This window comes from Castanea sativa, chromosome 6, assembly GCF_040712315.1.
Source record: "Castanea sativa cultivar Marrone di Chiusa Pesio chromosome 6, ASM4071231v1".
NCBI classification, from domain to species: Eukaryota; Viridiplantae; Streptophyta; class Magnoliopsida; order Fagales; family Fagaceae; genus Castanea; species Castanea sativa.
The window spans coordinates 1,595,294-1,667,382 of record NC_134018.1 but is presented as its reverse complement, the minus strand read 5'-3'; the positions used below and the strand labels follow the sequence as shown (position 1 = coordinate 1,667,382).

Sequence of the window (72,089 nt, the reverse complement as noted above, 5' to 3'; positions counted from 1 at the left end):
ATATGACATCTCCGACTTAAAAGAGGCTTGCCATGAGAGTCTTCTGGAGGATATCGATGCAAGAAATGTTCTTGAGAGGCTCCAGAATGCTTCTCTATATCAATTACCAAAACTGAAAAGCAGCTGCATGCGTTATCTTGTGAAGTTTGGCAAGATATTTGACATACGAGATGATTTAAATGCCTTCTTGCAACATGCAGATAGAGACCTAATAGCAGAAATCTTCCATGAAATTCTCAATGTGTGGAGAGGTTTCTAAAACTCTGCCTACAAAAAGATAGGGAAAGAAAAGCTTGTTTAGTCAGCTGTATGTTGTTGTGACCTTGAAAATGGATTGTTAGACAATTATGCAGAATCTTATGTCATGAAGATGATTCTTTTGTCCAAATGGAATTTGTTTGTCTAATTGTATATATAAATATTGGTCTTCAATATGGAGGAACGCATTCTTGTATTCTTATTGATATGCAATTGATTTGATAATATAAATTCAGATTTGAGAAGAATGTTCTGATTGAATACACTAGTTCATTGTTGTGAAGGAATCAATGTCCTCAATATGCATAATGCCTGCATGAGCAGAATGAGAATTGAATGGCCAGAGTAGAAAATTATCATTATAGGAACATGTCTGAAGTGACAATGATTTCCTCTAGCTCATCATTTGGCTAGCAAAGAGTCTTAACTATATCCTAATCTTTTCTTCATCCTTTTATTCTTACAATAAACGAGCAAGGAGTATTGGTTCTTCTCAAATTGGACTGTGCACTGAGCCACAACCCTCTTGACCTGATTCATATCCTAATCATTCAAGAAACAGAAAACTAATTGTTGAAAGGCACTCTCACCACAATGCCTACCTCTTGTAACCGATAATAAACCTTGTAGACAGCATAATCTAATCTATGTTCCAAACATATTCTTCGAGAACCCTTTGGTTTGCAAAATCTTACTGCATGAGAATTCATTTTTCATGGAATCTTGGATTCCTACAATCAGGAATATGTAATTCTAGATTAAATTTCCAATTATCCTATTCAGAACCAAATATGTTCCAAACATAATAAACATCTAGTATACATTTCCAATTATCACATTCAGCAATGCTAGATACATTCCAATTATTCAGAACTCGCATGGGTCTATTTAGTATCCGTTTATTTTGTTAAAATTGAAAACTTTTTGTTAAAAGTACTATAAATAAAGGTAAAAGTGAACTACAGTTAAACTAATGAATAATACCAAAAAGTATATTGAGACTTTTTAATTTGAAACCAAACACACATAATCACAACTAATTGACCCATAAATAATAGGCGGACTTTTTAATTTAGAACCAAACACTCATAATCACAACTAATTGACAAGCTAAAGAAACATGACAAAATATGGACTCCATCAACAAAAAAAATGTTTGTCCATCCAAAGAATGAACATATAATGGCCTAAAGCTTGGTCTAAAGCACCATATTCAAATGGGTGTGTTCCAGAACGAGAAGTTTTCAAAAGTTTCTGTTATGAGAAGAATTACAAACTCACCTCTCACTGGAAAACTAATAACAAACTCCCCTTTAGTAAGAATTCTTTGAAGGGTCTTCTGTTTTTATACATATTCAAGTTGAAAGACAATTCCAAAAGTGAAGTTTCTATTTAAGAGTGCATACTTGAATTCTCTATTCAAAACAGAATTCTTATATGTGGAACTGAGAGAGAAAACGGAAAAAGCAATGGTTAATGAGAATATGGAGGGAATATTATTTAGGATCTTTTTTTCATTTTTCTAATTTCATTTTTTTTTTTTTTCCGGATAGTAAAAGGTTGGCCATCACCTCAAGAAAGAAAAAGTACCCATATGACCGGTGTAAAGCCTGTAAAGTACAGGCTTAGAGTTTAGACTATGAATAGTCTTAGGCCTTTCAAGATTGAAAGATCCAATTTATTCTATCTTGCCAGAAAACTGAAATTTTTAGGATCATATTGAGTGAATCCACGAAATTTTTAAAAGCCCAGATCCACCTTAATGAGTACCAAACAAGATATATCCCACTTGGATAGCTTGTAGCAGCCCAATAATTCTCAAATGCATAAATTCCATTCTCACATTTATAATTAAGATTTCGCAAACGTGTGCCTATAATAATTTATCATTTTTGGAAAAATTTTCTTGAAAATTGAAAAAGTTTTGACAATTTTTCAATTTTCGAGAATTTTTTTCCAAAAATAGATAAGTTAATGTGTGCCCTTAGGGCACACATTAACCGGACTCTTATAATTATTAATTAATCAACCTTATTGACCATCGTTTTACATCTTGAGTTTAAATAACTTACCCTATGTTTGGTTTGAGGGAAGGAAATGGAAGAGAAGAGAGAAAAGAATAACGGGAACAGAAAAATGTGGACTCAAGTGATAGATTTTTCATCAAATTTAGTTCATTATCTGTTCTCTTGTGCTATCCAAATAAAAAAAATAAAAATTAAAAAAAAAAAACTTAATTTTCCTTCCTTTCTCTCATCTTCCCTTCAAACCAAACAATTTTAATTAGCAATTTAGCATTTTAGGACCACTTTCAAATCAGTCCTCTACCCAATGTATTTGTAATGAGAGACAAAACTCACTTGAGAGATTAGCCAAGTACTCTAAGAGCCTTAGACATCTGGGTTAGGAAAAAAAGTTCAATTTTAAGAGCCTTTTCCCAACTCTTCTTGGGCTGTATTGATCATTTTAACCAACTTGCTTGAGGCCATGAGTGGCACTCCATCTCATGCAAAGTGTGTCAATTGTCTTGATTATGCAGTTGGGTGATGCATTGGTCATCCCAAGCGACAATCTCTTATTCCTTGATCCTTTGTATCCTAGGTTTCCATATACTCAGGAATTAGCGAATGAACTTTACGAAAGATGTTGAGACCTAAGAATCGAGCATGTTACGAAAGTGTAACAGGAGTTTTTTTTTTTTTTTTTTTTTTTAAGGCCAAATATTTAATTCATGTAATTTTATGAGATTTATATGATAGTAAATTCTATAGGTAAAACAACATAAGCTTGTCAATAAAGTGTTATGAGCTCGGATTCCTCGCCATAAGCACTTGGGGTTGAGCCTCACCAATAGGTGGGGTGGGTAGGCCTGAATTTGAGATTCAAAACACCCTTGTAACTCTCTCACACGTTTTTTTTTTTTTTTTTTTTTTTTTTTTTACCAAAGAAAAAACTATAGGCAAATCCTCCACCATATTGTCATTGTATTAAAAATTACATTCAGTTTATATAACATTAGTACAACAGATTTATAGAGTTACCAAATGTTTAAGGTAATTCCTAAAGTTTTATTATAATCATCGCTCAATTTGTTTTGACATTAATATTTTCTGAAAAATGAATTATGTTTCAAAATCTAAAAAATTATATCATTTTTTTTTTTTGAGAAACGACTTTAAAATGAGTTGGAAAACTATATATTGACTTCCTTTATTTAACCTCATGCGAATTAGAATTGTTTTCTATATTTAGCTTTGCATAAGATAAAATTGTTTTTACAAAAAAAAAAAATGGTGAAAAATAATTCTATCTCTTTAGGTCTTGCCAAGCTAAATAAGTGAATTTAACCGATAATTTTCATTTTACTTTTTTTTTTTCTAATACTACCAAACACAAGAAAATACAAAAAATTATTTTCACATAAGATTTTTCATTGAAATAAATTGAGTGTAAAACTAAAATTTTCTTTAAAATAGAAATTTTTAATTAAAATAGGTGAGGGAAGAAAAAAAGACAAAGGAAAAATCAGTTTGAAGCATAATTGGCATTGGTAATCAATATTAAATGTTTTTAATGATAAAAAAAATTCATAGTTTTTCGTAATTATTAATAATCGTAGTAATTCCTCGATTCTAACAAAGTAGTTCCTCCGGATTCCAATGAACAACAACAATAATTATTGAGTTACCTAAAAATAATTGTGATAACCTAAAAATAATGTTGCACTATTCACAAATTGACACCTCAATAAGTTATGCAATAAATTGTATTTCCTTAACAGGACTCATATTAAGTGATTTTATTGAGTTATCAAAAATTCATCCTACTAACTAATTGTATTGAAATATGAAACTTGATATTTATGATAATTATTAATAGACAGTTAGTATTTGATTGTGTTTTTATATGAAATACGTAAAATTTAATAATTATAATATTTATGAATAGGAATTTATATACTATGATTGTGTTTTTTATATGAAAGATGAAACTCTTCAATCTATAGTTATAGTAATTATTAATATATATTTATTATGATTATGTTTGTATATTGAACTATATATTCTTATCACTTAGTTGAGGGTTTAAATATAATTTTTTTTTTTTTTTTTAGAAACAAACACACACAACACGAGGGAGAGGTAATAGAGTTTTAACACAAAGGTATGTTATAGACATAATCATATTATAAAATATATATTGCAATAGTGACTTGTACAATGGTAAAGGCAAAAAATTATGTGACAAAATACTATAAGGCAATTATAAACAAAATATCTTTGATTTTTTTAAGGTTATATATATATATTACGGATGTTGGACTTTGATGCTAATAACAATGGAAAATTACACATTTGCAAGCAAAATATTAGTCAAGCAACTACGAAAATAATACTAATTCATAAAAGAGTGGTCCTGTACCTATGCAAGGTTGATGTGAAGGATTAGGTTGCTCTCACATTAATGTATGACATGACAAAGACCATTTATTTTAAATACACACTACGTTTTTTTAAAAACCAATAGAAACAAGTTTTGATAAATAGAAGTATTACTTTTATATTAAGTGATGTAACCTGGTTACTTCAAATGGCATTTTTTATAAGAAAAGTTAGTATGAATGATAACTAAATTTTAATTCTTGATGAATAATTTGATTGAAACGAATGAATTTGCTAGTGTGAATTCAGTGCCCAAAACTATCATCAATATGGTACACTGTTCCCAAAATACAATTCAAGACTTCTTTTGTTTTCTTTTACGCTCTTCAAGTGCCAAGTAGCAGATACCATAAAAAATACTGGAAAATTATAATATACAAACAAAACTCGAACATCAAGTGTTATAAATATACTTTAAGCTTTTGTCCTAAAAAAAGTGTGAATACCAATATAGTAAATTATCCTAAATTACAACTTGAGATTTCTTTTATTAATTGAGTTAACAGAAATTCATACTTTGAAAGAGACCTAATCAATAATGTTGGCAAGTAATATGTATTGAATCATAATATTTTCTATTTTTGGTGGTTCATTGTTAAATGTGGGAGTTCTAATTCCAAAAAGGAAAATAATACCATCTCTTCTTTCATTGATGAACTTGGGATTTTAATTGAAAGAAATAATTAAAATAATTGATTTTAAATTACTTGCTGCCATTAGTAATTCTAAAATTTCTTATATCAATAAGAGTGATACAAAAAAGTCCAATTCTTTTTCTTTTTTTTCCACAATTATTGAGGTGTAATATTGTGATAGATGTACAATAAAAACAACAACTATAAAAAGAACATAAAATGTTGCCAACCATGAACCCATGTGAAATGTGTAAAATGGTTATAGAAACGAAAGTTACAAACAAAGGCAAAGAAGCGAAAGAGAAAATGAAGTAGAACGAAAATTTGGAAAATAATAACGTTCTTTGTCATGATTCATTTATTCTAGATTATATACACACAAACCGATTGAGATAGGTAGTGCACCATGTGCAATTTCTTACTTCTCTCTCACAAAAATTTTACCTCCTTTACTTTGTTTTTTAAGTCTTTCTAACTTGAATTAACAAAAATATAAAACGGAAATTAGTTACAAATGTTTATTAATTGTTTACACCAACAACTAGTTTGACTTTCACATGTGTCTTACGTAGTGTATAGTTTTAATTTTGTTACTGTTTAAACGACGTCGCATCACTTAATTTGCCAGTTCTTTATTTAATGGAACGGTATCGTTGGGTAAATAGAACGACATCGTCTTAGATTTTCTTAAATACGATTTTTTTTTTTGTCTCTAGTACTATTTCATTAGGATTAGTTCAATTTTTTATCATATTATGTTGTAGCTTATATATTCTCTTAAGACTTAAGTGATAGGTGGACCAATAACAAATATAAAATTTTAAATTTTATGGTAGTTTTGTTTTGTCAATATTGTAATAAATAAATAAATAAACCTTCTCAAAAAATAAAGTTCTCCAAAAAAAAAAAACACACACACAGATATTGTGGGGAGTAAAAAGACCTTGATGGGAATATGGGCCGTTGGGTCATGCTAAGGAAGGCCGACCTGCTCTTGGGTTTAGGACTTGTTAGTACTACGGGTCGGCCCATACGCCGAGGGTCCGAGGATCCGGCCAGGAGGGATTTTTCCCTTCGGACTGACACCGGAGAACTCGGGACTTCATGGTAAAGGTTAGGGAAAGACACGGTCAAAACCAATGGTTAAAGGGGGTGAACCCTTGAATGTCCTAGAAGCACCGATGTTGGAGAAATATCAAAGATAAAGGCTGCTACATCCACATTAAAGACCCTGCACCTACCGCCCTGGCCGCATTAATGGGGAAGTGACACGAGCAGTGGAAGGGAAACTTCGGTTACTATTCAAAGGCACTAAGAAAAGAAATATCTAAGGGGGAGGTGGCGACAACGTGTACAAAGTATTCAAAAGAGTCGTATTTAAAGAGCAATCTAAGACGAAAGAGGGACGGACTTTTTGTAAACTAAAAGGAAAAAGAAACAATGAGAGAGAGATAATCTAAGAACAACTCTTTGCTTACGTACGAGGATGCTGATTTACTATATTCCTTGTTGTTTCATAGTATTTGCAATCTTTAGTTTGTCATTTAATCCTCACACACTTCTAACTTTGGGTTTCAAGCCCACACTCTACAAATTCATATTGTTTAAGGCTCGTTGGGCCTGAGCCCATGCTTGTTCTGGGGCGGGTGCAATTGTGCACTTACAATTGGCGCGCGTACGTGGGGATCTAGTCTAGAAGAGGTAGGGATATTATGGCAGGCCTAGGCTCTCACCATGCGAGTCACGGGGATCACAACCGGAAGATCATTTCGAACGTCTTGAACGTCGGAGGGATCGTGAAGGGAGTGTCCATACGAGAATACCCTAGCCATACTCGTAGGCGGGGTAGCACTACCCACGAGGAGGGATCTAAATCCATGCAAAAAGGAAATCAATCGTTTGAAGAGGAAGTTACGCCGTGCTAAACGTAAGTTTTCACCGTCCTCGTCCGGATTCTTCCTCGGAGAAGGATAGGGGAGTTGGCTACGGCTCAAGGTCGCGCTCCCCGCGAGTGCAACGTCCTCGGCGAGGAGGACGACCGACCAACCCGCGGACGTAAGAAGCTTCGTTCTAGGGGCTTGGGCAACGATACTATGAGTAGGGCGTTGCACCAACTCTCTAAATCTTCGTTTTCACGGAGGATTGAGAGGGGAGGCTTCCGGGGAGGTTCACCCAGCCCACCTTTACCATCTATAATGGCCGGACTGATCCGGTGGAGCACGTGAGTCACTTCAACCGAGAGGATGGCGGTGCACTCTCACAATGAGACTCGGATTTGTAAAGTTTTCCCTCCGGCTTGGGACTGTGGCTATGAGATGGTTTAACGGTCTCAAATCGGGGTCTGTAGGCTCGTTTGGGGAGCTAACTAGGGCATTCGCTTCGCGGTTCATTACGTGTAGTAGAGTCCCTCGGCCATTGGACTCGCTGCTATCCATGGCCCTGAAGGAAGGGGAGACACTGAAAGCATACTCCGACGATCTTGGGAGATGTTTAACGAGATAGATGGTGACTTTGATGAGGTGGCGCTTAATACCTTTAAGGTAGGTCTTCCTACTGACCACGACCTAAGAAAGTCTTTGACGAAAAAGCCCGTCCGCAGCGTACGCCGCCTTATGGATCGTATTGATGAGTACAAGAGGGTAGAGGAAGACCAGTAGCAAGGGAAGGGAAAGGAAAAGGTTATCCCGCAGGAGAGAAGGGATTTCAGGTCGGACAGATACCACAACAACAAGCCGAGGAGGGATTACTTCGGGCAATCCAGCTCGGCGGCACACGGGCGTAAATGCGTGTTCCGAGAACCAGTGTATCAGTTACTAGAGAAAGTTCGTAAAGAGCCTTTCTTCAGATGGCCAGGAAAGATGGCAGGGGACCCTGCGAAAAGAAACCAAAATCTCTTTTGTCAGTACCATCAGGATGTTGGCCCCACTACTGAGAATTGCGCTGACCCTGTGGAACCATCTAGAGCAGCTCGTCGGTGAGGGAAAGTTGAAGCGGCACTTGTGTCGGCCCGGCGAGGTCGAGATCCAAGTTGGTTCAAACAACCGGAGGAACAATTCATCTCGGCCCGCATTGGGAACAATTAATGTTATCTTCGCCGCACCTCAGTAGGACCGGCTCGGGTCCCACTAGGGTGATGGCGGTTTCCCATTCTCGGGCCGAGGATGTAGATGCGGGCCGAAGAGATTGAAGGGCACTTTACCCGTCTTGGGTTTCTCTCGAGGAGGATAAAATAGGGACTATCCAGCCCCATGACGATGCTGTGGTTACCCTCAGGATAGGGAACTATGATGTGAGGAGGGTGATGATAGATCAGGGCAGCGGTGCAGATATCATGTACCCTGATCTATTTAAGGGGCTAAGGTTGGAGTTGGAAGATCTAACTCCTTACGACTCCCCACTTATAAGCTTTGAAGGGAGGCGTTGTGCCGAAGGGACGGATCCGTTTACCCGTTCAATCCGGCACGAAACGGTTGAGGTGGATTTCATTGTGGTTGACGCGTACTCTCCATATACGGCCATCCTCGCCGAGCCATGGCTGCACGCTTTGGGGCTGTCTCTCTACCTTGCACGTTAAGGTTAAATTCCCTCGGGGGATCATGTTGAGGAAATCCTCGGCAGCCGGGTAGTGGCCGGAACAATGCATATCGGCTGCGGTGCTTCGTCGGTCGAAATTGAGTCATCAACTTTGCCCATCCAGAGTTATAGCAATTAACGGCTCGGAGGCACCTGGAGCGATGACGGGAGATGAAGCTGTTTCGAGGAGTTAGAGAAGTTTGTAATAGCAGATGATCCGAGAGGTTCTTCCAAGTTGGCATATGTTTGCCACACCAAGAGAAGATGGAGTTGTTGAAATTTTCGAAGGATAATATAGATGTCTTTCCGTGGGACCCCCATGAGGCTCCGGGCGTAGATCAGAGCTTCATTTGTCATCGTTTAAACGTGAATCCTGCCATTGTTCCCGGAGGCAGCCACCTCGGCGATCTTCCGAGAACATTCGAAAGGCTGTGAAGGAAGAGGTTCTTAAACTCAAAAGGGCGGGGCTATCAAAGAAGTTTTTTACCCCGAATGGTTGGCTCGCACCTTGTTGTTGTTAAAAAGAAGAACGGCAAGTGGAGAGTATGTGTGGACTTTGCGAGTTCGAACAAGGCTGTCCTAAAGATTCGTTCCCAATGCCACGGATTGATCAAGCTGGTAGATGCTGCGTCGGACATCCTCGGATGAGTTTCTTGGACGCCTTCTAGGGTTACCACCAAATTCCCTTGGCGTTAGAAGATCAGGAGAAGACTGCTTTCATTACTCCAACCGGGAACTATCATTATAAGGTCATGCCATTTGGATTAAAAAATGCTGGGGCTACTTACCAAAGAGTGATGACCCGAATGTTTGAACGGCAACTGGGAAAACCATAGAAGTATACGTGGATGATATGGTGGTGAAGAGTAAGACAAGACCTTCACACATGACGGATCTCAGCCGACACCTTCCGAGATGCTAAGGAAGTATAAGTTGCGCCTTAACGCCTCCAAGTGTTCTTTTGGCGTGGGGTCTGGAAAGTTCTTGGGATATATGATTACTCTCATAGGGGCATAGAGGTAAACCCGGTGCGGAGTTAAGGCTATTCGGGAATTTGCAGCCGCCTAGGAACCCAAAAGAGATTCGAAATTGACCGGAATGATTGCCTGCGTTGAATAGATTTATCTCTCGGTCAGTCGGCCGGTGCCGTCCTTTCTTTCAGTTGTTGAACAAGTGGAAAGGGTTTCAATGGACCGAGGACTGCGAGTTAGCTTTCCAACAGCTTAAGCAATATCTTTCTCGGCCACCCATTTTGTCTCGCCCTGAGGTGGACGAGGTTTTGTTCGCTTATCTGGCCGTGGCTGTCCACGTGGTGAGCTTAGTCCTTATAAGGAATGAAAGCGGAGTGCAAAGACCGATCTACTACTTTAGTAAGTCCTTGAATGAGGCTGAGGTGCGCTATCTGCCCTTGGAAAAAGCGCTTCTGGCCGTAGTCCACGCCACGCGCAAACTTCCTCATTATTTCCAATCTCATCCGTGGTTGTTCGAGCCCGGTTGCCTGCCGAGGCTGTGTTGCGCAGTGCTGATTATTCTGGCAGGGTGGCAAAATGGGGAACCATTTTTGGAGCCTTTGATGTTAAATACAAGCCTCGCACCTCGGTGAAGGGTCAGGTCCTCGCTGATTTGGTGGCGGAGTTTACCGAACCATTGTTAGAAGAAACTTCAAAAGAAGCACACATGGGTGAAAAATCAGTTGGTGTGATCACGGCCGTATTGCCCTCGGCTTGGAGAGTGTATGTGGATGGGGCTGCTAATCAGAAAGGGTCAGGTGTTGGACTTGTTCTAATGTCCCCTGAAGGAATTGTCTTCGAAAAATCTTTGAGATTGGCCTTCTCGGCTACTAACAATGAGGCCGAGTATGAAGCAGTCTTGGTAGGCATGCAAATGGTACATAAGATGGGTGGCAAGGAAATCCATGTGTTCTCGGACTCTCAGTTAGTGGTCGGCCAAGTCATGGGGACCATGGAGGCTAGAGACCCCAGAATGCAGGAATATTTGGCCCAGGTCAAGCGTCAGCAGACTGAATTCGACTCCTTTGCCTTAGCTCACGTCTCTAGGAGTGGAAACACTCATGCAGATTCTTTGGCTACGTTGGCAACATCCTCGGCTTAAGGTTTACCAAGGGTTATTCTCGTTGAGGATTTGGTAGAACCTTCTCTTGTAACTGCTAACGCGCCTCGCATCCATCTAATAAGGCCTGGTCCTAGCTGGATGGACTCGATCGTATTTTTTCTTAAGAATGACATCCTTCCCGAGGACAGGGCTGAAGCAGAAAAGATACGTCGAAAGGCGCCGCGTTTCTGGTTGTCCGAGGATCAGAAGCTCTACAAACGATCCTTTTCAGGACCGTACTTGTTGTGTGTACACCCTGAATCAACAGAAGCATTACTGGAGGAATTGCATGAGGGAATTTGTGGGAGCCACACTCGGGGAAGGTCCTTAGCCCGAGAGCCACGATCGGGGTTATTGGTGGCCCAATATGCAGAGGAGGCTCAAGATTATGCCAGAAAATGTGATCAATGTCGAGGTTCGCCCCTAATATTCACCAACCTGGAGGGGTTCTCAACCTCTCTCCGGCCCTTGGCCTTTCGCACAACGGGGCTTGGACATTGTAGGGCCATTTTCGAGAAATTGCTTTGAAACAAAAGATGGTGCTCGTAGGGACAGACTACTTCACTAAATGGGTTGAAGCTGAGCCCTTAGCCAATATCCGAGATGTTGATTCCAAGAAATTTATATGGAAAAATATTGTCACTAGATTCGGTATACCACATACACTTGTCTCGGTACAATGGCGTTCAATTTGACGACAACGCCTTTAGGCAATATTGTGGTGACATGGGTATCACAAATGATACTCTACCCCGGCTTATCCTCGGGGAAATGGGCAAGCCGAGGCCGTTAACAAGGTCATAGTCAACGGGCTCAAGAAGAGGTTGGACGATGCGAAAGGCAAATGGGTAGAAGAGCTCCCTCGTAATCACGTGGACGTATCGGACCACACCGCGCAGGTCCACTGGAGAAACGCCATTCTCTATGACTTATGGAGCCGAGGCGGTGATACCACTGGAATCTGGTTTTCCTACTCTAAAGACAAGTTCTTTTAGCCCAGAGAGTAACAAGGGACTTCTAGAGAAAGATCTTGATTTACTTGAGGAACGGCGTGAGGCAGCTATGGTCCAAATGGCTTACTATCAGCAGAAGCTAAAACGAGGATATGATGCCCACGTAAAGCTAAGGCCACTTGCGCCTGGTGATCTTGTATTAAGGAAAGTTGTAGGCACATCTAAGAACCCAGCTTGGGGTAAGCTGGGACCTAACTGGGTAGGCCCCTATCTCATTGTTTCAATAGCAGGCATAGGGTCGTATAGACTAGCTGACCTAGACGAACGAATTGTACCACGTCCATGAAATGTAAATAATCTTAGAAGGTATTATTATTAATGAAATGTGCTTTTGTCAGTTAATATTTCAAAGTTATGAGTAGCTCTGATGCTCGCAGCTGTTATTCTAAAGAATCAAACAGAAACTTAGTTAAGTGCAGTCCTCGGATCACAAACCTTGTGGAAATTGATGTCTTGTCATTGTTAAACAGAACCTTAGTTATGCCGGGTCTTCGGACCTCCTGCTTTGGAAAAATTAACATTTGAAGTTATCATTTTTAAGAATCAAATAGAAACTTGGTTAAGTGCAGTCCTCGGATCACAAACCTTGTGGAAATTGATGTCTTGTCATTTGTTAAACAGAACCTTAGTTATGCCGGGTCTTCGGACCTCCTGCTTTGGGAAAATTAACATTTGAAGTTATCATTTTTAAGAATCAAACAGAAACTTGGTTAAGTGCAGTCTTCGGACCATAAACCTTGTGGAAATTGATGTCTTGTCATTTGTTAAACAGAACCTTGGTTATGCCGGGTCTTCGGACCTCCTGCTTTGGGAAAATTAACATTTGAAGTTATCATTTTTAAGAATCAAACAGAAACTTGGTTAAGTGCAGTCCTCGGACCACAAACCTTGTGGAAATTGATGTCTTGTCATTTGTTAAACAGAACCTTAGTTATGCCGGGTCTTCGGACCTCCTGCTTTGGGAAAATTAACATTTGAAGTTATCTTTTTTAAGAATCAAACAGAAACTTGGTTAAGTGCAGTTCTCGGATCACAAACCTTGTGGAAATTGATGTCTTGTCATTTGTTAAACAGAACCTTAGTTATGCCGGGTCTTTGGACCTCCTGCTTTGGGAAATTTTACATTTAAAGTTATCATTTTTAAGAATCAAACGGAAACTTGGTCAAGTCTTATCTTCGGACCACGATTTTGATCAAAGTTAACTCCATATTATGTCTGGGTGTTAATGCGTTACTGTTTATTAACTCGGATCTTAAGTTTTATATCTTTAAGTGTTAAGCAAATTTGTGTAAGGAATGGTCCTCGGACCTTACATCCTACTAGAAACGGTGCTATGCATTACAAGGGTTTAATCGTTATATGAGGTCTTCTCTTCTTTTTAATCGAGGCATTGTTCAAATGTATCAACTATGCCATCTTTTGTTAAATCTTTAATAATATGCGCATGATTATGTGGAAGTTATGATTGTGCAATCCTTGGAGTTAGATTTGTTTACTCTGAGAAACTTTTGCTATGTATTAATGGGAAACTTCTGTAATAAGTACAAAAAGAATAAAGTAAAAACAGATACAACCCAAGTGAAAAGCAAATGAAATTGTTCTTCATTAATCATTCAAATATACATTACATATAATTCAAATATGGAAAAAGATAAGTCCTAAAGATAGGTCCTAAGCTTTTGGAGGGGGGTCTTCTTTGAGAGGTGCGGGTGCCCTCGGTCTTTCTCAACTCCGGCTAAAAGGAGTTAAGACTTGCTTTCCTTTATCTGGCTGTCTTCGTTGGAAGGACGTTGGGTTCAATCGCTCAAGTCCTTCTCGCATCCCCTCCTCCTTCCTTCTCTTTGTTGGAACCGAAGGTTCGTAGGATCGAATTTCTTTGTGGGACCATCGAGGAGAGCGGAGCGGGAGAGTCGGCTCAGGGGTAGGAGTAGCAGCAGGAGCCTCTTCAATCTCCTGTATCTCCAAGGGAAGCCAAACATTCTCGGACTTCCTCAAATCCGAAGATAGAGGAACTCCAGCTACGTTTAGGGCTTCCCCCCATACTTTCTGACAATACTCCCGGCACAAAGCCGCGAAGGCCTCTGTCAGCTACTCCTCGGTTGTTGCTACCCCTTCCTCGTAGCTCGTCTGCTTGGCAGCCTCTAAAGAGCGTAAGTTCCTTTTTCAGATCCGAGCACTCCCTTTGGGCTTGGGAGAGCTCTTCATCGCTTTCGCGAAGGAGTTTGCGCTGCCCTTCTATCTGGGTCTTCATGGTCTTCAGATTCGCCTCGGCCCCATTCCTCTCTCTCTTTAGATCAGCCACCTCTGAGGTCAACTTCTCATTCTCAGCAAGGGCTGTGCCCAAGGACTTCTCAGTCTCCAGCCTGATTTCAAGCTCAGTTCTGGCCTTCTTCCAAGTGTCTTCTATAAACTTCTCGGCTACAAAGACCTCCTGAATGGCCTGTAACAAAGTATGATGGAATCAGGAATAGTAAAAAAAAAAAAAAAAAAACTTATAAATATTGTTAAAAGTGGAATCTTCCTAAAAAGGGGAAAAACTTACCAACGCTAAGTCTCTTTTTAGTGAGAGGAATAGTTGTGGCTGGCTCATTTTTTCCAAGGTCTCCATGTCCTTGGGCAGCAGGAGAGGGCGTTCCAACACTTCAGCTAAGTGGTGGGCATGGCCTTGTTGAACCGCCTTATCCTCGGAGGCGAGATGGGTGCGCCGTCCAGTTTTAGGTCGGGGGACCAGGTGGTCGGTGCTTGGCGCACTTCTGCCTCGTCCCTGATTTCCCCGCTTTCAACTAAGCGGGCCCTACCCTTGCCTTTGTCCAGCTTCTACTGCTGAACCGGTGGGAGTTGTTGTCGTGGTTTCTTGGGGTCCTTATTGATCGTCCCTTCGGTATCCCCCTTTCTCTTCTTTTTGGGATCCTCGGCGGGAAGTTTTGGCTCAGCTGGAGGAGGAGGAGGAGGTGGCAAAGTTTGAAAAACTTTGGACCCACCCGTCTTTTTCTCGGCGACCTTCGCACCTCTCTTAACTAGGAGATCTTGCATCCTATCCATGTCTTCCTCGGCTTCGTCTTCCGGTTGGGCAACTACAAACCCTACAATTCCGGAGGCCTCGGTAGCTTCTTCCTCCTCGTCTGAAAGCACGACGAACTGATTCCCTCGAGGTCGTTCGGTGTCTTCGAATTGGAATTGATCTATCTCTTCGTCTAGTGTATGAGAAGAAGACACCTGCTCCTCTGGAACAATAGTTGCCTGGGAATGCACGGCGAGGGGAATTGCCGCTATGGCCTGGTTGTATAAAACGGTGTCAGGGGCGTCAGGGAGATCGTGGTCGTCCAAAAAGTTGGGCCGGGCTATGTTTAGTTTTCTTCGCCTCCGGTCACCTGCGATTATGGCGTTTTCTATTTCTTGGAAGTCCGAGGAGATGGGATCGTATCCTAAAATCAGATGGGCGGCTCTCAGTTGTAGGTCCTCGCTGACAAACACCTCGGAGCGAAGCACTCGGTTTAGATCGGCAACGCTGCAGTGGCTCAAGCGTGGACGCACATGCTGCTTATCTGTAAAGAAAGACGTGAAAGTGAACAACATGGTCAGATTCACATAACAAGTGACAAAGTTAAACAAATATAAACACATATTAGTGTGCATGTTTGTGAGTGTCAAGGAAGTTGCGAGGTGGGGAGGTTAATCCTAAGGTGTCGCACCTGGATCTCCCCACTCAACTGGGCAGTGGAGGCCGTCGTGCCAGTTCCCAGACACGATCAAGTAGTCGTCCTTCATGCCTTTGTTGGATTTGGGCAGACAGGAGATTAGCCTAACGGTACTGGACCGAGACTTAATGTAATAACCTACCTTAGAAAGTTTATGGGACTCGTATAGAAAGACGACGTCGTGCCAGGTGAGGTTTAAACCCATCTGCTCGTTTAGAGCATCTACACTACCCAAAACTCTAAAAACGTTTGGGAGGCACTGATCGGGACACAACCGGTGGTTGCGAAGGTACTCCCTAGTTACAGGTCTCATTGGAAGGGTCATCCCACCCTCTATAAAGGCTATCATTGGGATGATAACCTCTCCCTCTTTCCTAGAACCGGCCACGGCTTCTGCCGGGCAATATTTTAACCCTACGTCGCTGGGAATACCGTACTTGGCCCTAAAGCCTTCCATCCTAGCGGCGGTATCAACTAGACACTTGAATCTTCCCATTATAAAGGAACGAGAGATTAAACTCTAAGAGGGAGAATGTTTGTAGTGACAGCCGAGGACAAAGACCGAGGAGAAAAGGTTAAGAATAGAAGGAGCAAGAACTTACAAGGTTGAAGGTGTGCAAGTTTCCACGGTTTTCTGCAAGTAAGGTATGATGGCTGATGTTTTGATGGGATTAGTCCCTGAGGAATTAAAGGAAGGCGCAGGTTCCCGAGGCGTCACGACGTGCGAAAAGGCGGCCTCGAAATTATATTTGTCCCGCCTAAAATTTCGTGGAGTAACAAAGACCGTTGGATGCCCATCTCACCATTGAACATGGGAGACAAAGAGTAACTTACAGTAATAAATGCGCGCGTTTTTGAAAATAACACCGCCAAGTGGCATCTTCTGGGACGCGAAACGATTTCCACACGTGCCATCACTTACAAAGTGTGTGGAGTGGATCCTCGTCAGATCAAAACCCTATTTTTCTCCTCGGATGTCGAAAATTAGAGTTTTGAGGGGCTATTGTGGGGAGTAAAAAGACCTTGATGGGAATATGGGCCATTGGGTCATGCTAAGGAAGGCCGACCTGCTCTTGGGTTTAAGACTTGTTAGTACTACGGGTCGGCCCATACGCCGAGGGTCCGAGGATCCAGCCGAGGATGATTTTTCCCTTCGGACTGACACCGGAGAACCCGGGACTTCATGGTAAAGGTTAGGGAAGGACACGGTCAAAACCAATGGTTAAAGGGGGTGAACCCTTGAATGTCCTAGAAGCACCGATGTTGGAGAAATATCAAAGATAAAGGCTGCTACCTCCACATTAAAGACCCTGCACCTACCGCCCTGGCCGCATTAATGGGGAAGTGACACTTTGAACGAGTGGAAGGGAAACTTAGTTTACTATTCAAAGGCACTAAGAAAAGAAATATCTAGGCTAAGGGGGAGGTGGGGCAACACGTGTACAAAGTATTCAAAAGAGTCGTATTTAAAGAGCAATCTAAGACAGAAAAGAGGGACGGACTTTTTGTAACCTAAAAGGAAAAAGAAACAAAGAGAGAGAGATAATATAAGAACAACTCTCGGCTTACGTCCGAGGAAGCTGATTTACTATATTCCTTGTTGTTTCCAAGTATTTGCAATCTTTAGTTTGTCATTTAATCCTCACACACTTCTAACCTGGGTTTCAAGCCCACACTCTACAAATTCATATTGTTTAAGGCTCATTGGGCCTGAGCCCATAACTGTTCTTGGGGCCAGGTGCAATTGTGCACTTACAGATATATATATTGTAATGCTATTGTCCCAAAATAGTTTCAAAAGCACAAAAATTAGAAGATCATACACTTAAAATTATATTTCAGCATGCTGACAAAATAAGTAGGTAAATTATATTATCATATTCCAGAAAAGAAATGGTAATCACATTTATAAAGTTGATTTTGTATAACCACTAAAATTGAATCATTTATCTATACTTACTATATGTAAGAGGATTTATCTCTTTCAACTGGACTTTTATGTGGTTCAAAAATACTCTCATTAATAAAAGGTCATAAATATCAAATAGAAAATTTCATTTTAAATTCTAAAAGAAAATTCTGTAAATTTAGGATCTTTTCCCTTTATGTTTAAAAAAGAAATTATGGTTATTGTTTATCTCTAAAATTTATTTTTCAAAAAAATATTTCTAAATTATAATAGATGCAAATTATTAATTTTTACCAAAAAAAAAAATAGAAGAGCCTCTAAGTATATGTGTAAGCGCGTGCTCAGAGACTAGTACTATATATAGAAAGATTCTCTTATTTGAACTGGATTTTTATATGGTTTAAAAACACCCTTATTAATGAAGGGCAATTTCTCTTAGAAATAGGGTCATAAATTGCAAATAACAAATTTCATTTTGAATTTTAAAAAAGAACTCCTAAAATTTAGAATTTTTTTTTACGTTTATTTTTTTTCCATAAAATTTAGCATTTTTTCTTTTTTCATCCAAATAAAAGTAAAACACCTCAATTTAAAAAATAAATAAGTAATAAAAAACTAAGAGAACTCCTAAAATATAGTCTTCCTTCTCCTCACATTCATCTTATTTTTCCTACCCAAACTTTTCTCTATATCACACATTTAAAAAACAAATAACAGTTATTGCTTATCTCTAAAGTTTATCATTTTTTTTTTGAAAAATAAATAAATATATATATATATATATATATTCAAATTATAATAGATACAAATTATTAACTTTTACCCAAAAAAATATAAGAGTCTAAAGGCTAGCTTTACAATATATGAATACTTAGGCAAACTATAAAATCATATAAAAGGGGAATAAAAACATATTGAAGTTTAAGCATTTAGTTTACTTGATTTTTTGATGTAGCAAGCCACTCTCATATAAAAATTGCTTAGATGTATATGTCATAGGCTCATAGCTGCATATATATAGTATGTGCCAAATGTATGCGCGCGCGCGTGCACACACACACACACACACACACACACACACACACATATATATATATATATATATATATATATTTAACTTTAAAAAAATGTCTTATAAGATCTTATATCACAAAAACTGAGGCAAGTAGTCATAAGGTACCACTATATATATGGCAGCATGGTTCAATCCTTTAGCATCTTTACACGGTATAGCTCTGAACTTCTTCTGATCAAATCCATACGGTTTGTTAATTGTTAGATACAAAGCCAAATTAACTACGTACAACCCCTATTTTGTGCGTCACTCCAATCCTTTTAGAATGATTACACGGTTTTATTGTTATGTACAACCCCCATTTGTGTCTGCTTATCAAAGGAAAAAATAAAAATAAAAATTTGTGTGATCAAATGGCATAAACAAATTAACAATAAATAGACTAGTGCTAGTATTTACCCATTTACATAGCTTCATGCATGAAATTTCACCTCCACCCTTCCTATTACATCATAATAACTCACTTAACCTAAGTCAAGGCCTCACGAAATCCATAAGGTCCAAAGATCAAAACTCCTATATAGCAAGCATTTTATGCCATGCTCAAGGAATTTCTTCTTGAAATAATCTAGAGTGACTACACATGCGTGGAAGAGTAGATGCTCGAAGAACTCTTGAGACCTATATTAACAAAAGAGAATAGTAATAATAACTTACTTAACAGACTTCATTCTTGTAGATATATTCAAAGGGTGTTTTTTATCTTTTGAGAAATACACACACATAAAGAGAAGGAATGTGGTTTTAACACGAAGACACACCACAAAATTACACTCAAAAGCCATGGTTAACTTTTGAGGGAGGAGATGAGACAAGTTATACTACACACAACACACTCTTAAGCAATGTATAAATACGATTAGTGGCGGAGTTATGATTTGATTTCGAAGGCCAAAATATATACACATAAACATACGTACATTTGAATATATATACACACTACTTATGATCAATATGAAATATAAAAAGTCATTCATGTGTATATCAAGTGATATTTTAATGTAAGGATATCCACAAAATGATAACATATTTATTATATTTGTTTATCTTTAATGATTTTTTTGAATGAATAAGCCTTTTTTTTTTCAAGTTCAAAATTGCACTTATGAATAATTTTTTTTAATAGAAGATAGACACAAAGTACAACTTACACAAATCAGAGTTATTATGTGATTGTCCCAAAGTTTTAATTGCTTATTACACAAATACTTCTGAAAGAGAATCAATTGTTACATCAAGAATTTGAGAGCTTTTTATTTATACATGACTATTGGAAGATAACAATAATATATTTTGTTGAAGATTAAAATTTTAACTTCATTATGTTCCTTCTTCTTTTTTTCCCTTCCCTATCCTCATTATATTTTTATAAGTTTTAAATATTAAAAATACATTGATGAAATATGAAATATTTTATTTCTTTTTATGAATGTATTTGTTATAAGAGTGAGAAAATAATTAATATATGAACAACAACAAAAAAAAAAGGAAAAAAAAATTAATTAACAATAAAGGAGGGGTAAAACTATGGGCTACAAATTATTCTACACACTTTACCACGATTATCTTAGCTGATTATGAGCGATGGGTTCATGCGAAAGTGAAAGTTGGTTAGTCATCGTTTATACACCTAGGATAGTTTTGAAAAATGTGTAATAAATGTTGTAGTCTTAAAATAAAATTTCTTTTTTTTGGATGGACCATTTGCTCCCTTTGGATCTCCTAGGCTTTGCCTATGGATACTATTGGATTTGAATCCGGTAACATCTACTACATGACAAATGGCAATTACTCATCATCATTAGGCTAAGAAGGATTCAAACTTAAAGTTTTTTTTTAATTTTAACTTAAGTTTTTAATTACAATAGATTTTACCTTTTTATTTTGTGGATAGAATACAACAGATTTTATCTGTTAAACTAAACTTGAACCCATGGGCGGCACCATGCATAGTTAAGAAGGATTCAAACTTAAAGTTTTTTTTTAATGTTAACTTAAGTTTTTAATTACGATAGATTTTACCTTTTTATTTTGTGGATAGAATACAACAGATTTTATCTGTTAAACTAAACTTGAACCCATGGGCAGCGCCATGCATAGAATACAACAGATTTTTTGGGTTATTTTACCCTCTTAAAATAAAATTTTGAACGCGTTGACCCTAAATTTTTTTAAAACCCGCTTGAAATAAGTTTAATTATGATTCTTTTAACAATATTTTGATCTTTTTAAACACAAAAAATGCCTAACAACAAACCAATTTTATCTTAAATATGGGAGAAATAGTAAGCCCAATAACAAAAGTAATTTTTTTTTTAATCTTAAATCTTAAAAAAAAAAAACCATTTAGATCTTAACAAATTTGAAATAAACTAATAGAAAATACATAGTTTACCTTGTACTATTAATGTAATATTTACATTGTTTCTTTTTCTTTTTTTTTTGATACAATATTTACATTGTTTCTGAACGTGTACAATATTGTATATTTTTTGCAAATGGGTATAGTATCATTATCTATAATGTAAATGTTACATTGATTCTAAATAAATGTGTACAATATAAATCTTGCATTGATAGTACAATGTGAACATATAGTTGTCCTAAACTAATAAATAAAAGTATTTTAAGCAGTAATAATTAAAATTCACTTAACATAATTAACATGTTTATTATATTAAGAAAAAATATGTCAAATGAACCTGTAATTTATTTTTTATTCTATTTCTAGTATGTACTATAGACAAATTTGTAATAAAGAAATCGTGTAAACCGTAAAATTCATATTTTACCCAAGATATATCTTCTTATTGACCCCCTTAGAACAAAATCTTGGAACCGCCACTGCTTGAACCTATAGTTTCTCAACAAAAAAAAAAAAAAAAAAAACTGTAACCCACATTTTATATCCTATGTTAAACCAACCCGAGGCTCTTCAATGATGAAGTTCACAGTTGAAACCAACTCTTTGAACCTAGTTGTGAATTTGAATGAAATGTGGTGTACCTCATATTTGTTATAATCTAATCTTGGAATGTTGAAAAACCGTTTAAAAAATAGTTCAAAATGGCAGTAGGTTATAGGAGGTCAACTTGTTCCATTTTTACCGCGGGTTAGAGTAATGGTACATTTACATGACAGAGCAAAATCATACGACTTTGTTATTTGAATAATAAAGAATCGCAAAGCCATTCTGTAAATTGAATATATTCTATTGAAAAGTTATCCTCTTGAAATGGACAAACCATAGTACTTTCCGTTATTGAAGGATGGCCAATTATCTGCATCATCCAAAGACAGAGCAAAACAGAGTTATAAAAGCAGAGGAAAGCAGAGTCTCCTTACTATCTCTATTCACAAAATTTTATTCTTTGGTTTTGTGACTAGAGAGAGTTATTTAAAAAAAAAAAAAAAATGACACTTTCGTTCCTCCCCTCGCTTCTTTTATCCCTTGTTGTTTTCTTTCTGCTACATACCACCACCAATGGCGCTAAAAAGGTAACAACATTTTGGTTTCTGATCAATGTTGTCATTCAAAGTTCTATGTTTTTTGTTTTCCTGAAAAGGTTTTGATATTTTATGCATGTGAATAAAATTTCAAGTTCTAAATGTATGTCATTACCAGTATTGATCTGGGTGTTCGATAGATTTCGATAACTGTTTCATCAATGGCCTTAGTTTTTACATCTTGGTGCAGTCTTATGTTGTGTACATGGGAGCACAATCGCATCTATTTGATGCTTCATTGCAAGAACTTGACAGTGTGACGAATTCTCACTTAGACTTGCTTGGATCATTTGTAGGAAGGTATAAAATTTGATAACAGGTGTCCTGTATAACTTATGTTCCTCTTTCTTTTTCCTTTTTGGTCAATGTTGAATAAAAATGACAACTTTGTTATTTATAAATTTCTTGCACAGTACTGTGAAGGCTAAGGATGCAATCATTTACTCTTATACAAGACATATCAATGGTTTTGCTGCAATGCTTGATGAGAAAGAAGCAGCAGACATTGCAAGTGAGGAATACAATCCAATTCAGTTCTCTGGATTTTTACATTGATGGCTCTGTTTTCCTCTGTTTCGGTCCCTGCTGCAAGCTAAATTTATGGCAGTGGGGACTATATCTGACAATGACTGTGTTTTCACTTGCAGAGGATCCAAGAGTAATATCAGTCTTCCCAAACCTACCAAGAAAACTGCACACAACCCGGTCATGGGAATTTCTTGGGCTTACTAAAAATGGACAAATTCCTGTTTCATCAGCATGGAAAGCAGGGAGGTTTGGTGAAGATGTAATCATTGGAACCCTTGACACCGGTGAGTCTTATATTCTCTTTTACTACAAGATTAATTGCTTTTCCTTTCACAAATTGTGAAGAAATATGAAAATGTTGCATGCATGTTTCTAGTCCAACTAACTTCTTTGTACAAGCCCTTAAAGTTGGCTATAATGAAAACAATATGCTTTGTATTACTGCTTTGACATGAACATATTTGACTCATAATTTTTTATTATTAGATCAATTATCAGGTCAATTTTGATATATTTCAAACCAACGCATGATGTTTCTTAGTTGATTTGACCAACCCAATTTTATATTTTTCAGATTGTAATGTGTTGGTCTCATGTTACAAAATAATGTATATTAGAGATTCATGGCATGCTTGTTTTTCAACAACCTATAGTACCATATATATATAATAAACCTTTTGTATTATGTTCACATGTATATATAAAAAATATTTGTGCAAATTTTCCTATGTTGACTGCTATTTTGTTTTAACATTTTATGTACCCTCTTTTTTCAATGGGATTGTGCTAGGTGCTTGGCCGGAATCAAAGAGCTTCCAAGATACGGGGTTTGGTCCCGTCCCAGCCAAATGGCGTGGCATCTGTCAACCTGGCCATGAAGATGGAGTTCGTTGCAACAGGTCTTCTTTTATCCATCCACTCATGCCAATTTTCTCTAACAAATTTTGAATAGAAGATACCTCATCCGATTGTGTATTGCCTTAATGAATTCATATCGAAACAGTCTATGATTACTTTCACGTAGTTTACATTGATAACCGAAAAGAGACAGAATTTTGATTTTGATAACAGAAATGAGTTTATAAATTTTGAAAAGCTTCCTATTATGCTCTCTATTCTCATATTTTCACATTTGAATATGGCCCGGCTTCACCGTTTTTATTTGTCATGTACGCAGGAAGTTGATAGGAGTTCGGTACTTCAACAAAGGTTATGCTGCAGCTTTAGGAGCTCCTCTTAACGAATCCTTTAACTCTGCTCGTGATCTGCAGGGCCATGGCACCCATACCTTATCTACCGCTGGTGGTAACTTTGTACCCCACACTAGTATTCTTAACATTGGCAATGGCACTGCATCGGGTGGATCACCAAGAGCCCGTGTGGCTGCCTACAAGGTCTGCTGGCCAGAAACCGAGGCCGGTGGCGGGTGCTATGATGCAGATATCATGGCTGCCGTTGATGCTGCAATAAGTGATGGTGTTGATGTGCTCTCAATATCTCTTGGTGGCGCTGGTGACACTGAATTTTTCAATGATGGGTTATCAATAAGTTCCTTCCATGCTGTTAAGAATAATATTGCTGTGGTATGCTCAGCAGGCAATAATGGACCAAATCCGGAGACTGTAGCAAACGTGGCTCCATGGATTTTAACAGTTGGGGCTAGTACAACAGACAGGAATTTTGCTAACTTTGTTTCTCTTGGCAACAAGAAGCAATTCAAGGTATTGTATATCTTATTTTTCTCAGTCCATGTATAAAAATATTCAAGGGATTAGTTTCAGTATGCATATAACACGAAAGTGAGTTGTGGCTAGCTAAGTTCTGAGCTGTTCGCTTATTTAGCTATGCCCTTACATTGAATCTGCAACAATTAGATGATTCTTAATACTAAGGTGCTTTGCCTTTGGCATTGCAGTTGGAATAGGTGGGAGTTCAACCCTACCATTTTTTTTTCCCATAAAATGCATATATAAAAGAGCATTATTGATAAACTAGTTCTGGAAACGACCAGGAATTTTTTTTAAAATTTCCTCCAAATGCAACTTTTGACAAGAAATATATAGTTATCCTTATTCATTACATGAAAAGAGTTGTAGTGACATTCCTAATTTTCACTGTTAGGGAATAAGTCTTTCAGCTTCAGGCGTGCCAGGTGGAAAGTTCTATCCACTGATCAGTGCTGCAAATGCCAATATTGCAAACGTATCAACCACATCAGCGTAAGCACAGCCATTCCATGTCCTTAATCTAACGCAAATATAATTTTGTAATGCCAAATTGTATGATTACCTTTCTTCAATTCTCTACCATATAAAACTGAGTTTTTTTTTCCCAATCTTTTCTGGTAGTCCGCTTTGCCTTCCTGGAAGTCTTGATCCCATAAAGGTGAAAGGCAAGATTGTGTTGTGTATACGAGGGGAGACTGCAAGAGTTGAAAAGGGCACTGAGTGTCTTAGGGCAGGTGCTGTAGGTATGATATTGGCTAATAGTGTGGCTGATGGAAATGATCTTTCAGCTGATCCTCATGTGCTACCTGCTGCACATATCAACTACACTGATGGCCAAATCATATTTGCTTACCTTAACAGAACCAAGTACTTATCTTTTTCACTTCTTACAGTCATTTTTGAACTAGTGAGACACAAGATTATTTTCTAACAAGTTATAATTGTTATGAATGGATATTTCTTTGTAATAGGAACCCCATTGCTTCCATTACTGATGTAAAGACACTATTAGAAGTAAAGCCAGCACCATTTATGGCTGCATTCTCGTCTAGGGGACCTAATACCGTTGAGCCAACAATTCTCAAGGTCTGCTAAGCAATTCAATCTTCAACATTTTTTTTTTTTTGGTATTGTTTTCAAGTATACATCATGTGCAGATTCTCTTATGTGCTTAACTTTTGCTTTAATTGCAGCCTGATATCACTGGACCAGGAGTGAGCATACTTGCTGCTTTCACCGAAGCAGTAAGTCCCTCTGGATTAGCTAATGACAAACGCCGGTTTCCTTACTCTCTACTCTCTGGCACTTCCATGTCATGTCCTCATGTTGCTGGCATTGTTGGCCTTCTCAAAACACGGTACCCTCACTGGAGTCCGTCAGCTATCAAATCTGCAATCATGACTACAGGTAAACGTTCTCTTGAAGTTCATATTGCAAATCCCTCATGCTGTGAAGTCAGACAAGTGTCACACATTCTTGTTCACCACCTCTAATCTCTCCATTTCCATTTTCAATTCCAGCAAAAACCCGAGATAACACCAGGAAGTCAATTCTGGACTCATCCATTGCCAAAGCGACACCATTTGCCTATGGTTCAGGACATGTGCACCCAAACAGTGCAATGGACCCTGGACTCGTTTATGACGCTACCACTGAAGATTACTTGAACTTCTTATGTGCTCGTGGCTACAATGATACCATGATCCGATTATTTTCTCAGAATCCTTATTTATGTCCCCGAACTTACAGTCTAGAGAACTTCAACTACCCTTCAATCGCAGTTCCTAACATCCAAGGACGCGAGGTGACTCTTACTAGAACAGTAACTAATGTTGGTTCTCCAGGCACATACAAAGTGCGTGTCAGGCAACCCTTTGCAGTTTTCGTCACTATCAAACCTAGTGTTTTGGAGTTCAAGACAACTGGTGAAAAGAAGACCTTCCAGGTTATTATTACGCCCAATTTTGCCAAAATAGGCACTAAAGCTGGCTATGTATTTGGAGATATGATTTGGTCAGACGGCAAGCACTCAGTCAGGAGTCCTATTGCTGTGAACCTTGCTAAAAAGAAATGAAAAGTAGGTCCATTTTTTAGAGCCTACGGTGTTCTATGTAATTTTAAGGCCAAATCTATAATTCATGTAATTTTATGAGATTTATATGATAGTAAATTCTATAAGCAAAACCACATAAGCTTGTCAGTAGAGTGTTATATATGAGCTCGGATTCCTCGCCATAAGCACTTGGGGTCGAGTCTCACAAATAGGTGGGGTGGGTAGACCTAAATTTGAGATTCAAAGCACCCTGGTAACTTGCTCACACAGTGTCGTAAGGGACGTCACCCTTTCTCCATCAACGGTTTTTTTTTTTTTCTACCAAAAAATAATCTGTAGGCAAATTGTCCACCATATTGCCATTGTATTAAAAATTACATTCAGTTTATATAACATTAGTACAACAGATTTATAGAGGTACCAAATGCTTAAGGTCATTCCTAAATTTTTATTATAATTATCACTCAATTTGTTTCAACATTAATATTTTCTAAAAAGTAAATTATGTTTCAAAATCTAAAAAATTATATCATTTTTTTTTTGGAAGCGACCTTAAAATGAGTTGGAAAACTATATTTTGACTTCCTTTGTTTAACCTCATGCAAAATAGAATTGTTTTCCATATTTAGCTTTGCATAAGATAAAGTTATTTTTACCACAAAAAAAAAAAGGCGAAAAATTACTCTATCTCATGCCAAGCAAAATAAGTGAATTTAACCGATTATTTTCATTTTACCCTTTTTTTTCTTATATTACCAAACACAAGAAAATATGAAAAATTATCTTCACATGAGGTTTTTCATTGAAATAAATTGAGTGTAAAACTAAAATTTTCTTTAAAATAAAAAATTTAATTAAAATAGGTGAGGGAAGAAAAAAGACAAAGGAAAAATCAGTTTGAAGCATAATTGGCATTGGTAATCAATATTAAACTTTTTTAATGATAAAATAAAATTCATAGTTTGTCATATATATATATATATATATATATATATATATATATATATATATATATATATATATGTATATATTTGTTGAAAATAGTTTTTCATAATTATTAATAATCGCAGTAATTCCTCAATTCTAACGGAAGTAGTTCCTCCGAAATCCAATGAACAACAACAATAATTATTGAGTTACCTAATAACCTGCCACTTAGAATTTGTTGTAAAAATGTTGTGGACATATCATTTCTCATTGTGATAACCTAAAAGTAATGGTGCACCATTCACAACTTGACACCTCAATAAGTTATGCAATAAATTGTATTTCTTTAACAGGACTCATATTAAGTGAATTTATTGAGTTACCAAAAATTCATCCTACTAACTAATTGTATTGAAATAAGAAACTTGATAACTATGATAATTATTAATAGACAGTTAGTATTTGATTGTGTTTGTATATGAAAAACATGAAATTTGATAATTATAATATTTATGAATAGGCATTTATTGTGATTGTATTTTTTTATATGAAAGATGAAACTATTATATCTAATTATGGTAATTTTTAATAGATATTTATTATGATTATGTTTGTATATTGAAATATATATTCCTATCACTTAATTAAGGGTTTATATATATATATATACCTATCACTTAATTAAGGGTTTATATATATATATTTATTGGAGAAACAAACACAGACATGGAAGAAGGAATAGGGTTTTAACACAAAGGTACATTATAGACATAATCATAATAAAAAATATATATTGGAATATTGACTTGTACAATTGTAAGGACAAAAAATACTATAAGGTCAACAAAAAGCAAAATATTTTTTATTTTTTTAAGGTTACATACATATATATATATATATATATATATATATCTATATAATACAGATGTCGGACTTTGATGCTAATAACAATGGAAAATTACACATTTGCAAGCAAAATATTAGTCAAGCAAATAGGAAAGTAATACTAATTCATAAAAGAGTGGTCCTGTACCTATGCAAGGTTGATGTGAAGGATTAGGTTCCTCTCACATTAATGTATAACATGACAAAGACCATTTGCCCCAAGAGGGGTGGCCCAGTTGGTGTGGGATCCCGCGTGCAAGCATGAGGTCCCTCGTTCGAGTCATGGCGGGTACCATGTGGGGGATGGGTTCCTAACTTGCATTGCGCCCATCCGCTGGCTCTCTTGAGGTGCTAGGGTGAGGTCTGTGGCACCTCGGTCACAGTAACTATGGCTCAATCTAACATTTTTTAGAGGAGAGGTGCCCCTATTAGGTCATGCCCTGGGGGGTAAGCCACATATGGTCATCCCCCCCCCCCCCCCCCCCTCTTGATCATTAAAAAAAAAACATGACAAAGACCATTTATGTTAAACACACACTATGTTCTTTAAAAATCAATAAAAACAAGTTTTGATAAATAGAAATGTTACTTTTATATTAAGTGATGTAACCCAGGTTACTTCAACTGGCATTTTTAAAAAGAAAAGTTAGTATGAATGATCAAACACGTCACTAAAATTTAATTCTTGATGAATAATTTGATTGAAACGAATGAATTTGCTAGTGTGAATTCAGTGCCTAAAAAAATTGTTACAGTGTGGAATAAGTTAGTAACCTCAATGGTGAAAACTATATCATAAATATGGCACATTGTTCCCAAAATACAATTCAAGACTTGTTTTTTTTAATTTTTACTCTTTTCAAGTGCCAAGTAGCAGATTCCATAAAAAATACTGGAAAATTATGATATCTAATAGGGTAGCAATTTGTTTTCACGTATCGGGTTCATGTCGTGTCAACTCATGAGAATCTGACTATATGAGTCAACATTGATCCGACATTTTATTAAACAAATTAAGACTACTCAACCCTAACACAACCCATTTATTAAACAGGTCAGTTGTGTCAACTTGTTTATCGGATTTTATCAAAATGAAAAGAAATATATTTATGAAAAACTAAGCAAATATATATTTATGAAAAAATAAGCAAATAAATATTTTTAATATAAAATTCAAAACTAACAAGTAACTGCTTCACAAATAATCATTCAAAACTAAAACATATCTCAATATCACAAATAATCATTGACAATACGTCAAAGAAAATAAACCACAGCAACTAATAAGTTTATATACTTAAGGTTTGAATTCGAAAGGTATATTGGTAAAATGTCATTTAATTAAATAAATCAAACAAGTTCCATATGTTGAACACTAACCCAACCCATTTATTAAACGGGTTAGTCGTGTCAATCCGAATATGATACAAACTCATTAAGTCTCAACCCATAACCTTTAAATTTCATGTCTTGTCGTGATAAGTTCGTGGGTCGTGTCCAATTTTGCCACCTGTTTGCTCACTCCCAAACGTAGGAGATCGTAACAATATAATTCTTGGAGTATCGAGGTCGAACCACAAGGAGCAGGGTAAATTTAAAGACAATATAATTAAATAACAATTTAAGTGAAGAAGAAAAATACTTTTGCTTGGTGTTGTTAACAAGAATAATAATAAAAGCCGATTTAAATCAATAATGTAAATACCAGAGTATCGGGGTGTTTCCCTATATCGATATGGAATTCTTTGTGATCAAAGAAAATATATATTTCATAATTGATTATTCTTATACAATTAAATACTTATGATTCGGTTGAACTGAAACAATTCAAGAATGCATGATAACCTAGATTGATAATATGGTTAGAAAAGTTTTTAGAAAAACACATTCACTTTAAAACTTGATTTCTATTTAAAACTATTAGAAATTCATCTAAACAATAAAAAAAAACATGATTGAACTTATTGAAAGCATAGAAGAACTAATACATCAAAAGAAATCTAATTGAACAATCAAATATATCGTTGATAAAATCCTAGAAAAAATCACATTGAATACTCATATCGTATAGAAGAAGCATAACCCCTAGCCCTAGCAAAGATTTTAGGCTGCCATTAAAGAAAGAAAAATACAAGGTTTTCTCTACCAAATTTGTTCTACACAGCCTCCCTTCAAAACCCTAATGTCAAAATGTCCAAAGAAAATAAAACTTTTACTATTTTAATTTCCATCCAGGTTTATAGTAATAACTTGTCAGTTAATTTCAGCCTTCAAAAATTAATAATTTTGAAAAACTCAAAACTGAAAATTGTAGATATTTACATCACGGTTCCAACCCATCTGGCCTTGTGTCAATTGAAATTTTTAGAAGAGAGATACACCCAAAATACTGATTAGTGCTCAAATCAAATTTTTCCTTTTCAAATTCTGCCTCTTTGATTTCTTTCCTTATTTGAAGCTTTCAATCATAGAAGATGATCCAAGCACTCCAGCTGCACCTCCTTAGGCTTTTAAGCATGGTCTTTTAGCTCCACTTTAATTCTAGTTTGGCCTCCATTCTCTCACAAATTCTTGTAAACTCATCTTTCTCACATAATTTTCTGAAAGTAGAAAATTACGCACAATAAATGGTATCTTATTTAAGAAATTATGTAAAAATAAATAATAGGGATCAATGCAAATCATGGCTTGATTATACAAATTAAGTATAGTAATAAGGAGATAACGCCCACATAAATATATAACAAGTATACATTTTAAGGCGTTATCACACCCCCTAACTTAAATCTTGCTAGTCCCTAGCAATCCACAAAGCACCCATGTCTACTAAAAGTGAAAAATTAAAACTAAAATACAAGCCACTTTCATAGGCTACACAACTACACTTTCCATGTGCAGCAAGTCTTTGAACCCCTAAGTCACCCTAGTGGACGAGTTTACTCTCATAAGGGTTTGCAATGACCCTACCCACAAAAGTCAAAAGTTTCCTAAAAATTCCTGTAGCAAATGTTAGTCTACTTTATTATTATATCATACAAATGAACTTTCAATCTTGAGTTAGGATACTATTCATCATATTAAAGAGTTTTCACTAGCTTCACTTTTAGAGTGTGTGTGTGCATAGCCCATCCAATCAAACCGGCTTTTCCAAACATGTATAGATCAAGAGTAATCTAGATTAGAGCCTCAACTCCAAAATCTCACTTAATTCATCAACACTCTAAAAGAACACACATAGAAGTAATGGTTTCTCTCTTCAAATCACATGTGAACAAAAAAAGGAAAGAAGAAATTTTAAGAATATTACATGTGTATACAAAAACAGCTGCTAAAACAACGAAAACAGATCTCTTGGAAATGATGTTGAATTCCTGGAAACATGAGGTTAATAACATTCTCATCCCTAGTTTTTATCCCAAACACCTACCAACCATGCACCATTAGGATTAAGTAAGACTTTAAGCTCAATGGTAGTATAATCTTATGAAGGTAAATTGCTATCTTTGAAATATAAGGTATATGAATCAAATACAAAAATTCAAGCCAAACCTAACTCATAGCGATAACAACCAACTTGAATCAAAATAACCTTTACTCAACCATATAACCCTTTTGAAATATATGAAAGATGTGTAAGACACTAATGATTTATTGGTTGATTATGTATGTCTCCTCTTTCTTTTTCTTCTTTTTTTTTTCTTTTTTTTGGAAGAAAAGAGAGACAATGGTGGTATCTAAACACATCAATTGCTCAAAACTTGAACCCCCATGAGAATACCCATAAATACAAATGTTTTGTGGTATTGTAGAAGTATTTCTCATTGCTCAAATGATGGTGACAATGGTTAATGTAAAGGTATGCTGAATATTTGTTTAGTTGGTGACAAAAATTGGTGGTCTTAGGCTCTTATCTTCTAAAATTCCACATAACCTAGCATGCCTAAAGACAAAAATAAGTAGGATCATAGTATATTTCCTCATAATGTTTCCAGTAGTCAACCAAAAAATATAGAGATCTTTTACAAAAATTGAAGCATATGAGAGAAATTTTAGAGTTCAAACAAAGATATACTCTCACAAAGAAAAGTAAGGCTCAAGAACTCTCTATATGAGTTGAGTTTCAGCTTCTTCTAGCTTGTTCATGATCCATGCATATCCAACATTCAACCGTCCGTTAACCTGGCTATTGTGCTCAAAAGTTTCCAATTGTGCTCTTAATGAAAGAGTCTTAATATAGTAAATAGTATAACCAACTCAGCACTATTCATTCCATCACATGATATTAAAATAAAGCTTATAACTCTTCTGTATTCAAATTCAAGGTTTTTTTTTTTTTTTGAAAAGAAAGAAAGAAAAATCATACAAGGTGTAGTAAAAAGTTTAAACCTCTCCCCCCAACAAAAATATTGCATTGTCCTCAATGTATCAAAGCCAAAATAAATTCAAGTATAAAGGGAAGAAGTTACCTTAAGCATTTAAACTTTTTTTTTTTAATTTTTTTCACACTTGCAAATGTTAGCGAACAAAAAAATAATAACAAAACAAAAAAAAAAGGCAAAAAGAAAAAAAAAACAGAAAGAAAAGAAAATTAAAACAAATATGGTACAACTTCATAAGGCTCTTTCAAAGTTCACGTAGCATCCCAATAGGCAGGGATCTCCAATGACATAATCTCCTCCTCTGGTATAACTCCCCCTAAGTATGGTTTTAACCTTTGTCTATTTACTTTCAAAATCTTACTATCTCTAGGGTCATCAATTACTACAGCTTCATGGTTAAACACTTTCCTTACAATGAAAGTGCCATCCCACCTAGGTTTTAGCATGCCTGAGCCCAAATATGCATATTTAAGACCACCAAGCAGTGACTTAAGCTCCAGTTGTAATGCCTTTTCACTTGAATGCACGAGCTTTTTTTCATTCTCTGGTAGCTCCTCAAAGCAAGGCTTCCATCCTTCATTAATTGCTATCATTTGTTGTTCTTCCAAAACCTGTGAGGAATCCAACAAAGAAAAATTTCATATACATGAATATCACATTCTAAATCAGAAGAACCAATAGAATTATTGAGAAGAGTTTTAAGAGGATCAGAAAAACAATTCTTATTAAACTCTTCTTGAACCACCACCCCAATGAGGTTCACATAAATACAGTCATCATCCTCGTGTGGTTGTTTAGCCACATGAAATATGTTTAGTTCTAAAGTCATGGAACCAAAAGTGAGTTGCATTCTTTCATTCCTGCAATTAATTAGAGCATTAGCTGTGGCAAGAAAAGGTCTACCCAAAATAATAGGAGTATGAACACTACGATGTAAAATAGGTTGGTAATCTATTGGAAGATAACAATAATATATATGGTCGAAGATTAAAATTTTAACTTCAATATGTTCCTTCTTCTTTTTTCCCTTCCCTATACTCATTATATTTTTGTAAGCGTTAAATCTTAAAAAGACATCGATAAAATATGAAATATTTTCTTTCTTTTTATGAATGTATTTCTTATAAGAATGAGAAAATAATTAATACATGAACAACAACAAAAAAGAGGAAAAAAAAAACCAATTTTTAATTAACAATAAAGGAGGGGTAAAACTATGGGCTACAAACTAGCTTCTTATTTATTTTTTCAATAATTCTAGGACAACAAATTATTCTACACACTTTACCACGATTGTCTTAGCTAATTATGAGTGATAGGTTCATGTGAAAGTGAAAGCGTAATAAATGTGTAATAAATGTTGTGGTCTTAAAATAAAATTTCTTTTTTTGGATGAACCATTTGCTCCCTCTCGATCTCTTTGGCTTTGCCCATGGATACAATAGGATTTGAATCCAGTAACATCTACTCCATGACAAATGACAATTACTCATCATCATTAGGCTAAGAAGGATTCAAACTTAAAGTTTTTTATTTTATTTTATATTAACTTAAGTTTTTAATTACAATAGATTTTACCTTTTTATTTTGTGGATAGAATGCAACAGATTTTGCCTGTTAAACTAAACTTGAACCTACAGTTTCTCAACAAAAAAAAAAAACTGTAACCCACATTTTATGTCCTATGTTGAACCAACCCGAGGCTCTTCGATGATGAAGTTCACAGTTGAAACCAACTCTTTGAAACCAACTCTCTGAACCCAGTTGTAAATTTGAATGAAATGTGGTGTACCTCATATTTGCTATAATCTAATCTTGGAATGTTGAAAACCCATTTGAAAAATAGTTTAAAATGGCAGTAGGTTATAGGAGGTCAACTTGTTCCATTTTTACCGCGGGTTAGACTAATGGTACATTTACATGACACAGCAAAATCATACTACTTTGGTATTTGAATAATAAAGAATCGCAAAGCCATTCTGTAAATTGACTATATCCAATTGAAAAGTTATCCTCTTGAAATGGACAAACCATACTACTTTCCGTTATTGAAGGATGGCCAATTATCTGTATCATCCAAAGACACAGAAAAACAGAATTATGATAGCAGAGAAAAGCAGAGTCTCCTTACTATCTCTATTCACAAAATTTTAATCTTTGGTTTTGTGACTAGAGAGAGTTTATATAAAAAAAATAAAACATAAAAATGACGCTTTCTTTCCTACCCTCACTTCTTGTATCCCTTCTTGTTTTCTTTCTGCTACATACCACCACCAATGGCACTAAAAAGGTAACAACATTTTGGTTTCTGATCAATGTTGTCATTTGTTTTTTGTTTTCATGAAAAGGTTTTGATATTTTATGCATGTGAATAAAATTTCAAGTTCTAAATGTATGTCATTACCAGTATTGATCTGGGTATTCGATAGATTTCTATAACTGTTTCATCAATGGCCTTAATTTTTACATCTTGGTGCAGTCTTATGTTGTGTACATGGGAGCGCAATCGCATCTATTTGATGCTTCATTGCAAGAACTTGATAGTGTGACGAATTCTCATTTAGACTTGCTTGGATCATTTGTAGGAAGGTATAAAATTTGATAACAGGTGTTCTGTGTAACATATGTTCCTCTTTCTTTTTTCTTTTTGGTCAATGTTGAATAAAAATGACAACTTTGTTATTTATAAATTTCTTGCACAGTACTGTGAAGGCTAAGGATGCAATCATTTACTCTTATACAAGACATATCAATGGTTTTGCTGCAATGCTTGATGAGAAAGAAGCAGCAGACATTGCAAGTGAGGAATACAATCCAATTCAGTTCTCTGGATTTTTATATTGATGGCTCTGTATTCCTCTGTTTCGGTCCCTGCTGCAAGCTAAATTTATGGCAGTGGGGACTATATCTGACAATGACTGTTTTCACTTGCAGAGGATCCAAAAGTAATATCAGTCTTCCCAAACCTACCAAGAAAACTGCACACAACCCGGTCATGGGAATTTCTTGGGCTCACTAAAAATGGACAAATTCCTGTTTCATCAGCATGGAAAGCAGGGAGGTTTGGTGAAGATGTAATCATTGGAACCCTTGACACCGGTGAGTCTTATATTCTCTTTTACTACAAGATTAATTGCTTTTCCTTTCAACAATTGTGAAGAAATATGAAAATGTTGCATGCATGTTTCTAGTCCAACTAACTTCTTTGTACAAGCCCTTAAAGTTGGCTATAATGAAAACAATATGCTTTGTATTAATGCTTTGACATGAACATATTTGACTCATAACTTTTTTTTATTAGATCAATTATCAGGTCAATTTTGATATATTTCAAACCAACGCGTGATGTTTCTTAGTTGATTTAACCTACCCAATTTTATATTTTTCAGATTGTATTGTGCTGATCTCATGTTACAAATAATGTATATTAGAGATTCATGGCATGTTTGTTTTTTAACAACCCATAGTACCTTATATATATAATATACCTTTTGTATTATGTTCACATGTATACATAAAAAATATTTGTGCAAATTTTCCTATGTTAATTGCTATTTTGTTTTGACATTTTATGGTGCACCCTCCTTTTTCAATGGGATTGTGCTAGGTGCTTGGCCGGAATCAAAGAGCTTCCAAGATACGGGGTTTGGTCCTGTCCCAGCCAAATGGCGTGGCATCTGTCAACCTGGCCATGAAGATGGAGTTCGTTGCAACAGGTCTTCTTTTTTCCCTCCACTCATGCCAATTTTCTCTAACAAATTTTGAATTGGAAATACCTCATCCGATTGTGTATTGCCTAAATGAGTTCATATTGAAAGAGTCTATGATTACTATCAAGTAGTTTACATTGATAGCCGAAAAGAGACAGAATTTTGATTTTGATAACAGAAATGAGTCTATAAATTTTGAAAAGCTTCCTTATATGCTCTCTATTCTCATATTTTCACATTTGAATATGGCCTGGCTTCACCGTTTTTAATTGTTATGTATGCAGGAAGTTGATTGGAGTTCGGTACTTCAACAAAGGTTATGCTGCAGCATTAGGAGCTCCTCTTAACGAATCCCTTAACTCTGCTCGTGATCTGGAGGGCCATGGCACCCATACCTTATCTACCGCTGGTGGTAACTTTGTACCCCACACTAGTATTCTTAACATTGGCAATGGCACTGCATCGGGTGGATCACCAAGAGCCCGTGTGGCTGCCTACAAGGTCTGCTGGCCAGAAACCGATACTGCTGGCGGGTGTTATGATGCAGATATCATGGCTGCCGTTGATGCTGCAATAAGTGATGGTGTTGATGTGCTCTCAGTGTCTATTGGTGGCACTGGTGGCACTGAATTTTTCAGGGATGGGGTATCAATAAGTTCCTTCCATGCTGTTAAGAATAATATTGCTGTGGTTTGCTCAGCAGGCAATGATGGACCAACTCCGGAGACTGTAACAAATGTGGCTCCATGGATTTTAACAGTTGGAGCTAGTACAACAGACAGGAATTTTGCTAACTATGTTTCTCTTGGCGACAAGAAGCAATTCAAGGTATTGTGTATCTTAGTTTCAGTATGCATATAACACGAAATTGAGTTGTGGCTAGCTAAGTTCTGAGCTGTTCTCTTATTCAGCTATGCCCTTTCATTGAATCTGCAACAATTAAATGATTCTTAATACTAAGGTGCTTTGCCTTCGGCATTGCAGTTGGAATAGGTGGGAGTTCAACCCTCCCATTTTTTTTTTTGATATAATGCATATTCAAGAGAGCATTATTGATAAACTAGTTCTGGAAAAGACCAGGAAATTTTTAAAATTTCCTCCAAATGCAACGTTTCGCAAGAAATATATAAGTTATACTTGTTCATTACATGAAAACAGTTGTAGTGACATTCCTAATTTTCACTGTTAGGGAATAAGTCTTTCAGCTTCAGGCGTGCCAGGCGGAAAGTTCTATCCACTGATCAGTGCTGCAAATGCCAATATTGCAAACGTATCCACCACATCAGCGTAAGCACAGCCATTCCATGTCCTCAATCTAACGCAAATATAATTTTGTAATGCCAAATTGTATGATTACCTTTCTTCAATTCTCTACCATATAAAACTGAGTTTTTTTTTCCCAATCTTTTCTGGTAGTCCGCTTTGCTTTCCTGGAAGTCTTGATCCCATAAAGGTGAAAGGCAAGATTGTGTTGTGTGTACGAGGGGAGAATGCAAGAATTGAAAAGGGCAGTGAGTGTCTTAGGGCAGGTGCTGTAGGTATGATATTGGCTAATAATGTGACTGATGGGAATGATCTTTCAGCTGATCCTCATGTGCTACCTGCTGCACATATCAACTACACTGATGGCCAAATCATATTTGCTTACCTTAACAGTACCAAGTACTTATCTTTTTCACTTCTTACCGTCATTTTTGAACTAGTGAGACACAAGATTATTTTCTAACAAGTTAAAATTGTTATGAATGGATATTTCTTTGTAATAGGAACCCCACTGCTTCCATTACTGATGTAAAGACACTATTAGGAGTAAAGCCAGCACCATTTTTGGCTGCATTCTCATCTAGGGGACCCAGTAACATTGAGCCAACAATTCTCAAGGTCTGCTAAGCAATTCAATCTTCAACTTTTTTTTTGGTATTATTTTCAAGTATACATCATGTGCAGATTCTCTCATGTACTTAACTTTTGTGTTAATTGCAGCCTGATATCACTGGACCAGGAGTGAGCATACTTGCTGCTTTCACCGAAGCAGTAAGTCCCACTGGATTAGATAACGACAAACGCCGGTTTCCTTACTCTATACTCTCTGGCACTTCCATGTCATGTCCTCATGTTGCTGGCATTGTTGGCCTTCTCAAAACACGGTACCCTCTCTGGAGTCCATCAGCTATCAAATCTGCAATCATGACTACAGGTAAACGTTTTCTCTTTAAGTTCATATTGCAAATCCCTCATGCTGTGAAGTCAGAGAAGTGTCACACATTCTTGTTCACCACCTCTAATCTCTCCATTTCCATTTTCAATTCCAGCAAAAACTCGAGATAACACCAGGAAGTCAATTCTGGACTCATCCATTGCCAAAGCGACACCATTTGCCTATGGTTCAGGACATGTGCACCCAAACAGTGCAATGGACCCTGGACTCGTTTATGACGCTACCGCTGAAGATTACTTGAACTTCTTATGTGCTCGTGGCTACAATGATACCTTGATCCGATTATTTTCTCAGAAGCCTTATTCATGTCCCGATACTTTCAGTATAGAGGACTTCAACTACCCTTCAATCGCAGTTCCTAACATCCAAGCACGCAAGTTGACTCTTACTAGAACAGTAACTAATGTTGGTTCTCCAGGCACATACAAAGTGCGTGTCAGGCAACCCTTTGCAGTTTTCGTCACTATTAAACCTAGTGTTTTGGAGTTCAAGACAACTGGTGAAAAGAAGACCTTCCAGGTTATTATTACACCCAATTATGCCAAAATAGGCACTAAAGCCGGCTATGTATTTGGAGATATGATTTGGTCAGACGGCAAGCACTCAGTCAGGAGTCCTATTGCTGTGAACCTTGCTAGCTAGAAATGAAAAGTAGGTCCATTTTTCAGATGTTTTCATTTTCTAGAGCCTACGACATTCTATGTTGAAAGAACAGAATTCGTCTTTCCTCTTGGACACAATAATTATGTAATCCTAGTTCTAGTTGAAAATGAAAACAGAAACATAAAGAAGATTTAATTTTTTGATTGCCTTCAGTATCTTATGCCTCTTTCTTGTTCCTTCAAATTGTATCACCGCGTGTAAACCCCAAAATGTGGGCTTATTGGAATAATATTCTCATTCATCATGATGACTCATAAAGTTGTGACTTCAGCATATTTCCATTAAATTTTTTTTTTTTTTTTTTTTTGGGGTGGGCCATTTGCTCCCTCTCAATCTCCTAGGCTTTGCCTATGAATACGATAGGATTTGAACCCTGTAACATCTACTCCTCGACAAATGACAAGTACTCATCATCATTAGGCTAAGAAGGATTCAAACTTAAAGTTTTTTTTAATGTTAACTTAAGTTTTTAATTACAATAGATTTTTACCTTTTTATTTTGTGGATAGAATACAATAGATTTTACCTATTAAATTAAACTAGAACCTACAGTTTCTCAAAAAAAAAAAACCTCATTTTATATTCTACTAGTCGTAGACCCGCGCGCTGAGCGAGAAAATATAATATGATTATTTTTTATTGGATAATTATTAAATTAATATATTAGATTGTACATTATTAAAAATTCAATATGTGTTATTTGAAATTATGTTTTAAATTAGAAATTTTTATAGTGTAACAAAATATAGTTTGTGCCAAAGCCCTTATAGCTGAATTGGCACCTCCCCATGCACAAAGTGCTTGGAGGTCTGAGAGGAAAATGGATCGAGCTGCAGGGTTAGTAGCATGTTGTAATTATCTCTCAAATATATATTTTGTAGTCATGTATTATATATACTAGTTGCTAACCCTTGCGATGCACATGAAAATTACTGAAAATGAAATCTAATGAATACAAAGCAATTATGCAAGAGTCCAAATCTTCTGTTCCATTTTTGCTGCTCCACTCTATACTCCACCAATAAAAACTTGTCACGTGTTCACCTAATTAATTAAATACTACTATTAATTAATAAAAGTAGCATTAATTAATAACAGTAGCATTAATAAGTGAATAATGATAGTATTTAATTAATTAGGTGAATACGTGACAAGTTTTTATTTGTGGAGTATAGAGTGGAGCAAGAAAAGTAGGACAGAATATTTGGACTCATTACGCAAAATACCATTTAAATTAAAAGACAAATATTAGTGAATGTCGTTATCCTTAGCTGTTTGTGTTACATCTAGAGTTGCATATCTAAGTTACTATAATACTACTTGTAGCAACCAAAGCTCACAACATAAGTACATTATATGAGGCCAAAACTTATACTCCCTCCGTCCCACTTTATTTGTCTTATTTGAAAAGTCAAACTTTTTAAGGAAATATCATTTATTGTCTTGTTTGCCTTATAAAAATGTATAAGTTTAAGAAACTACCCTTAAATAAATTTATCAGCTTTTTTAAAAAAAGTTATTCTTAATGAGGCAACTAAAAAGTTCTCCAATTAGATTGATTTTTTTAAAATATTGGTTAGTTTTCTTTTCAAATAGTTTTGAAAATAAAGTAGGGGTATAATAGGAACATTATTAAACTAACAACTTTTTAGAAATAAGACAATATTTTGGGACATCCAAAAATGGAATAAAGGACAAACAAAGTGGGACTGAGGGAGTAATCTCTTCAAGCTCCCCTTACCCTTACAGAGTTCCTAACAAAATTTCTTTTGTATTGAATTCGATTTCAAAGGACTTATTCAACATTATTTGAATTAAACCTCACAAATTAGAAAATAAATAAATAAATAACATTACAACATTGTAGCTGATTAATATACAAATAAACTACCAATTTCGCATGATAAATCACTATTAGTAATTTAGAAAGCAAAAATTAACAAAGTTAAAGTTGTTACCCATTTAACCTAAAACTTTTCATATTCTAAAGTTGTTAAACACTCATTAACAAATAACTATTGATATAAAAATATTCAGTAATTACTTCAATATTGTAAGTTGTTTATGTTGTAAAAAATTTGAGAGAATAACACAGCAAACATCTTAAACTCTTTCTTGCGTGGATCCTAAAAAACAATATATATATATATATATATATATATATATATATATAGATATATAGCGATGGAGACAGAACATACCATTAAAGAGACAACCAATTACGATAGTGTTGGAGGCAAAGTAAAAGATTAAAAAAAAAAAAAAAACGGAAGAAGCAAGCTGTTTGGCTAGCATACCAGCTAGTCAATTTATATCAAAAGACATAAAAATCTTACAATCAAACAGAATCCATAAGTAAATAAATACATGTGGTACAATCTTATAAATAAAGGGTTTGTTAAGATGATCAAGTTTGGCAATGAAGAAGACGTAACAGCTATTGATGAGGGTAATCTCTATCTTAAGCTTGTGATAATAATGAAGATGCAATAACTACTAATTATGCAAATCTAGCATAATCTTGTTTTGATTCAACTACCAAAAAAATGACGATAATTACCATAAAACGATTATATCAAAAAACAATCTTTCATGATATAGCCATGAGTACAATCGAAGCTAATAAAAGTCATTTTAAATCGATTTCAATGATGAAGGAGGGATTCACTTAAATGAGGAGACCAAGAAAAAAGGAGAAGTATCATATTCTGAGTATAGTATTGAATTTTAAACTCTATAATTCAATTTGCTAACTACTAAAATACATTAGGAAATTGAATTTCTATAGGCACGCATTACATCATTCAATTGAATTTCTGTGGGCATGGATATTACTAAAACTCTATCATTCAATTTTCTAGCTACTAAAATTCTATCACATGGATACTACTAAAACAGTATCACACGTGTTACACAATATTAACCAAAAATGTTACCGTCTCAAACATTTAAAAAAAAAAAACCAAATCAATTTTAAACATAGAAACAAACAATCATATATCAATACAAATATCCAACCTAAATACATAAAAACTCATATATGACCCACAAAACAAAAGAGGTAGTAACAAAATTTTAAAAAAAATAATAATAATAAAAAAGAACAACACTATCAATCTAATACTTACATTGAACTATTATGCAGGAAGCCACAAGAATAGAGGTCAAGAGCAATTATGATTTAGATATACCTACACTAAATCATCCAACTTTTCAGTATTAATATAGTGTGAGGAAAGGAAGAGATGAAGGAGTTGAAGAGATGAAAATTTTAAATCTTCAATTACTTGAAATTAAAAAGAAGAAAACAAAAGGTTGAAATCAATTTAAATAGCTTAATATAGTTAAACATTTGCATCAATGAATAGTACGTTTGTAATGAATAGCAAATATGTGCATATATCTACCAAGTATGCGTTGGGCATTGATGAAAGTTGCCAGCTTATTTTACTATTTAGTTTATTTTTGTTATTATTCATGGGTCCCACTACATTTTTTGGTATAATTCATGGGTTCTATTATACTATTTTAGCTAACTTTTCTCTTTATCTATAGTACTTTCAGCAAAAAAATTTTAATTTCAGCAAAATAAGTGGATCCCAAAGAGACTCTCTAAATATAATGAATTATTCAATTTTAACAATTACTTGAAAATAGGAAGAAGGAAATGAAAAATTGAAATCAATTTAAGTAGCTGAATATTCAAATATTTGCATTTAAAACAAATGAATAGTAATGGAGTGCATTAATAGGTTTATCCATTAACTATATTTAATTATTTTATATAAAATAAAATAAAATAAAAAATCATAAAGGAAATTTTTAAAAAAAAATTATAACGTATATAGATGTTGAACAATGAAAGTATTATCGATAAAGGTAAAAGTTAGCTAGTAGATGTACATAGATGTTGAACCAACCCGAGGCTCTTCAACGATGAAGTTCATAGTTGAAACCAACCCTTTGAACCTAGTTGTGAATTTGAATTATATGTTGAGTACCTCGTATTTGCCGTAATCTAAATGTGGATAACCCGCTTGAATAATAGTTCAAAAAGGCAGTAGGTAATATTGTAATAGGAGGTCAACTTGTTCCATTTTTGGCAACAGACACAAAAGAAATTTTCTTTTCTCTTTCTCCTCCATTTTGAGGCCAAAGAATTAGACAACAAAACTCAGACACGCTTTTTTCTTATTTTGAGAACACAAACACATCATTTCCAACAATGTAACAACCGTACGTGTCATTTTTGGACCAAAAAAAAAAAGAATTTGGTACTTGAATAAATTAGAATCGCAAAGCCACTCTGTGTAAATTGACTATTCAATTGAAAGATTATCGTCTGGAAATGGCAAAGCCATGCTACTTTCCATTATTGAAGGATAACCAATTATCTATATCATCTAAAGATAGAGCAAAACAGAGTTATAAAAGCAGAAGAAAGCAGAGTCTCTTGACTATATCTATTCACAAAACTTTATTCTTTAGTTTTGTGACTAGAGAGAGTTGATAGGAAAAAAAAATGGTCTTTTCTTTTCTCCCCTCACTTCTCTTATCCCTTATTGTGTTCTTTCTGTTGCATACCACCACCAATGGCGCCAAAAAGGTAACAGCATTTTTATTTTCATGAAAAGGTTTTGATATTTTATGCATGTGAATAAAATTTCAAGTTCTTAATGTATGTCATTACCAGTATTGATCTAGATTTCTAAAACTGTTTCAACAATGGCCTTAATTTTTACATCTTGGTGCAGTCTTATGTTGTGTACATGGGAGCACATTCGCATCTACCTGATGTTTCATTGCAAGACCTTGACAGTGTGACGAATTCTCATTTAGACTTGCTTGCATCATTCGTAGGAAGGTATAAAATTTGATAACAGGTGTCCTGTATAACTTATGTTCCTCTTATTTTTTTCTTCTTGGTCAATGTCGAATAAAAATGACAACTTTGTTATTTATAAATGTCATGCACAGTACTGTGAAGGCTAAGGATGCAATCATTTACTCTTATACAAGACATATCAATGGTTTTGCTGCAATGCTTGATGAGAAAGAAGCAGCAGAGATTGCAAGTGAGGAATACAATCTAATTCAGTTCTCTGGATTTTTATATTGATGGCTCTGTTTTCCTCTGTTTCGGTCCCTGCTGCAAGCTAAATTTATGGCAGTTGGGACTATATCGGACAATGACTGTGTTTTCACTTGCAGAGGATCCAAAAGTAATATCAATCTTCCCAAACGTACCAAGAAAACTGCACACAACCCGGTCATGGGAATTTCTTGGGCTTACTAAAAATGGAAAAATTCCTATTTCATCAGCATGGAAAGCAGGGAGGTTTGGTGAAGATGTAGTCATTGGAACCCTTGACACCGGTGAGTCTTATATTCTCTTACTTCAAGACTGATTGCTTTTCCTTTAACAAAGTGAGAAGAAATATGAAAATGTTGCATGCATGTTTCTAGCCCAACTAACTTCTTTGTACAAGCCCTTAAAGTTGGCTCTAATGAAATCCATATGCTTTGTATTACTGCTTTGACATGAACATATTTGACTCGACACTCTTTTTTTGTATTTGATCAATTATCAGGTCAATTCTGATATATTTCAAACCAACGTATGATGCTTCTTAGTTGATTTGACCAACCCAATTTTATATTTTTCAGATTGTGTGCTGATCTCATGTTACAAAAAAATGTATATTAGAGATTCATGGCATGTTTTTTTTAACAACCCATAGTACCATATCTATCTATATATTACTAATAGCTGAAGCGTAGTATTTATTATTGCTATGCTCCTGTTGAGCCACATTAACAGTCATGTCATTAATTTATTTTTTATATTTTCTTTTCTCTAGTTAAACTTTTCTTCCCCTTACCTTCCCAAAAAAAAAAAAAAAAAAATCTTCTTCTCCCTATAAGTTCACATACCCACTGTTACACTTCTTACAACTTTTTCCTTTCCTTTTTACCTCTTTATCTCCCCACTACTTTACCGTTATATTTCCTTCATTTTTTTATAAATATTTTGACACTTCTTCTACTCATTTTATTTAATATAAATTCGATATCATTGTCTCATTCAATCCATATTTTTCTCACACAAAATTGTGAGTACTCTCTCTCTCTCTCTCTCTCTCTCTCTCTCTCTCTCTCTCTCTCTCTCTCTCTCTCTCTCTCTCTCTCTCTCTCTCTCTCTCTCTCTCTGGGTGAATTTTTGTTCTTTCTTATAACTCTAATTAAGGTTGTCAATGGATTTTTTTAATATGCGTTTTGGTATTGTGTTTTTTTTTTTAACGTCCCATCAGAAAGTCTTCTCTTACCCTTTTATAGTTTTGGTTGAATTTTAGTTTGAGTTAATATCTAGGTTTTTTGGAAATAGGAATTTGAATATGTCTACTAATTGTTTGAGTAATAAATTAACATAAAGCCTATTATTTATTCCTTTAGTTTTATCTTAATTTTGGCTAAAATAACATTGTAATTTTATAGTGAGTTTTGATTATTATGATAATTTCCTTATTCCTTAAGAGATGAGAAATTTGAATAATAAATTTGAAACTTATACAGTTTAGTTTTATATTAAGCAAATATAATACACTATAATAGAACTTAAAAGAATATGGTGATCACCTTAAAAAAAATATTAATCAAACATAAAAAAATGATATATATGTAGAGATAAAAAGTTAAATTAAATAATTATCGAAATCATTTTTAAAAAATAGACAAACTTGAAGTAATGGTTACTTTTTATACATTACATCACATTACAAAATATTTATATTCCCACGCATCGCATGGGTCTGCGGCTAGTATATATAAAATAAATATACCTTTTTGTATTATGGTTGTAACTCTCTCTCTATTAATTCCTCCATTGCTTAGGTCATCCACATTCACTTATTCTTATCTTTGCAACTTGATATTTGTTATCATTAACAATTTGCAAGTGTTAGAGTCACCAAAGAAATAAATCTCAATTATCCATATATGCAATATGTTCACATGTATATATAAAAAATATTTGTGCAAATTTTCCCATGTTAATTGCCATTTTGTTTTGACATTTTATGGTGTACCCTCTTTTTCAATGGGATTGTGCTAGGTGCTTGGCCGGAATCAAAGAGCTTCCAAGATACGGGGTATGGTCCCATCCCAGCCAAATGGCGTGGCATCTGTCAACCTGGCTATAAAGATGGAGTTCGTTGCAACAGGTTGTTTTTTCCCCTCCACTCGTGCCAATTCTCTCTAACAAATTTTGAATAGGAAATACCTCATCCGATTGTGTGTATTGCCTTAATGAGTTCATATTTAAAAGAGTTTGTGATTACTACTATCAAGAAGCTTATGTTGATAACCAAAAAGAGAGTTTCGATTTTAATAACAGAAATGAGTTCATATTAGCTTCATGGGAATTATCATGTCTCAAATGCTTAAGTAAATTTTCGAAGCAAACAATCACATGGAATGGCTAAATTTTCAAAGCAAAGAACCACGTGGAATGGCTTCTAATGCAATATGATTAGATAGACCCTCTAGTCTTTCTTGTTAACTCAATCTGGTATTTGCTTGTATTTCTACTAAGAAAGGATTCCTTATATGCTCTCTATTCTCATATGTCCACATTTGAATATGGCCCGGCTTCACCGTTTTTAATTGTTATGTATGCAGGAAGTTGATTGGAGTTCGGTACTTCAACAAAGGTTATGCTGCAGCATTCGGAGCTCCTCTTAATAAATCCCTTAACTCTGCTCGTGATGTGGAGGGCCATGGCACCCATACCTTATCTACCGCTGGTGGTAACTTTGTACCCCACACTAGTATTTTTAACATTGGCAATGGCACTGCATCAGGTGGATCACCAAGAGCCCGTGTGGCTGCCTACAAGGTCTGCTGGCCACAAATCGAGACTGCTGGCGGGTGCTATGATGCAGATATCATGGCTGCCGTTGATGCTGCAATAAGTGATGGTGTTGATGTGCTCTCAATGTCTATTGGTGGCACTGGTGGCTATGAATTTTTCACTGATGGGATATCGATAGGTTCCTTCCATGCTGTTAAGAAAAATATTGCTGTGGTTTGCTCAGCTGGCAATGATGGACCAACTCTGACGACTGTAACAAATGTGTCTCCATGGATTTTCACAGTTGGGGCTAGTACAACAGACAGGAATTTTGCTAACTATGTTTCTCTTGGCAACAAGAAGCAAATCACGGTATTGTGTATCTTATTTTTCACAGTCCATGTATAAAAATATTCAAGGGATTAATTTCAGTATGCATATAACACGAAAGTGAGTTGTGGCTAGCCAAGTTCTGAGCTATTTGCTTATTCAGCTATGCCCTTACATTGAATCTGCAACAATTAGATGATTCTTAACACTAAGGTGCTTTGCCTTTGGCATTGCAGTTGGATAAGGTGGGAGTTCAATCCTACCATTTTTTTTTTTTCCATATAATGCATACTCAAGAGAGCATTATTGATAAACTAGTTCTGGAAAGACCAGGAATTTTTTTAAATTTCCTCCAAATGCAACTTTTGACAAGAACTATATAAGTTCTCCTTGTTCATTACATGAAAAGAGTTGTAGTGACATTCCTAATTTTCATTGTTAGGGAATAAGTCTTGCAGCTTCAGGCGTGCCAGGTGGAAAGTTCTATCCATTGATCAGTGCTGCCAATGCCAATATTGCAAACGTATCCACCACATCAGCGTAAGCACAACCATTCCATGTCCTCAATCTAACGCAATTATAATTTTGTAATATCAAATTGTATGATTACCTTTCTTCAATTCTCTACCATAAAAAACTGAGTTTTTTTTTTTTTTCCTGGTAGTCTACTTTGTTATCCTGAAACTCTTGATCCCAAAAAGGTGAAAGGCAAGGTTGTGTTGTGTCTACGAGGGGAGAATGAAAGAATTGAAAAGGGCACTGAGTGTCTTAGGGCAGGTGCTGTAGGTATGATATTGGCTAATAATGTGACTGATGGGAATGATCTTGTAGCTGATCCTCATGTGCTACCTGCTTCACATATCAACTACACTGATGGCCAAATCATATTTGCTTACCTTAACAGAAACAAGTACTTTTCTTTTTCACTTCTTACAGTCATTTTTGAACTAGTTAGACACAAGATTATTTTCTAACAAGTTATAATTGTTATGAATGGATATTTCTTTGTAATAGGAACCCCACTGCTTCCATTACTGATGTAAAGACACTATTAGGAGTAAAGCCAGCACCATTTATGGCTGCATTCTCGTCTAGGGGACCCAATACCATTGAGCCAACAATTCTCAAGGTCTGCTAAGCAATTCAATCTTCAACATTCTTCTTTTTTCTTTTCTTTTTTGGCATTTTTTTCAAGTATACATCATGTGTAGATTCTCTTATGTGCTTAACTTTTTGTGTTAATTGCAGCCTGATATCACGGCACCAGGAGTGAGCATACTTGCTGCTTTCACCGAAGCAGTAAGTCCCACTGGATTAGATAATGACAAACGCGTTTTTCCTTACTCTATACTGTCTGGCACTTCCATGTCATGTCCTCATGTTGCTGGCATTGTTGGCCTTCTCAAAACACGGTACCCTCACTGGAGTCCATCAGCTATCAAATCTGCAATCATGACTACAGGTAAACATTCTCTTTAAGTTCATATTACAAATCCTTCATGCTGTGAAGTGTGAGTGTGAAGTCAGAGAATTGTCACACATTCTTGTTCACCACCTCTAATCTCTCCATTTCCTTTCAATTCCAGCAAAAACCCAAGATAACACCAGGAAGCCAATTCTAGACTCATCCACTGACGAAGCGACACCATTGGCCTATGGTTCAGGACATGTGGACCCAAACAGTGCAATGGACCCTGGACTCGTTTATGACGCTACCGCTGAAGATTACTTGAACTTCTTATGTGCTCGTGGCTACAATGATACCTTGATCCGATTATTTTCTCAGAAGCCTTATTCCTGTCCCAAAACTTTCAGTATAGAGGACTTCAACTACCCTTCAATCGCAGTTCCTAACTTCCAAGGACACAAGGTTAATCTTACTAGAACAGTAACTAATGTCGGTTCTCCAGGCACATACAAAGTGCGTGTCAGGCAACCCTTTGCAGTTTTCGTCACTATTAAACCTAGTGTTTTGAGGTTCAAGAAAACTGGTGAAAAGAAGACCTTCCAGGTTATTTTTACGCCCGACTATTCCAAAATTGGCACTGGAGCCGGCTATGTATTTGGAGATATGATTTGGTCAGACGGCAAGCACTCAGTCAGGAGTCCTATTGCTGTGAACTTTGCTAGCTAGAAATGACAAGTAGGTCCATTTTTTAGATGTTTTCATTTGCTAGAGCCTACGGTATTCTATGTTGAAAGAACAGAATTCGTCTTTCCTCTTGGACACAATAATTATGTAATCCTAGTTTTAGTTGAAAATTATAACAGAAACATAAAGATGATTTGATTTTTTGATTGCCTTCAGTATCTAATGCCTCTTTCTTGTTCCTTAAAATTGCATCACCGCGTGTAAACCCCAAAATGTGGGCTTATTGGAATAATATTCTCATTCATCATGATGACTCATAAAGTTGTGACTTCAGCATATTTCCATTAAAAACTTTTTTTTTTTTTTTGGGTGGGCCATTTGCTCCCTCTCAATCTCCTAAGCTTTGCCTATGAATACGATAGGATTTGAACCCTGTAACATCTACTCCTTGACAAATGACAAGTACTCATCATCATTAGGCTAAGAAGGATTCAAACTTAAAGTTTTTTTTAATGTTAACTTAAGTTTTTAATTACAAGAGATTTTACCTTTTTATTTTGTGGATAGAATACAATAGATTTTACCTATTAAATTAAACTAGAACCTATAGTTTCTCAAAAAAAAAAAAAAAAATACCGACATTTTATATTCTACTAGTCGTAGACCCGCGCGTTGAGCGGGGGAAAATATAATATGATTATTTTTTGTTGGATAATTATTAAATTAATATATTAGATTGTACATTATTAATAATTCAATATGTGTTATTTGAAATTATGTTTTAAATTAGAAATTTTTATAGTGTAACAAAATATATTTTGTGCCAAAGCCCTTATAAGCTGAATTGGCACTTCCCCATGCACAAAGTACTTGGGAGTCTAGGAGGAAAGGATTCGAGCTGCAGGACTAACAACATGTTGTAATTATCTCTCAAATATATATATATATTATAGTCAGGTATTATATATACTAATCGCTTACCCTTGCGTTGCACAGGAAAATTACTGAAAATGAAATCTAATGAATGCAAAGCAATTATGCAAAATACCATTTAAATTAAAAGACAAATATTAGTGAATGTTGTTATCCTTAACTGTTTGTGTTACATCTAGAGTTGCATATCTAAGTTACTATAATACTACTTGTAGCAACCGAAGCTCACTACATAAGTATATTATATGAGGCCAAAACTTATACTCCCTCCATCTCACTTTATTTGTCCTGTTTGAAAGGTCAAACTTTTTAAGGGAACATCATTTATTGTCTTGTTTACCTTATAAAAATGTATAAGTTTAAAAAACTACCCCTAAACAAATTATCAGCTTTTTTTTTAAAAAAAAAAAAAGAGTTATTCTTAATGAGGCAACTAAAAAGTTGCCCCAATTAGATTGATTTTTTAAAATATTAGTTAGTTTTCTTTTCAAATAGTTTTGAAAATAAAGTAGGGGTATAATAAGAACATTAGTAAAGTAATAACTTTTATTTTTAGAAACAAGACAATATTTTGAGACATCCAAAAATGGAATAGAGGACAAACAAAGTGGGACAGAGGGAGTAATATCTTCAAGCTCCCCTTAGCCTTACAGAGTGCCTAACAGAATTTCTTTTGTATTGAATTTGATTTCAGAGGACTTATTCAACATTATTTGAATTAAACCTCACAAATTAGAAATAAATAAATAACATTACTATATTGTAGCTGATTAATATACAAATAAACTACCAATTTCACATGATAAATCACTATTAGTAATTTAGAAAGAAAAAAATAACAGAGTCAAAGTTGTTACCCATTTAACCTAAAACTTTTCATATTCTAAAGTTGTCAAACACCTATTAACAAATAACTATTAATATAAAATATTTAGTAATTACTTCAATACTGTAAGTTGTTCATGCTGTAAAAAATTTGAGAGAATAACACAGCAAGCATATTAAACTCTTTCTTGCTTGGATCCTACAAAACAATATATATATATATATATATATATATAGCAATGGAGACAGAACATACCATTAAAGAGACAACCAATTACAATAGTGTTGGAGGCAAAGTAAAAGATTAAAAGAAAAAAACTGAAGAAGCAAGTTGTTTGGCTAGCAAACCAGCTAGTCAATTTATATCAAAAGACATAAAAATCTTACAATCAAATAGAATCCATAAGTAAATAAATACATGTGGTACAATCTTATAAATAAAAGGTTTGTCAAGATGATCAAGTTTGGCAATGAAGAAGACGCAACAACTGTTGATGAGGGTAATCTCTATCTTAAAGTTGTGATAATGATGAAGATGCAACAACTACTAATTATGCAGATCTAGCATAATCTTATTTTGATTCAACTACCAAAAAAATGACAATAATTACAATAAAAAGATTATATCAAAAAACAATCTTTCATGATATAGCCATGAGTACAATCAAAGCTAATAAAAGTCATTTTAAATCGATTTCAATGATGAAGGAGGGATTCACTTAAATGAGGAAACCAAGAAAAAAGGAGAAGTATCATGTTCTGAGTATAGTATTGAATTTTAAACTCTATAATTTAATTTGCTAACTACTAAAATACATTAGGAAATTGAATTTCTATAGGCACGCATTACATCATTCAATTGAATTTCTATAGGTACGGATACTACTAAAACTCTATCACTCAATTTTCTAACTACTAAAACTCTATCACATAGATACTACTAAAACTGTATCACATGTGTTACACAATATAAACCAAGAATGTTACCGTCTCAAACATTTATAAAAAAAAAATAAAAATAAAAATAAAAAAATAAAAAAAAACCCAAATCAATTTTAAACATAGAAACAAACAATCATATATCAATACAAATACCCTCTCTAAATACATAAAAACTCATATATGACCCACAAAACAAAAGAGGTAGTAACAAAATTTTAAAAAAAAAAAAACAATAATAATAAAAAAGAACAACACTATCAATCTAATCCTTACATTGAACTATTATGCAGGCAACCACCAGAATAGAGGTCAAGAGCAATTATGATTTAGATATACCTACACTAAATCATCCAACTTTTTAGTATTAATATAGTGTGAGGAAAGGAAGAGATGAAAATTTTAAATATTCAATTACTTGAAATTAAAAAGAAGAAAACAAAAGGTTGAAATCAATTTAAATAGCTTAATATAGTTAAACATTTGCATCAATGAATAGTACCGTTTGTAATGAATAGTAAACATGTGCATATATCTACCAAGTGTGCATTGGGCGTTGATGAAAGTTGCCAGCTTGTTTTACTATTTAGTTTTTTTTTGCTATTATTCATGGGTCCCACTGCATTTTTTGGTATAATTCATGGGTTCCATTGTACTATTTTAGCTCACTTTTACCTTTATTTATAGTACTTTCAGCAAAAAAATTTCAATTTCAGCAAAATAAGCGGATCCCAAAGAAACTCTCTAAATATAATGAATTATTCAATTTTAACAAATACTTAAAATTAGAAAGAATGAAATGAAAAGTTGAAATCAATTTAAGTAGCTGAATATTCAAATATTTGCATTTAAAACAAATGAATAGTAATGGAGTACATTAATAGGTTTGTCCATTAACTATATATAATTATTTAGATAAAATAAAATAAAAAATCATAAAGGAAATTTAATATAAAAAATTATAACGTAAATAGATGTTGAACAATAGAAGTATTGTAGATAAAGGTAAAAGTTAGCAGGTAGATGTACACAGATGTTGAACCAACCAGAGGCTCTTCAATGATGAAGTTCATAGTTGAAACCAACCCTTTGAACCTAGTTGTGAATTTGAATGATATGTTGAGTACCTCATATTTGCCGTAATCTAAATGTGGATAACCCGTTTGAATAATAGTTCAAAAATGCAGTAGGTAATACTGCAATAGGAGGTCAACTTGTTCCATTTTTAGCAACAGACACAAAATAAATTTTCTTTTCTCTTCCTACTCCATTTTGAGACCAAAGAATTAGACAACAAAACTCAGACACACTTTTTTCTTATTTTGAGAACACAAACACATCATTTCCAACAATGTAACAACTGTACGTGTCATTTTTGGACCCAAAAAAAAAAAAAAAAATTTGGTACTTGAATAAAATAGAATCGCAAAGCCACTGTATATAAATTGACTATATTCAATTGAAAGATTATCGTCTGGAAATGGCAAAGCCATGCTACTTTCCGTTATTGAAGGATAACCGATTATCTGTATCATCTAAAGACAGAGCAAAACAGAGTTATAAAAGCAGAAGAAAGCAGAGTCTCTTTACTATATCTATTCACAAAACTTTATTCTCTAGTTTTGTGAATAGAGAGAGTTGATAGGAAAAAAAAAATGGCCCTTTCTTTTCTCCCCTCACTTCTCTTATCCCTTGTTGTTTTCTTTCTGTTGCATACCACCACCAATGGCGCTAAAAAGGTAACAGCATTTTTGTTTTCATGAAAAGGTTTTGATATTTTATGCATGTGAATAAAATTTCAAGTTCTTAATGTATGCCATTACCAGTATTGATCTAGATTTCTATAACTGTTTCATCAATGGCCTTAATTTTTACATCTTGGTGCAGTCTTATGTTGTGTACATGGGAGCACATTCGCATCTACCTGATGTTTCATTGCAAGACCTTGACAGTGTGACGAATTCTCATTTAGACATGCTTGCATCATTCGTAGGAAGGTATAAAATTTGATAACAGGAGTCCTGTATAACTTATGTTCCTATCTTTTTTCTTTTTGGTCAATGTTGAATAAAAATGACAACTTTGTTATTTATAAATTTCTTGCACAGTACTGTGAAGGCAAAGGATGCAATCATTTACTCTTATACAAGACATATAAATGGTTTTGCTGCAATGCTTGATGAGAAAGAAGCAGCAGAGATTGCAAGTGAGGAATACAATCTAATTCAGTTCTCTGGATTTTTATATTGATGGCTCTGTTTTCCTCTGTTTCGGTCCCTGCTGCAAGCTAAATTTATGGCAGTTGGGACTATATCTGACAATGACTGTGTTTTCACTTGCAGAGGATCCAAAAGTAATATCAGTCTTCCCAAACCTACCAAGAAAACTGCACACAACCCGGTCATGGGAATTTCTTGGGCTTACTAAAAATGGAAAAATTCCTGTTTCATCAGCATGGAAAGCAGGGAGGTTTGGTGAAGATGTAGTCATTGGAACCCTTGACACCGGTGAGTCTTATATTCTCTTACTTCAAGATTGATTGCTTTTCCTTTAACAAAGTGAGAAGAAATATGAAAATGTTGCATGCATGTTTCTAGCCCAACTAACTTCTTTGTACAAGCTCTTAAAGCTGGCTGTAATGAAATCCATATGCTTTGTATTACTGCTTTGACATGAACATATTTGACTTGAAACTCTTTTTTTGTATTTGATCAATTATCAGGTCAATTTTGATATATTTCAAACCAACGTATGATGTTTCTTAGTTGATTTGACCAACCCAATTTTATATTTTTCAGATTGTGTGCTGATCTCATGTTACAAAAAAATGTATATTAGAGATTCATGGCATGTTTTTTTTTAACAACCCATAGTACCATATCTATATATTACTAAAAGTTGAAGCGTAGCATTTATTGTTGCTACGCTCCTGTTGAGCCACATTACCAGCCATGTCATTAATTTATTTTTTATATTTTCTTTTCTCTATTTAAACTTTTCTTCCCCCTACTTTCCCAAAAAAAAAAAAAAAACTTCTTCTCCCTATAAGTTCACAGACCCACTGTTACACTTCTTCCAACTTTTTCCTTTCTTTTTTACCTCTTTATCTCCCCACTACTTTACCATTATATTTCCTTCATTTTTTTAAAATATTTTGGACTCTTCTTCTACTCATTTTATTTAACATAAATTTGATATCGTTGTCCTATTCAATCCATATTTTTTTCACACAAAACTGTAAGTACTCTCTCTCTCTCTCTCTCTCTCTCGGTGAATTTTTGTCCTTTCTTATAACTCTAATTAAGGTTGTCGATGGTTTTTTTTTATATGTGTTTTGGCAATGTGTTTTTTTTAATATCCCATGAGAAAGTTTTCTCTTACCCTTTTATAGTTTTGGTTGAATTTTAGTTTGAGTTAACACCTAGGTTTTTGGGAAATAGGAATTTTAAGAGACATTTGAATAATAGATTTGAAATTTATATAGTTTAGTTGTATATTAAGCAAATATAATACACTATAATAGAACTTAAAAGAATATGGTGATCAACTTAAAATAAATATTATTCAAACATAAAAAATAATAATAATAAAATGATATATTTGTAGAGATAAAAAGTTAAAAAAAAATAATTATAGAAATCTTTTTTTAGAAAATAGACAATACTTGAAGTAATGGTTACTTTTTATATATTACACCTCATTACATTATATTTTTATTCCCACGCATCACGTGGGTCTGCGGCTAATATATATAAAATAAATATACCTTTTTGCATTATGGTTGTAATTCTCTCTCTCTATTAATTCCTCCATTGCTTAGGTCATCCACATTCACTTATTCTTATCTTTGCAACTTGATATTTGTTATCATTAACAATTTGCAAGTGTTAAGAGTCACCAAAGAAATAAATCTCAATTATCCATATATGCAATATGTTCACATGTATATATAAAAAATATTTGTGCAAATTTTCCCATGTTAATTGCCATTTTGTTTTGACATTTTATGGTGTACCCTCTTTTTCAATGGGATTGTGCTAGGTGCTTGGCCGGAATCAAAGAGCTTCCAAGATACGGGGTATGGTCCCATCCCAGCCAAATGGCGTGGCATCTGTCAACCTGGCTATAAAGATGGAGTTCGTTGCAACAGGTTTTTTTTTCCCCTCCACTCGTGCCAATTTTCTCTAACAAATTTTGAATAGGAAATACCTCATCCGATTGTGTGTATTGCCTTAATGAGTTCATATTGAAAAGAGTTTGTGATTACTACTATCAAGAAGCTTATGTTGATAACCAAAAAGAGACAGTTTCGATTTTAATAACAGAAATGAGTTCATATTAGCTTCATGGGAGTTATCATGTCTTAAATGCTTAAGTAAATTTTCGAAGCAAAGAATCACATGGAATGGCTAAATTTTCAAAGCAAAGAACCACGTGGAATGGCTTCTAATGCAATATGATTAGATAGACCCTCTAGTCTTTCTTGTTAACTCAATCTGGTATTTGCTTGTATTTCTACTAAGAAAGGATTCCTTATATGCTCTCTATTCTCATATGTTCACATTTGAATATGGCCCGGCTTCACCGTTTTTAATTGTTATGTATGCAGGAAGTTGATCGGAGTTCGGTACTTCAACAAAGGTTATGCTGCAGCATTCGGAGCTCCTCTTAATAAATCCCTTAACTCTGCTCGTGATGTGGAGGGCCATGGCACCCATACCTTATCTACCGCTGGTGGTAACTTTGTACCCCACACTAGTATTTTTAACATTGGCAATGGCACTGCATCAGGTGGATCACCAAGAGCCCGTGTGGCTGCCTACAAGGTCTGCTGGCCAGAAACCTTGTTCGCTGGTGGGTGCTATGATGCAGATATCATGGCTGCCGTTGATGCTGCAATAAGTGATGGTGTTGATGTGCTCTCAATGTCTATTGGTGGCACTGGTGGCTATGAATTTTTCACTGATGGGATATCGATAGGTTCCTTCCATGCTGTTAAGAATAATATTGCTGTGGTTTGCTCAGCTGGCAATGATGGACCAACTCTGCAGACTGTAACAAATGTGTCTCCATGGATTTTCACAGTTGGGGCTAGTACAACCGACAGGAATTTTGCTAACTATGTTTCTCTTGGCAACAAGAAGCAAATCACGGTATTGTGTATCTTATTTTTCACAGTCCATGTATAAAAATATTCAAGGGATTAATTTCAGTATGCATATAACATGTAAGTGAGTTGTGGCTAGCCAAGTTCTGAGCTGTTTGCTTATTCAGCTATGCCCTTACATTGAATCTGCAACAATTAGATGATTCTTAACACTAAGGTGTTTTGCCTTTGGCATTGCAGTTGGATAAGGTGGGAGTTCAATCCTACCATTTTCTTTTCCATATAATGCATATTCAAGAGAGCCTTATTGATAAACTAGTTCAGGAAAAACGAGGAATTTTTTAAAATTCTTCCAAATGCAACTTTTGACAAGAAATATATAAGTTATCTTTATTCATAACATGAAAAACAATTGTAGTGACATTCCTAATTTTCATTGGTAGGGAATTAGTGTTTCAGCTTCAGGCGTGCCAGGTGGAAAGTTCTATCCATTGATCAGTGCTGCAAATGCCAATATTGCAAACACATCCACCACATTAGCGTAAGCACAACCACTCCATGTCCTCAATCTAACGCAAATATAATTTTGTAATATCAATTGTATGATTACCTTTCTTCAATTCTCTACCATATAAAACTGAGTTTTTTTTTTTTTTTTTTTGCCAATCTTTCCTGGTAGTCTACTTTGTTATCCCGAAACTCTTGATCCCAAAAAGGTGAAAGGCAAGGTTGTGTTGTGTCTACGAGGGGAGAATGGAAGAATTGAAAAGGGCACTGAGTGTCTTAGGGCAGGTGCTGTAGGTATGATATTAGCTAATAATGTGACTGACGGGAATGATCTTGTAGCTGATCCTCATGTGCTACCTGCTTCACATATCAACTACACTGATGGCCAAATCATATTTGCTTACCTTAACAGAACCAAGTACTTATTTTTTTCACTTCTTACAGTCATTTTTGAACTAGTTAGACACAAGATTATTTTCTAACAAGTTATAATTGTTATGAATGGATATTTCATTGTAATAGGAACCCCACTGCTTCCATTACTGATGTAAAGACACTATTAGGAGTAAAGCCAGCACCATTTATGGCTGCATTCTCGTCTAGGGGACCCAATACCATTGAACCAACAATTCTCAAGGTCTGCTAAGCAATTCAATCTTCAACATTCTTCTATTTATTATTATTTTTTTTTTTTTTGCATTTGTTTCAAGTATACATCATGTGCAGATTCCCTTATGTGCTTAACTTTTTGTGTTAATTGCAGCCTGATATCACTGCACCAGGAGTGAGCATACTTGCTGCTTTCACCGAAGCAGTAAGTCCCACTGGATTAGATACTGACAAACGCATTTTTCCTTACTCTATACTCTCTGGCACTTCCATGTCATGTCCTCATGTTGCTGGCATTGTTGGCCTTCTCAAAACACGGTACCCTCACTGGAGTCCATCAGCTATCAAATCTGCAATCATGACTACAGGTAAACATTCTCTTTAAGTTCATATTGCAAATCCTTCATGCTGTGAAGTGTGAGTGTGAAGTCAGAGAATTGTCACACATTCTTGTTCACCACCTCTAATCTCTCCATTTCCATTTTCAATTCCAGCAAAAACCCGAGATAACACCAGAAAGCCAATTCTGGACTCATCTTCTGTCGAAGCGACACCATTGGCCTATGGTTCAGGACATGTGCGCCCAAACAGTGCAATGGACCCTGGACTCGTTTATGACGCTACCGCTGAAGATTACTTGAACTTCTTATGTGCTCGTGGCTACAATGATACCTTGATCCGATTATTTTCTCAGAAGCCTTATTCCTGTCCCGATACTTTCAGTATAGAGGACTTCAACTACCCTTCAATCGCAGTTCCTAACATCCAAGCACGCAAGGTGACTCTTACTAGAACAGTAACTAATGTTGGTTCTCCAGGCACATACAAAGTGCGTGTCAGGCAACCCTTTGCAGTTTTCGTCACTATTAAACCTAGTGTTTTGAGGTTCAAGAAAACTGGTGAAAAGAAGACCTTCCAGGTTATTTTTACGCCCGACTATTCCAAAATTGGCACTAAAGCCGGCTATGTATTTGGAGATATGATTTGGTCAGACGGCAAGCACTCAGTCAGGAGTCCTATTGCTGTGAACCTTGCTAGCTAGAAATAAAAAGTAGGTCCATTTTTCAGATGTTTTCATTTTCTAGAGCCTACGGTATTCTATGTTGAAAGAACAGAATTTGTCTTTCCTCTTGGACACAATAATTATGTAATCCTAGTTCTAGTTGAAATTGAAAACAGAAACATAAAGATGATTTGATTATTTGATTGCCTTCAGTATCTTATGCCTCTTTCTTGTTCCTTCAAATTGTATCACGGCGTGTAAACCCCAAAATGTTGGCTGATTGGAATAATATTCTCATTCATCATGATGACTCAAAAGTTGTGACTTCAGCATATATCCATTAATAAGTTAAATTTTGTTTTTTTGTTTTTTTTTTTTTTGGTGGGCCATTTGCTCCCTCTCAATCTCCTAGGCTTTGCCTATAAATACATTAGGATTTGAACCCTGTAACATCTACTCCTTGACAAATGACAAGTACTCGTCATCATTAGGCTAAGAAGGATTCAAACTTAAAATTTTTTTTTATGTTAACTTAAGTTTTTAATTACAATAGATTTTACCTTCTTTTTTTTATGGATAGAATACAATAAATTTTACATCTTAAATTAAACTTGAACCTACAGTTTCTCAAAAAAAAAAAAATACCCACATTTTATATTCTACTAGTCGTAGACCCACACATTGCGCGGGAAAATAGAATATAATTATTTTTTATTGGTTAATTATTGAATTAATATATTAGATTGTACATTATTAAAAATTCAATATGTGTTAGTTGAAATTATGTTTTAAAGTATAAATTTTTATAGTGTAACAAAATATTTTTTGTAGTCAGGTATTATATATACTGGCCGCGAACCTGCGCGTTGCACATGATAATTATTTTATGGTGGTTTTATTAATTTTTTATACAATTTAACTAATTTAATAAAGAGTAATGTATTTTGTAATTATATTTTTATTTATTTTAAGAATAATCATAAATGTAATATAGGAACAATCATAAATCATAAATTTAATAATTTTTGTCTTACTAAAATGAAAAAAAAATACAATTTTTCTCAAAAATTCAAAAGGCAAGGTAATGAAAATATTTATTTTTTAATAAAAGTTATTTACAACATTTTGTGAATCATTAAAAAGAATATAAAATTTGGAAATTATTCTTTTAGTTTTAAACAAACTTTCTCAAACTTATTTTTTCTGCCTACAACACAAAACACTGAAAAAAGTAACTAAAAAATAAAATAAAATAAACTTAAGTATGATTAATTGGACCAATTAGGAAAATAGTATGTTGTTTATAATTTACTTAGGTTATTTTCTTTGCAGAAATCGTAATTTCGTCCACCCAAAACATATTATCAAATAAAAAATTATTAGTAAAATCTAAGAAATAACTTTCTATATTTGCATTGTTATAAAATAATAATAATAATAATAATAATAATAATAATAATAATAATAATAATAATAATTAAAGTAAAATTGCGAAAGATAAAATTTGTTTCTCATCCAATAATTTTTGTTTAGCTAACTTTTGCTTTTCTCTAAATAAATGGCATTATAGAGTACTTTGTCCACCACAAATGATTAAAAAAAAAAAAAAATGATTAAAGTCTCATAGTTTAACATCTAAATTGAGCACTATAAAAATCATGCTATCAAATTACAATAACTACCAAATTAAATTATCCAAATCATGCTATGTAGTAGAATAATATTATATTTTTATATGTTATATTTAATCATTTATAATGCAATAAGATAACATTTAACAATCAAAGAGAGAAAAAAAAAACAATTAAAAAAAACAAAACTGAATCGCATTAACCTAAAGTAGATTAAAGAATATAAAAAATTATCAACCTAAAGCGAAGATATAAGAAAAATAAAAATAAAAATTCACCCAAAAATTTTGTGTGTGTGTGAGAGAGAGAGAGAGAGAGAACCTTTTTTTTGTAAGAGCAAACTATGCATAAAATGAAAGAGATAGTGACAAATTTATAGTAAGAGAGTGTGAATAAGAAGAGACAATAATAGAGAAAGATGAAAGAAAAGATGAAGAATGATATTAATGTAGAGGGTAGTGGAGAGATGAGAAGGTGAGGGAAGGAGAAAGGTTGGAGAAGTAGTGGGGAGATGAAAAGAAAAGGGAAAGAAAAAGCTTGGAGAAGTATAAATATAAAATAAAAATAAAAATAAGAAAATGGAAAGAAAAAAGATAATGATGTGGACGCTGACGTGGCTCAACGTGAGCACAGTAGTATTAAACGCTACGCTTCAGCTTTTAGTAACATATAGATATAGACTAGCCGCTAACCCGTGCGATGCACAAGAAAATTATTGAAAATGAAATCTAATGAATGCAAAGCAATTATGCAAAATTCCATTTAAATTAAAAGACAAATATTAGTGAATGTCGTTATCCTTAGCTGTTTGTGTTACATCTAGAGTTTCATATCTAATTTACTATAATACTACTTGTAGCAACCGAAGCTCACAATATAAGTATATTATATGAGGCCAAAACTTATAATATCTTCAATCTCCCCTTAGCCTTACAAAGTCCCTAACAAAATTTCTTTTGTATTGAATTTGATTTCAGAGTACTTATTCAACATCATTTGAATTAAACCTCACAAATTAGAAAAAATAAATAAATAAAATTGCAAAATTGTAGCTGATTAATATACAAATAAACTACCAATTTCACATGATAAATCACTATTAGTAATTTAGAAAGCAAAAATTAACAAAATTAAATTTGTTACCCATTTAACCTAAATCTTTTCATATTCTAAAGTTGTCAAACGCCTATTAACAAATAACTAGTAAGTTTCTCGTGCAATGCACAGATACTGTTGTAATGTTTTATGTAAATTTGTTTTTGGAAAATATTAGACATATTATAGTAGAAACTTCAGAGCATGTAGGTTTATTTTGTTGTCTACCATCAGTCGATCGTAAACCAATTAATTGCAAGCATACATTATGCATATCAAACTCCTTGAACCTTGTTATACGAAATGTTTAACTAAGGCGTTGACCCTGTGAAGCATCTTCAATAATATTTTAACTATAGTAGTGCTAAGGTTGCATAGTGATTCATGTCTAGGCAAAACAACAAACACACTTTGATATTGTCAAGGCTCTTGCGAACAGCCATACATGATACTTGACCTATAAATAAATATATAAAGCAAGTATCTTCAATGATGGTTGAGGTAAACATGATTCAACATATTTAACAATTTTTAAACTACCGCACACCTTTGGTGCAATAGTACTCCATAAGTATAAGTGCTTGTGAGGTGTGGGGGGTAAGGGTTGGGATTCAAGTCTCCAGGAAGAACCTTCACACACATATACACTTAGATTATGCTAGAGTAGAAAGTCTATCTTCTATATAAATAAAAAAAATAAAAAAAATTAACAAATGTGTACCAGTATAATATATTTAACAATTTTTTAATACCATTTTGAGTTTATATAGATTCTAGCCTAACCTTCAAACAATGGAGACACCACATAATTTTTTCTGCCCACTTAGTTCTTAATTTGTACTTTTGGGGTTCTATTGTTTCTTTCTTTGTTCTTATTTTTTACAATTGAGTTTCTATCATTTAGGAGGACATAAAATATGTGTAGATTGTGGTGATTATTTTAAAACTTTGCTACCAAATTATACTTAACCCCTCAATAGGTAAAAGAAAATTATTCACCTAAAAATAATAACTTATTTCTTACCCGAAGCTAATTTAATTTGTTTCACTCATGTCAATTATATAGGTTGCTACATCATACAATCAAATAAAAATTATAAATTTTCTGTCAAGCATTTTATCAAATACTATGGATTCAAAATAAAATATATGATTAGTCTTGGGCTCTTTGTACTTCAAATCCCACAAAAGTTTTGCCTCCATTGGTGCTTTGAATGTGACCCAATCCATAGAGATACATGTGTTTGTGCTCCGACTACATGTGGCTTGGAGGAGCTTGATTTATTGATTAGGCTTCTTCCTCATTGATCTTTCTACCTGCCCAACAAAACCAGATTATTTACTCAACCTGTCTTTGCCTTAAGGTCTAAGTATTACCCAATTCAACTAATATTCTTAATCACACCCTCATGTAACATATTTAATCACTCACCAAAAGTCAAATCATAAATTACAAAAATAGTGTGGCTCAATAAAAATCTCAACCAGTAAACAGTTTAAATGAAAAGAAACAAACCACCATCTAGTTCGATTATCAAAAACCCATTACCAAACAACAACAAAGAATGAACAAATTGAGTATTAGTATTTTGTACATCTTAGATACTAAAGAAGGGTTTGATAAATTAGGGGCTAGTGGCTTTTTCTCCGTAGGTTTAGTGACTTTAGTCCCTGACCAAAACAGGGTAAAGTTGAAGTTTCAATCTATCCAAGTCTATCTTCCCTTAAACATTGCAAACCGCAAACTCAATATCCCAAATAAAATTTTGAAAAAAAAAATTGAAAGAAAGAAACAAAGAGAGAGAGTTGGCAATATTTTTTTATTTACAAACACTAAGAAAGGAGCTTTTGTCCATGAACTCAAAGAGGAATTGTTGATCCATCAATATATAATTTTCAAAAGAAACAGGTACAATAGTGTGGGCTTAATTGAAAGGGGAAGTGAAAGAGTTTTTTGTTTTTGTTTTTGCTAGAAGAAGTGAAGAGTTAAGACTTAAGAGACATAGAAAGAACTAAAGAGTTAAGAAAGAGAATGAATGAAATTTAAAAAAATTAAGATGGGTTTTATCTCAACGGAAATTACTTGAAAAGTATAATATTATTGTAAAGGTGTAATAGTGCAAAGCTTGGTCTCACTTTGCCAGGTGCTTAAGAGACGTAGAAAGAACTGAAGAGTTAAGAAAGAGAATGAATGAAATTTAAAAAATTTAAGATGGGTTTGATCTCAACGGAAATTACTTGGAAAGTATAATATTATTGTAAAGGTGTAATAGTGCAAAGCTTGGTCTCACTTTGCCAGGTGTTTATCCATAGCGTGCATTTAAATTTGAACGGGGAAGTGAAAGTATTTTTTTGTCCGGAAAAAGTGAAGAGTCTTTTTTTTTTTTTGATGGAAAGAAGTGAAGAGTTAGGAGATAGTAAGAAGTGAATTGATTTTTGATGAAGCAATAAGTGCTAAACATAAAAGCTGCATTGTTTTAATTTTTGAGGTTGGAAAACATCATTTCATAATAAAGAGGATTGCAAAGAACTTATATAGAGTGCCACATGGCAGAACTTCATGCACTCTCACATGAGGTCTCTGCTTTTATATATATATTGACTATTGATATAAAATATTCATTAATTACTTCAATACTGTAAGTTGTTCATGCTGTAAAAAATTTGAGAGAATAACATAGCAAGCATGTGAAACTCTTTCTTGCTTGGATCCTACAAAACAATATATATATATATATAGCGATGGAGACAGAACATACCATTAAAGAGACAACCAATTACGATAGTGTTGGAGGCAAAGTAAAAGGTTAAAAAAAAAAAAAAACTGAAGAAGCAAGCGGTTTGGCTAGCATACCAGCTAGTCAATTTATATCAAAAGACATAAAAATCTTACAATCAAATAGAATCCATAAGTAAATAAATACATGTGGTACAATCTTATAAATAAAAGGTTTGTCAAAATGATCAAGTTTGGTAATGAAGAAGATACAGCTGCTATTGATGAGGGTAATCTCTATCTTAAACTTGTAATAATGATGAAGACGTAACAACTACTAATTATGCAGATCTAGCATAATCTTATTTTGATTCAACTACCAAAAAAATGACGATAATTACCATAAAAAGGTTATATCAAAAAACAATCTTTCATGATATAGCCATGAGTACAATCAAAGCTAATAAAAGTAATTTTAAATCGACTTCAATGATAAAGGAGGGATTCACTTAAATGAGGAGACCAAGAAAAAAGGAGAAGTATCATGTTCTAAGAATAGTATTGAATTTTAAACTCTATAATTCAATTTGCTAACTACTAAAATACCTTAAGAAATTGAATTTCCATAGGCACGCATTACATCATTCAATTGAATTTCTGCAGGCACGGATACTACTAATTAAAACTCTATCATTCAATTTTCTAACTACTAAAACTCTATCACATGGATACTACTAAAACTCTATCACACATATAACACAATATAAACCAAAAATGTTACCGTCTCAAACATTTAAAAAAAAAAAAAAAAAAAAAACCAAATCAATTTTGAACATAGAAACATACAATCTTATATCAGTACAAATACCCAACCTAAATACATAAAAACTCATATGTGACCCACAAAACAAAAGAGATTGTAACAAAATTAAAAAAGAAAAAAAAACAATAATAGAAAAGAACAACAATATTAATCTAATCCTTACATTGCACTATTATGCAGGCAGCCACAAGAATAGAGGTCAAGAGCAATTACGATTTAGATATAACTACACTAAATCATCCAGCTTTTTTAGTAATAGTATAGTGTGAGAAAAGGAAGAGATGAGGAGTTGGAAAGCCAGAGTCTAGCGTTAGGAAGCTGAAGGGTTGCCGTTTGAGATTGTAAACATGGAACACAAAGGGTTGTTGTTTAAAATTGTAAAAGTGGAACACAAATGGTTGCCATCTAAAATTGTAACCGTGGAACACAAAGGGTTGGGAATTAATTTCTTTTTATTAATATTTTTAAACTTAAGAAAACTAATTTTAAATTTTAGGACAAATTCAGTTAAAAGAATGGTAATGACATGGCAGCTGATGTGACTAAACCTGAGCATAACATCATTAAATGTTACGCTTCAGCTTTTAGTAATATATATAGAATAGATATAGTGAGATATTTATGAAAACACAATGCAATAATTTTATTTTAAAAAAATTGATAGTGTGAGATTTAACTATTATAGATATATTTTTCTCAAAAACATAGATTCACGTCTCTTTATTCCTCACAATTGAAACTAAGTGAAAAAGTAAATAAAGATAACTATACAATAGATTATTATCAATAAATCATATATTATAAAGTGGAAATTTAAAATAAAATAAAATGCAAAAAGAAAAAGTTCCTTAAGTATCTATACATAAAAACATTAATAGCATAAGGATGCCATAAAGTAAATTATATTTTATCTTCTTTTCTTTTTGGCATTTTTAGTAAAGATGATCAGTTAAGTAAAGTAAAAGCTTACCAAAAACGTTCAGATTAACTAAAAATTTGATTGTGGAGATGCTAATTATTTGTAATAAAGTGACCAAAATAAAAATAAAAAATATATTTGAGAAAAACATATATTTCTAAAAGAAATTTTACCAAACACATGGGATGCAACAATACAAAATTACTATCCTGAATATTTTTTTTTTTACTTTTTTGATACTCTACAAATAAATAAAAACTTTATTCACTTTTTTTCACAATATAAACTATAAAGCAATTACAAAATAACAAAAAGTCAATGAACTAATAGTAAAAGGCTTTCTATACAAAATTCTAGTAGAAAGGAGACTAATAGGTCCTCCACTTTCTTCAAGACATAGGGGATTATGAAGGACCATACATCATTTGCCTACCCTTTTCTCTTTCTCGAATTCACATTACCAAAGAAGTATATGAAGCTAAAAATATTGTAATTACGTCTCTGTTCAGTGGAAGTCTATTAGTATGTGCATTCAAATTTGTAGCCATGTATATTTTGTTTTGATATAAACTCAAATTTCTATTTCAAATAAAAACTACATATTAACCCAAACCAAAATTCAACCAAAGCTATAAGAGTGATTTGTGATGGGAAATTTAAAAAATACAACACAAAAAAATTAAATAAAAAAACCATTATCTTAAATTTGAGTTATAAGAAGAAGAAAAGAGAGAGAGAGAGAGAGAGAGAGAGAGAGAGAGAGAGAGAGAGAGAGAGAGAGAGAGAGAGAGAGAGAGAGAGAGTACTTACGGTTTTTGTGTGGACAAAAAAATATGGATTGAATCAAATAAATGATATCAAATTTATACAAAATAAGATGGGGAGAAGAAGAGTTAAAATATAAGAAAGCGGAAATGATGAAGAAAGTTTAACGATAAAGTAAAGAGCAGTAGGGAGATAAAGAGGCAAAGATGGAGGTGAAAGGTTGGAGTAAGAGAAGAAGAGTTTTTTTTTTTTTTTCCCTTTTGAAAAGGAAGATGAAAATTTTAAATATTCAATTACTTGAAATTAAAAAGAAGAAAACAAAAGGTTGAAATCAATTTAAATAGCTGAATATAGTTAGACATTTGCATCAATGAATAGTACCATTTGTAATGAATAGTAAACATGTGCATATACCTACCAAGTGTGCGTTTGGCATTGATAAAAGTTGTCAGTTTATTTTACTATTTAGCTTATTTTTACTACTATTCATGGGTTTCACTGCATTTTTTGGTAAAATTTGTGAGTTTCATTGTACTATTTTAACTAACTTTTACTTTTATCTATAATACTTTCAGCAAACAAATTTCAATTTCAGCAAAATAAGCGAATCCCAAAGAGACCCTAAATATAATGAATTGCTCAATTTTAACAATTACTTGAAATTAAAAAGAAGGAAATGAAAAGTTGAAATCAATTTGAGTAGCTGAATAATCAAATATTTGCATTTAAAACAAATGAATAGTAATGAAGTTCATTAATAAGTTTGTCCATTAACTATATTTAATTATCTTATATAAAATAAAATAGAAAAATAATAAAGGAAATTAAAATTAAAAAAAAAATTATAACGTATATATATGTTTTTTTGATACAACGTATATAGACGTTGAATAATAGAAGTATTGTAGATAAGATTAAAAGTTAGCTTATAGATGTATATAGATGTTGAACCAACCCGAGGCTCTTCAATGATGAAGTTCATAGTTGAAACCAACCTTTTGAACCTAGTTGTGAATTTGAATGAAATGTTGTGTACCTCATATTTGCCGAAATCTAAATGTTGATAACCCGTTTGAATAATAGTTCAAAAAGGCAGTAGGTAATACTGTAATAGGAGGTTAACTTGTTCCATTTTTAGCACGGGTTAGAGTAATGGTGGATACATGAACATCACAGACACAAAAGAAATTTCCTTTTCTCTTCCTCCTCCATTTTGAGCCCAAAGATTTAGACAGCAAAACTCAGACACACTTATTTCTTATTTTGAGAACATCTGTACGTGTCATTTTTGGGAAAAAAAAAAAGAAATATATGAATTTAGTACTTGAATAAAATAGAATCGCAAAGCCATTCTGTATAAATTGACTATATTCAATTGAAAGGTTATCGTCTGGAAATGGCAAAGCCATGCTACTTTCCGTTATTGAAGGATAACCAATTATCTGTATCATCTAAAGACAGAGCACAGAGTTATAAATGCAGAAGAAAGCAGAGTCTCTTTACTATCTCTATTCACAAAACTTTATTCTTTGGTTTTGTGAATAGAGAGAGTTGATAGGAAAAAAATGGCCTTTTGTTTTCTCCCCTCACTTCTTTTATCCCTTGTTGTTTTCTTTCTGTTGCATACCACCACCAATGGCGCTAAAAAGGTAACAACATTTTGGTTTCTGATCAATGTTGTCATTCAAAGTTCTACGTTTTTTGTTTTCATGAAATGGTTTTGACATTTTATGCATGTGAATAAAATTTCAAGTTCTTAATGTATGCCATTACCAGTATTGATCTAGATTTCTATAACTGTTTCATCAATGGCCTTAATTTTTACATCTTGGTGCAGTCTTATGTTGTGTACATGGGAGCACATTCGCATCTACCTGATGTTTCATTGCAAGACCTTGACAGTGTGACGAATTCTCATTTAGACATGCTTGCATCATTCGTAGGAAGGTATAAAATTTGATAACAGGAGTCCTGTATAACTTATGTTCCTCTATCTTTTTTCTTTTTGGTCAATGTTGAATAAAAATGACAACTTTGTTATTTATAAATTTCTTGCACAGTACTGTGAAGGCTAAGGATGCAATCATTTACTCTTATACAAGACATATAAATGGTTTTGCTGCAATGCTTGATGAGAGAGAAGCAGCAGAGATTGCAAGTGAGGAAAACAATCTAATTCAGTTCTCTGGATTTTTATATTGATGGCTCTGTTTTCCTCTGTTTCGGTCCCTGCAGCAAGCTAAATTTATGGCAGTTCAGACTATATCTGACAATGACTGTGTTTTCACTTGCAGAGGATCCAAAAGTAATATCAGTCTTCCCAAACCTACCAAGAAAACTGCACACAACCCGGTCATGGGAATTTCTTGGGCTTACTAAATATGGAAAAATTCCTGTTTCATCAGCATGGAAAGCAGGGAGGTTTGGTGAAGATGTAGTCATTGGAACCCTTGACACCGGTGAGTCTTATATTCTCTTACTTCAAGATTGATTGCTTTTCCTTTAACAAAGTGTGAAGAAATATGAAAATGTTGCATGCATGTTTCTAGCCCAACTAACTTCTTTGTACAAGCCCTTAAAGTTGGCTATAATGAAATCCATATGCTTTGTATTACTGCTTTGACATGAACATATTTGACTCGAAACTCTTTTTTTTGTATTTGATCAATTATCAGGTCAATTTTGATATATTTCAAACCAACGTATGATGTTTCTTAGTTGATTTGACCAACCCAATTTTATATTTTTCAGATTGTGTGCTGATCTCATGTTACAAAAAAATGTATATTAGAGATTCATGGCATTTTTTTTTTAACAACCCATAGTACCATATATTTATATAAAATAAATATACCTTTTTGTATTATGGTTGTAACTCTCTCTCTATTAATTCCTCCATTGCTTAGGTCATCCACATTCACTTATTCTTATCTTTGCAACTTGATATTTGTTATCATTAACAATTTGCAAGTGTTAGAGTCACCAAAGAAATAAATCCCAATTATCCATATATGCAATATGTTCATATGTATATATAAAAAATATTTGCGCAAATTTTCCTATGTTAATTGCTATTTTGTTTTGACATTTTATGGTGTACCCTCTTTTTCAATGGGATTGTGCTAGGTGCTTGGCCAGAATCAAAGAGCTTCCAAGATAAGGGGTACGGTCCCATCCCAGCCAAATGGCGTGGCATCTGTCAACCTGGCTATAAAGATGGAGTTCGTTGCAACAGGTTTTTTTTTTTATTTTTTTATTTCCCCCTCTACTCATGCCAATTTTCTCTAACAAATTTTGAATAGGACATACCTCAACGGATTGTGTGTATTGTCTAAATGAGTTCATATTGACAGAATTTATGATTACTATCGAGAAGTTTATGTTGATAACCAAAAAGAGACAGTATCGATTTTGATAACAGAAATGAATTCATATTAGCTTCATGGGAATTATCATGTCTTAGATGCTTAAGTAAATTTTCGAAGCAAAGAACTACATGGAATGGCTGAATTTTCAAAGCAAAGAACCACAAGGAACGGCTTCTAATGTAATATGATTAGATAGAAATCACCCTCTAGTCGCTCTTGTTAAGTCAATCTGGTATTTTCTTGTATTTCTACTAAGAAAGGCTTCCTTGTATGCTCTCCATTCTCATATGTTCACATTTGAATATGGCCCGGCTTCACGGTTTTTAATTGTTATGTATGCAGGAAGTTGATTGGAGTTCGGTACTTCAACAAAGGTTATGCTGCAGCATTCGGAGCTCCTCTTAATAAATCCCTTAACTCTGCTCGTGATCTGGAGGGCCATGGCACCCATACCTTATCTACCGCTGGTGGTAACTTTGTACCCCACACTAGTATTCTTAACATTGGCAATGGCACTGCATCAGGTGGATCACCAAGAGCCCGTGTGGCTGCCTACAAGGTCTGCTGGCCAGAAACCTTTTTCGCTGGTGGGTGCTATGATGCAGATATCATGGCTGCTGTTGATGCTGCAATAAGTGATGGTGTTGATGTGCTCTCAATGTCTATTGGTGGCACTGGTGGCTTTGAATTTTTCACTGATGGGATATCGATAAGTTCCTTCCATGCTGTTAAGAATAATATTGCTGTGGTTTGCTCAGCTGGCAATGCTGGACCAACTCTGCAGACTGTAACAAATGTGGCTCCATGGATTTTCACAGTTGGAGCTAGTACAACAGACAGGAATTTTGCTAACTATGTTTCTCTTGGCAACAAGAAGCAAATCACGGTATTGTGTATCTTATTTTTCACAGTCCATGTATAAAAATATTCAAGGGATTAATTTCAGTATGCATATAACATGAACTGATGAAAGTGAGTTGTGGCTAGCCAAGTTCTGAGCTGTTTGCTTATTCAGCTATGCCCTTACATTGAATCTGCAACAATTAGATGATTCTTAACAGTAAGGTGTTTTGCCTTTGGCATTGCAGTTGGATAAGTTGGGAGTTCAATCCTACCATTTTTTTTTTCCATATAATGCACATTCAAGAGAGCATTATTGATAAACTAGTTCTGGAAAGACCAGGAATTTTTTTAAATTCTTCCAAATGCAACTTTTGACAAGAAATATATAAGTTATCTTTATTCATAACATGAAAAACAATTGT

General features: G+C 34.3%; 6 protein-coding genes across 6 annotated transcripts in view; all 6 read left to right on the top strand.

Moving 5' to 3' along the window:
* The window catches only part of LOC142638613 (BTB/POZ domain-containing protein At1g55760), a 3,069-nt gene extending 2,550 nt beyond the window's left edge, over positions 1-519 (top strand). Inside the window, exon 4 of the mRNA XM_075812659.1 lies at positions 1-519. This exon is cut by the window's left edge and continues 344 nt beyond it. Coding sequence (XP_075668774.1) covers positions 1-259 — 259 coding nt within the window. The 3' untranslated portion in view covers positions 260-519.
* Positions 520-22,428: 21,909 nt separating this feature from the next.
* Positions 22,429-26,552, top strand: LOC142638560 (subtilisin-like protease SBT5.4). Its single transcript, XM_075812587.1, has 10 exons — positions 22,429-22,523; positions 22,637-22,734; positions 22,871-23,035; positions 23,542-23,650; positions 23,929-24,472; positions 24,873-24,970; positions 25,100-25,345; positions 25,450-25,564; positions 25,672-25,885; positions 25,999-26,552. The coding sequence occupies exons 1-10, from the start codon at positions 22,429-22,431 to the stop codon at positions 26,550-26,552; spliced, it is 2,238 nt and encodes a 745-aa protein (XP_075668702.1).
* Positions 26,553-34,928: 8,376 nt separating this feature from the next.
* On the top strand, positions 34,929-39,380 carry LOC142638133 (subtilisin-like protease SBT5.4). The gene is made up of 11 exons (XM_075812134.1): positions 34,929-35,012; positions 35,202-35,311; positions 35,425-35,522; positions 35,657-35,821; positions 36,330-36,438; positions 36,717-37,260; positions 37,622-37,719; positions 37,849-38,094; positions 38,199-38,313; positions 38,416-38,629; positions 38,745-39,380. Exons 1-11 carry the CDS (start codon positions 34,929-34,931, stop codon positions 39,290-39,292), a joined length of 2,331 nt encoding a protein of 776 aa, XP_075668249.1. The 3' UTR covers positions 39,293-39,380.
* A 4,455-nt stretch (positions 39,381-43,835) lies between these two features.
* On the top strand, positions 43,836-49,626 carry LOC142638550 (subtilisin-like protease SBT5.4). The gene is made up of 11 exons (XM_075812575.1): positions 43,836-43,919; positions 44,068-44,177; positions 44,291-44,388; positions 44,525-44,689; positions 46,425-46,533; positions 46,991-47,534; positions 47,935-48,032; positions 48,157-48,402; positions 48,507-48,621; positions 48,741-48,954; positions 49,079-49,626. The coding sequence occupies exons 1-11, from the start codon at positions 43,836-43,838 to the stop codon at positions 49,624-49,626; spliced, it is 2,331 nt and encodes a 776-aa protein (XP_075668690.1).
* A 4,310-nt stretch (positions 49,627-53,936) lies between these two features.
* Positions 53,937-59,546, top strand: LOC142638132 (subtilisin-like protease SBT5.4). The gene is made up of 11 exons (XM_075812133.1): positions 53,937-54,020; positions 54,169-54,278; positions 54,390-54,487; positions 54,624-54,788; positions 56,323-56,431; positions 56,891-57,434; positions 57,832-57,929; positions 58,068-58,313; positions 58,418-58,532; positions 58,659-58,872; positions 58,999-59,546. The coding sequence occupies exons 1-11, from the start codon at positions 53,937-53,939 to the stop codon at positions 59,544-59,546; spliced, it is 2,331 nt and encodes a 776-aa protein (XP_075668248.1).
* A 9,475-nt stretch (positions 59,547-69,021) lies between these two features.
* Positions 69,022-72,089, top strand: part of LOC142638548 (subtilisin-like protease SBT5.4) — a 4,795-nt gene continuing 1,727 nt past the window's right edge. The window contains exons 1-6 of the mRNA XM_075812573.1: positions 69,022-69,105; positions 69,294-69,403; positions 69,517-69,614; positions 69,751-69,915; positions 70,583-70,691; positions 71,167-71,710. Coding sequence (XP_075668688.1) covers positions 69,022-69,105; positions 69,294-69,403; positions 69,517-69,614; positions 69,751-69,915; positions 70,583-70,691; positions 71,167-71,710 — 1,110 coding nt within the window. The remainder of the gene's footprint in view (positions 69,106-69,293; positions 69,404-69,516; positions 69,615-69,750; positions 69,916-70,582; positions 70,692-71,166; positions 71,711-72,089) is intronic.

Coding starts and splice junctions, on each gene's coding strand:
- LOC142638133 (XM_075812134.1), top strand. CDS start 34,929: ATGACGCTTTCTTTCCTACCCTCACTTCTTGTATCCCTTCTTGTTTTC. Junction 35,312..35,424: donor CTTGGATCATTTGTAGGAAG/GTATAAAATTTG, acceptor TTTCTTGCACAG/TACTGTGAAGGCTAAGGATG. Junction 38,314..38,415: donor TTGAGCCAACAATTCTCAAG/GTCTGCTAAGCA, acceptor TGTTAATTGCAG/CCTGATATCACTGGACCAGG.
- LOC142638132 (XM_075812133.1), top strand. CDS start 53,937: ATGGCCCTTTCTTTTCTCCCCTCACTTCTCTTATCCCTTGTTGTTTTC. Junction 54,488..54,623: donor AGAAGCAGCAGAGATTGCAA/GTGAGGAATACA, acceptor TTTCACTTGCAG/AGGATCCAAAAGTAATATCA. Junction 54,789..56,322: donor CATTGGAACCCTTGACACCG/GTGAGTCTTATA, acceptor GGATTGTGCTAG/GTGCTTGGCCGGAATCAAAG.
- LOC142638550 (XM_075812575.1), top strand. CDS start 43,836: ATGGTCTTTTCTTTTCTCCCCTCACTTCTCTTATCCCTTATTGTGTTC. Junction 43,920..44,067: donor CCACCAATGGCGCCAAAAAG/GTAACAGCATTT, acceptor ATCTTGGTGCAG/TCTTATGTTGTGTACATGGG. Junction 44,690..46,424: donor CATTGGAACCCTTGACACCG/GTGAGTCTTATA, acceptor GGATTGTGCTAG/GTGCTTGGCCGGAATCAAAG.
- LOC142638560 (XM_075812587.1), top strand. CDS start 22,429: ATGGGAGCACAATCGCATCTATTTGATGCTTCATTGCAAGAACTTGAC. Junction 22,735..22,870: donor AGAAGCAGCAGACATTGCAA/GTGAGGAATACA, acceptor TTTCACTTGCAG/AGGATCCAAGAGTAATATCA. Junction 23,036..23,541: donor CATTGGAACCCTTGACACCG/GTGAGTCTTATA, acceptor GGATTGTGCTAG/GTGCTTGGCCGGAATCAAAG.